Source organism: Peromyscus maniculatus, chromosome 11 (genome assembly GCF_049852395.1).
Source record: "Peromyscus maniculatus bairdii isolate BWxNUB_F1_BW_parent chromosome 11, HU_Pman_BW_mat_3.1, whole genome shotgun sequence".
In the NCBI taxonomy this organism is placed as follows: Eukaryota; Metazoa; Chordata; class Mammalia; order Rodentia; family Cricetidae; genus Peromyscus; species Peromyscus maniculatus.
The window spans coordinates 20,684,519-20,756,607 of record NC_134862.1 but is presented as its reverse complement, the minus strand read 5'-3'; the positions used below and the strand labels follow the sequence as shown (position 1 = coordinate 20,756,607).

Here is a 72,089-nt window from a genome sequence, read left to right as displayed (position 1 = left end):
TACCTCTGACCTCTGTGCACGCGCGCGCGCACACACACACACACACACACACACACACACACACACACACAACATGTGTGTAACTGCATGCACGGAAATATGCACACACACACACAAAATTTAGTTTCTTTAGAAATATAATATATCCCTTCAACTTTTCATCGTCTAGTTAATGTTGTTTCTGCTTCATGCAAAATGTAAACCCTCCTTGATGAAAACACTTGTGTAAAAAGTGCCCACCTCCTGTCCTTTATGCTGTAGTTATCACATGTCTTACACATCTACAAACAGCTTCTAGGATCTGGGCTAAGTATTCATAGAGGCTGGTTTCATTCCAAAGCAGGAATGCCTCAGGAGAGAAAAAAAAGTTCTAATAAAAATCTTTTGCATGTGTTCTGCATCTGTGGACAGTGCTGTCTTTTCTTGAAGTTTAGAATTCTCCAAACAGGAAATAAAGCCTTCACATTTTATGGAGGAGACTTAGAACAATGGGTCTAATTCTTTCACTGTGTACAGTATGCAGACGGTTATTCATGGTAACGGTATTGTGTATAGACCGAGTGATCCATGCACACATAAAACACCTTTGCCCTGTGCAGTCACACATACTGAGCTTACATACCTTCTAGAGTGGGGGAACATCACTCCTCTCCAGTCACAGGATTCACAACTATGTCACTGTTAACCACTACCATCTCTCAGAAGTGTGCATCTTCCATCCCTGACGTTGCTAGTATATAGCATTACAGGTGGGGCACAGTTTTTAGGGTTGGATATCTGTTTAGAGTTGATTATTTTACTTTTTAGAGAATAGACAATAATTTACACATCATCTTTTGGAATACATTTTATTCTCTTGCCCCACAATTATTTTTTGGTGAAATGTACTGCTAATTTTATGTTATGTATGTATGTGTGTTAATATTATGCAACGGAAATGCTATTTTATGCTATGTGGCTGGCTCTACCACATTTGTCTATTTTGGAAAGTTAATTTTTAGCAACTAGAGAATGCATTTATCTAGCTTGCCAAGAATAGGCACTTTGGGCTTTTGTTTTATTCATTGTCTGGGATGGTTCTCATCCCTATTCCAAACCTGAACCACCCTTGCTTTGAGTCACCAGCCATGCCGGGGCTCCACACTGGCCTTTCCACCAGGGGATGGGCCAGTCTCTTTTCCCTTCCTTTATGTGAATTTCTGAGACCAGATCTCACCCTGTAGCCCAGGCAGGCCTTTAGTGTGCAGCAGTCTTTCCCAGCCTCCCCAATTCGAGCAAGCGTGTGCCGAGGGCCCACTTTCTTGACGTTCTGATTAGGTTGCAGGTGTTACGTGAAAGTTGTCTGTGCCAATTGCTTCTCTGCATTTATAGATAAACTGTGTGTTACTTCGTGATGCACTCTCCCTTACTGTTCATTGGTTCCTCATAAAATTCAGCAGGGCGACTTGTGTGAAGTAAAAAAAAAGCACAAGGGAAGTTCACTGGACATAAGGCTTACATTTATGTATTTTCTTTAAATATGTAAATGAAAATAATTCCACTGTTCAGTTACATCATTCATCATTCTGCACAAAACAACTTAGTAGGGACATGGAACTAACCTTAGAAGCTGTTCAAAACTCAGATACCTTTTCAAATCTGCATAATCATTTTTTATTGGCATCCTTGCCTAGTGACCATTATTTTTTATGATTCTCTTAAGAATTCTCTTTGTTTCTTGGTGTTTGTGTGTGAGGGAGAGGGGAGCAGAGACAGACAGAAGCAGGCAGAAAGAGAGAGGGATTGATGTACATATGTGTGCAGATGTGCATGTCCTTGACTGTGTGGAGGCCGGGGGACATCAGGTGTCCTGCTAGATCTCTTCTTGCCTCTCCCCATGACATGTTCTCTCACTGGGTTGGGTTGACAAGTCAGCAAACTCCACCAATCTTCCTGTTTTTTCCCAGCACAGAGCTGGGATTATAGGTGTGTCTACCTGCCTGTCTGTCTAAACATACATCAGGAGAAGCATCTGAGTGTCCTGGATTAGTTCTAATGCACCAGCAGAAGGAGCAATGAATGTCCTTGGGATAAAGACATAAGACTTTTAACCCTTTGTTCACATCTACTTCCTTCTTCCAAAAAAATGAATGATCTGGGAGACACTTAGCTGAATAGTTGTTAGGGTTTTGCAGTTTTAAAACTATGTGGAATTTGCATTACATCACCTTGTGTGGCTGACTCCTCTGACTTCAGGAAATGGAGCATCTGAATTCAGTGTATGCATAGCCACTTGCACTTCTCAGCTGTCTGTGTCCCAGTGGCTTTGTGAACCTCCCAGCCTGGAAGATCTATCTCATCCCTCCCATTAACGCCACTGGAGGCCTGACATTCTCTAATGCCAGAAGGGAATAGCCTGTGTGCCCCAAACATGCCAGTCCGTGAACTTTTTTCTTCCTGAGCTACAGTAACATCTGTCACCCAGCTCAGCAGCTGCTTCCTCTTGACTGTGTGCGATTCTCATCTGTTGGGGGACCTAAACTGTAACTTTTACTCTCGTTATACCTGTGTTAAATAGATATATCAACCAAAGCTTGGTTTTTAAATTCAAAGATGGCCACATGTGAAATTAAGGAATTTTTGGACAAATTAAATGTCAAACTTCTTTTAATGAAGTACTTCTTTTTGAACCAAAAATTGCTGATTTTGCTGGGGTTCATTGACATTAAATGGCCATTTTAGGCTGTACACTGCTGGATCTGTTTTGTAAAGTAATGACAACTGGTGTCAGGAATCTTAAACCTGAGATGTGGGGAGAAGAGATGAGTGTGGGGGGAGGGTAAGTCTGAAACAAAATATAATCACATATGTATGAAAATGTCATAATGAGAGCTGGCAAGGTGGCTCAGTGGGTAAAGGCACCAATGCCAAGCCTGAGGATATGAGTACAATCCCTGGGACTCACATATAGGAGAGAACCAACTTTCACAAATTGTTCTCTGACCTCCATGTATGCACAGTGGTACACAGACACCATTTAAAAAATTTAAAAACCAGCCGGGCGGTGGTGGCGCACGCCTTTAATCCCAGCACTCGGGAGGCAGAGCCAGGCGGATCTCTGTGAGTTCGAGGCCAGCCTGGGCTACCAAGTGAGTTCCAGGAAAAGGCGCAAAGCTACCCAGAGAAACCCTGTCTCGAAAAACCAAAAAAAAAAAAAAAAAAAAAATTAAAAACCAGCATTGAAAAGTTTTTTTTTTTTTTTTTTTAGTCAGATGTGGTGGCACATGCTTTTAATCCCATCACTTGGGAGGCAGAGGCATGCAGATCTTTGAGTTTGAGGCTAGCCTGGTCTACAGAGTAAGTTCCAGGACAGCCAGGGCTACAAAGAGAAACCCTGTCTCAAAAAAATAAAAGCAAACAAAAAAGTGTTTGTAACTTTTTGTAAGTATGGTTGTACCTTGAAGAAATAATCCTAAATCAGAAAAAGGAAAAGAAAATAAATATTCATATGAAAACATATTCATGGTAGGATCGTCTTTACATTAATGTTCAAAAATAACATTTGAGCAAATACACAGCTGTGAGAGAATGCCATGTGACTTCAAAAACAGGAGCCTGGGACATGTCGGTTCTCTGCAGAGCATAGAGTAACTAACTGAGAAGATCCTTCTCCATCCCAGGACCAGAATACTCTTGAGCTCAGGGAGTTCTCACTCAGCCTTTTGTCCAGGCAGAGGCAGAAACACTGGTTGTGGGGCCCTTAAATTCACTCGAGTGCCAGAAATTCTTGGTGAGCCTCTCACTCTGTGAAGTTCCCCAGGAGAAAGTCAGTGTGTGCACAGACAGGTACATAATCTAATAAAGTAATGGATTCTGCTTGATCTAGAATAGATGGATACAGTACTGGGCTTTCAGTGTGTTGAAAGTTCCTGTTTGGGGACATCTGCCTTGAAATAACTGGTTTATTGTAATCAGGTTAAAAAGCAGAAAAGAACAATGACAGCAAACAGGAGCAGTCAGTACCACAGAAAAAGGAAAGAGATCCATTGAGAAACAGAACTGAAACTGGACTGGTGGGAAGAACAGGAAACTGAAACTCAGCAGCAGCATGAGGAAAACAAACCTCTGACCCTGACGAGTCCCAGCAGGTAGTCTCAGAGCCAGCCTTATCTGAAGTCAAACTTCCCCAGTGATAAGTGGATTGGAAATGAAGGAGCTGCCCGACCCTGTTCCTCTTCTTAAAGAGGACAGATAACAGCATGTGTCAGCTCCAGGAAGCAAAGGGCATCAGGTTATCGAGCTTTGGGAGGGTCTTGGGGGGCAGGGACTGGTCTTGTTCACATAAGCAAGCTCTCCAGCCACTGGAGTTTGGGGTCAGGGCTGGAGTTGCCCAGGAGCTCGTGTAAACTTGAGCCCTAGGAGCAGCAAGAGGGAAGCACGGGAGGTAAAGGTTGGGGGCGCATTGACTGACCTGCTTCAGAAGGGACCTGTGTGACGGGCACATTGACTGACCTGCTTCAGAAGGGACCTGTGTGACGGGCACATTGACTGACCTGCTTCAGAAGGGACCTGTGTGATGGGCACATTGACTGACCTGCTTCAGAAGGGACCTGTGTGACGGGCACATTGACTGACCTGCTTCAGAAGGGACCTGTGTGGTGGGCACATTGACTGACCTGCTTCAGAAGGGACCTGTGTGACACAGTGGAGCCATCCATCATCCCCAGAGGTCAAGTCAATAGAGCATATGCAGCAATGAAATGAGGATCAGGAAACAAAGATGAGGTGCACAGGGCATGACCCTGCCTTCATAACAGCCCTAAAGACTGCCCATGAGGCCAGGAATAGTGGCACACACCTGCAACTCCAGCACTTGGCAGGCTGAGGCAGGAGGGCCAGGAGTTTGACACTACATAGGCTACATGATGAATTTGAAGTCAACCTCACATACATGACAACCTGTCTCAAAAACAAGGGAACAGATTCTGCTAATGCCATCTTGGAGTTTTAATAATTTTAAATTTCTTTTTAATTATAATATAATTACTTCATTTCTCTGCCTCCAACTCCTCTCATGACCCCTTCCTTTTTTTAACCATTCCTACATGTATAAAATATATATATATATATATATATATATATATATATATATATATATATATATATATATATTATTACATATATACGTACACACATGTATAATCAAATCCATATCTAATACCACCTGCTGAGTCTGTTTAGTGTTGCTTATATGTATATGTTTTTAGAGATGACTACTTGGTATTGGATAACCGGTTAGGTAGCTCATCCTTGGGGAAGACTAATTAACTCTCCCTCTCTCAGCAGTCATTAGTTGTCTGTAGCTCTTCATCTGGGGGTGGGACCTCACGATATTCCCCACATCCACTTTGGAATGTCTGCTGGTATTGTCACTGTTCCGATCTCACGTCGTCAACTGTGTTCTGAGATTGCGTCGGCAGCCTCACTGGCACATCTACAGCAGACTTCCATATGCTCTGGCTGGTAGGACTCCTAGCCACCCCCCCCCCCTTGATCGCACATGTGCTGGCCAGATGCTTAGTCATTCACTTGGTCATTCCAGGGCCTTGTGTCCTACGTAATCTATATGCTGCATGATCACATAATCTACATGCATGTGTGTCATAGCTATGGAAGACCATATGTGCTCGTGCAGGGGAATCCATAAAAGTAGGTCCCACATACCCCTCCCCATTTCTCCTTGCACAGCCATAGGCCTAAGTGTTAGGATCCTGCCCTCACTCCTGCACATGCGCAGTTCAGGGTCTTGCATCTTACATAATCAGTGTGCACTGGCAACTACGTATGCACCTTAAAAGCCGGATGCAGACCCCAACCCTCTCTCTCTGTTCCCTGCTCTGCTCCCTCCATCTTTCTCTCTCTCCAGGCCTGGCTCTTCTCCCTCCTATCCCCTCCCTCCTTACAATAAAGCTCTCTGTAACTCCGGTAGTCCAGGCTGTGGCTTGTGACTTTTCGGAGCCAGCGCTGCCACCAGCACCGTTTATCGTCCTTTCATTTGGTGCCCTGACTGGGATAGGAAATTCTGCTCACTCGGCATCCAGGGCTGAGTGTTGTTGGAAACCTATACCGAGGACCAGCGACTGCCAAATCTGGATCCGCTTTTTTCATTTGCCCAGCCGCCACTGCCACCACCACCACAGTACTAAGCTCACGCTGCTGTGACCGCAGCCACTACATCTCCCCCCACCGCACGTGCGGCCAAGATTGGTGAGTCCCCCGCTGTTTCCTGCGACTGCAGTCTGAGGTATATTCTTCGCAGAGGACCTCCCGGGTCCTCGGGGACCACAACACATTCAATCTTGACAAAGTATAGGATGCTGTCCAGGCCCCTGCAGGGTCCTCCCATACATACCCCCCAGCCCTTACCCTTTTTGTGAGGATGGTTCGGGTAATTGTGCTGATAACGCCAGTCCACAGACTGCCTATTCTCAAGGACGCTAGAAATAGGAGCCTGGGCGGATCTTTGTGAGTTCGAAGCCAGCCTGGGTTACCAAGTGAGTTCCAGGAAAGGCGCAAAGCTACACAGAGAAACCCTGTCTCGAAAAACCAAAAAAAAAAAAAAAAAAAAAGAAAGAAAGAAAGAAAGAAAGAAAGAAAGAAAGAAAGAAAGAAAGAAAGAAAGAAAGAAGTAGGAGCCTGGGATCCCGTTTGTTATTTTAATTTTTTATTTTTCTCTTTCTGTGCTGCAGCCATAGGACATAGGGACGGATACCAGTAAATTTGGCTGTTTCAACCCTGATATTTCACAGAAATTATCTGACCTCTGCCAGCAAATGGGCAAATAAAAAGAGTTACGTTATCCCCAAGCTTTCTACCCAAGCTCTGAGCCCTTCTCCTTCCCCATTTCTGATTCTTTCCCTGCCATGTGCAACCCCTTCTATCTGTCTGACTTCTGCTCTGCCCTCTGGTATTGGGTGAGCTTTAACTCACCTTAACTCCTCCCACTCGTTCTCAAGCTGCCCTGAGAAGCACAAACAGGTCTGAAAGCAGGCTAGGATCCATGCAAATGAGTTTACAGTAATCAGGATGGCTCTTTAGGTCTTCTTAGGAAGACCCTGCCTCCTGGAGGGTCTTCCTAAAGCTGTCCTCAAGCCAGCAGACATCCAAAAAAATTCAAGACAAGGAGTAAAATCTGTCTCTTGTTCCCCCAGACCTTAGGATGAAAACTAAGCATCTGGAGAGCAAGGCTCCTGACCCCACAGGCGAAAGTGTCATCTGTGGTATTCAAGGTGTGCCAGGGAAGAGATTAAAAAGCCCGAGGACAAAATTGCCAAGTGCTGGCATGCTGGCTCCCAAAAGCCATTGGGTCCCTGTTCTAAGTGTGGAAAAAAGGGCCACGAGGACTAGTGAGTGCCCCGCCAGACCATCAACTGAGCCTTGTTCAAAGTGCTGCCTGGAAAGACAACTGGTCAGCTGACTCCCCCCAGGCACCAAGATGGCCTGGGAACATCAAGCTAAGACCCCCAGCAGACCTAGCCTTGGCCACAGCCATGCAGGGAACCCAGAACACAGCATGGAAGTGATCCATTTCTTTCCTTCTGGACACCAGAGCCACTCTGGGAGTTTTGGGGCCTCACGTCTCCTTGTTTCCCTTTTGTCAGGGTAGGGAGGACAGCCTTACTCACCCACCTCACCAGATTTAATTGCACTTTCAGGGTTACTCAATGGGAAAATATTTCCAGCGAAGATAGGAGCTTTCATTTCATTGCTCCTCCATGTGCCTCACTCCAGACCTGTCAGGAGTGCTTCCCCTCGTGCACACAGACAGGGCCCTGCTCTCTGCCTTGTCCCTAATTCCAAAGAAATAAGTTCTCATGCACCACAAGCTTTTCTCTTCCCAGTTCTCTCTTCCCAGTCCCTCTTCTAACTCACTGCTCAGCTAATGGTACAGGGCCACCACAGAACTGGAGTCCAGAGATCATCAAGAAACTGCAACAGCTAAAAGGTATTTATACCTGCAGACCCCAAAGTGTCTGGGCTCTACAAAAACAGACTTTAATGTAACCATCTATTACTGTTAAATGCTCTCAACAATTAGTCACCTGGTCTGCTGGATGCTAAACTAGTAAAGGAAACAGGTACCTTAAATAATCTGTCTCTGATAAAGCTTGTCTCTGGTTTAAAAAAAATTAAAAACATGTTCCAATCTCTCTGTCTCTCTCATTAACACTAACCAATACAGGCAGAGTACTAAGCACTACAATGGTCACTAATTTTCTCATGGCTGCTTCTTTTTTTTTTTTTTTTTTTTTTCTCGAGACAGGGTTTCTCTGTGTAACTTTGCGCCTTTCCTGGAACTCGCTTTGGAGACCAGGCTGGCCTCGAACTCACAGAAATCCGCCTGGCTCTGCCTCCCGAGTGCTGGGATTAAAGGCGTGCGCCACCACCGCCCGGCTCATGGCTGCTTCTTAACATGTTCAAAATTTCTCCCAAGCCCCAGAAATCAGCTTAAATCCATCTGGACAGGTCGGATCTACTTCAGTCTTTTCCTGTCTTAGCAGCATCCTGCCAGACACAAAAGCAGCCAGGGTGCCAATCCAAGAGGGATGGACTGCCACAGGGCAGCAGGACAACCCACCACCCCAGGATGCCTGTCTACCTCGGAAGGACCCTGCCCTACCTCCCCCCCCAAGAGCCAACTGACGCCCACCAAGTCAGCTGGAAGCAGTTTTTCCAGGAGAAACAGTGCCCCTATTCCTACTCACTCACTTTTTTATAATAAGCAAAAAGTTTGGAATGTTAGGATCCTACCCTCACTCCTTGACACGCGCGGCTTGGGGTCTTGCGTCTTATGTCATCAGTGTGCACTGACAACTACGTACGCACGCGCCTTAAAAGCCGGACACAGACCCCCCCCCCTGCTCTCTCTCTGTTCCCTGTTCTGCTCCCACCATCCTTCTCTCTCTTCAGGCCTGACTCTTCTCTCTCCTATCCCCTCCCCCTTCCAATAAAGCTCTGTGTAACTTGTAGTAGTGGCCGTGTCTCGTGACTTTTCCTCCGCTAACCAGTGCCGCTTATCAACCTTTCACGAAGCACCCTTTTCTATTCCCCTTCCCCTAATAAACTCTTACAGTGGGTTCTGTTGTGCCTCGTGACTTTTCTTGCCCGGTAAACAGTGCTGCATAATAAATAACACTGGCTCTTACAGTCTTTCCGTACTCTGTTCCATAATGTTCCCTGAGCCTTACATGTGGGGGTTGGGCATCTCATGGTCAGTTGTTTGCTGCATTTTGACCAGTTGTGGCTTTCTGTAATGATCTTTCTGCAAAAAGGATGTTTTGTTTTGTTTTGTTTTGTTTTGCTTTGCTTTGTTTTGTTATAAGGGGTGAGAGCTACACTTATCTGTGGATATAAGGATATGTATTTAGAATGCAATTAAGAATTGTACTGGTTGAGGAAATTTGATAATAGATTTTCCTCTACAATCCATGGCCTCAATAGCCACAGGTATTTGGTCAGGTTTCCAGTACCAGGCATCCCTCCTGTATAGAGGAACTGTAAGTCCACTTAGACAGCTATTGGTCACCACCAAGACATAAGTGTCACTGCTGCACCTTTAGGGATATCTTGCCATGCTGCCCTCTGTTGTGGTTCATAGGCTTCCCACCTTGCAAGGGTGACTGATTGCTTTCCTCCATTGGCAGCTTGCAAACTTGAACACTAGTCCTCAGGGAGGAGGCTTTCAAGTCAGATCCAGCTCAAATCTTCTGAGGCCCGTGTCCAAAGTGTGTGGTGTCTTCAGTAATAGGGACTTACCTTCAAATTCTGGGAGGTAACCAAGGGCAATAGCAATAGCTTATATTGTTTGGAGAGCCTCTTGGATTCTCCTGACCAATAACTCAAAATGAGGTTTCTCATGCCTGGTACTGGGATTTTTATTAGATTGCTTATGGATCTTAGAGGGTAAGCATTATAACCCCAAGTGGTATAACTTCATTAAAAATATAGATGTGTGCAAATACATTTATATATATGTAATTTTAGGTAACTATACAATAATATGATTCCCAATGGCTTCTCAAATATCTTCAGTGTTATTTACCCTTCCTTTCCTCTCCCCAGTTAAAGCCTTCCCGTCTTCCCCACTTTTCTCTTCATATCACCTTCATCCCACTGTTTCCCAATTTAGAGCATGTGCCAAGCACCCCACCCCCTGCATGTGGCCCCTTTGGTTTTCTTTGGTTACTCCAGTTTACATACTCACATCTGAAGACTTGAAGCTAATACCCACAAGTAAGAGAGAGCATGTGTCATTTGTCTTTCTGGGTCTGAGTTAACCACACTCAATATATTTCCCATTCATTTATCTGCAAATTTCATGATTTTTTAAATGGCTGAATAGTATTCCACTATGTATGTGTACCACATTTTCATGGTCCACTTGTCAGCAAAAGGACTGCTGTCCAGGCTCTTCCCATTCCAGCAGGTGTCTGTGGAACAGGCTGTCAAGTCCTTTGGATGTGTGCCGAGGAGGGATACAGCTGGGTCATATGGAAGGTTTATTTTTAGCTCTTTGAGAGTTCTCCACACTGATTTCCATGACGGCTGGACCAGTTTGCAGTCCTACAAATGGTGGAAGAGGGGCCACCTCTCCTTGTGTCCCCAGCGTCGTCTCTTGCCATGCTTTCTTGATCTTAGCCATTCTGTTTGGGATAAGATGGAATCTCAAAGTTCCTTAATTACTAAGAATGATGAGTGCTTTTGAGAAAATTCCTTAGTCATTTGTATTTCTTCTTTTGAGAACTATCTGTTCAGATCCACAGCCCTTTTTGTTTTTACTTCCCTCTTTTATTAAAAATAGATTATTTTCTCATATGATATATCCTGATTACAGCTTCTCCTCTGCCTACTTCTCCCAGTTCCTCCCCACCTCCCCTCCCACTGGATCCACTCCCTTTCTGCCTCTCATTAGGAAAGAACAGGCTTTTAAGAGAGAACAATAAAACATAACAAAATAACATATAATAAGATAAAATTAAAACTATTACACTGAAGTTAGATAAGACAAACCAAATGAAGAAAAAGAGCCCAAGAGAAGGCACAAGAATCAGAGACTCATTTGTTTACACACTCAGAAACCCCGAGGGAATACTAAACTGAAAGCCATAACATATATGCAGAGGACCTGGTGCAGACCCGTGTTGTCCCTGTGCATGCTGCTTCAGTCTCTGTGAGCTCATCTCAGCTTTGTTCAGTTGATTTAGAGCAGCAGTTCTCAACTGTGGGTTGCGACCCTTTCACAGGGGTCACCTAAGACCATTGGAAAACACAGATATTTATGTTACAATTCATAACAGTAGCAAAATTAGAGTTATGGGGTATCAATGAAATAATTTTATGGTTGGGGTCACCACACCATGAGGAACTGTATACAACATCCCAGCACTGGGAAGGTTGAGAACCAGTGCTATAGAGGATATTGTTTTTCCAGTGCGCTCCACCCACTCTGGCTCTCACACTCTTTCTGCCTCCTCTTCTGTGGGGTTCCCTGAGCTCTGAGGAGAGGGATTTGGTGGAGATCTTCCATTTAGAGCTGTGTGTTCCAAGGTCTCAGTCTCTGTGCAATGTCTGCAGAGCCCGTCTTTAAACCTGGTCTTTGTTTTCTTGATTCTTGTTTGTGTGTGTGTGTGTGTTCTTTTTTTTTTTTTTTTTTTTTTTTGTTTTTTGTTTTTTGTTTTTCGTGACTGGGTTTCTCTGTGTAGCTTTGCACCTTTTCTGGGACTCACTTGGTAGCCCAGGCTGGCCTCGAACTCACAGAGTGCTGGGATTAAAGGCGTGTGCCACCACCGCCCGGTGTGTGTGTGTGTGTGTGTGTGTGTGTGTGTGTGTGTGTGTTCTTTTTATAGTCTGGATATTAATTGTGGTGATTTGAAAGAAAATGGTCCCCAAAGGGAATTTTATTATTGGGAGGTGTGGCATTATAGGAGCAGATATGGCCTTGTTGGAGGAAGTGTGTCATTATGGAGGCGGGTCTTGAGGTCTCATATATGCTCAAGTTTCACTCAGTGTGATACTCAGTCTGAAAGACCCCCGAAGGCAGTCTTCCCTCTGGAGAGACCCTCGCCCAGAGATCACACCGAGACCACAAGTCAGATGCAAACAGCAAGAGGCTTTATTCAGGAACACGGGTACCCGGGGCAACACAGTCCCTCAAGAGGCTCAAGAGACTGGCGCGCCCCCGGGCTGGAGTGGAGGGTTTTTATAGGGTCGGGCAGCAGGAGCATGAGGAGCATGGTTTACAGGGTTCTGATTGGACGATTCAAATGAGGCCAGGTTCAAACTCAGGGCAGCTCGTGGTTTTTCCCCCGAGCTTGACACGCCTGCTGTCTGGCTTCAAGTTGTTTTTCTGACCTTTAGTACCCTTTTCTGGGGCCAGGTGGCCGGCCGTAGACACCCCGTGCTTTTCAGACCTTACTCGAAATGGCGTTAGGCTAGGCTAGTATGCTGGGGTCTTTCATTCCCCCATTTTCTTATCTCAGGGAATGGAATCCTCCGTTCATGGGGAAGAATAGGGATGTGGCTCCATTTCCACCTGGTTGAGTCGTTGGTATTGTTGGGTCAATACCAAGGTCTGAACAATAGAAACACGTTCCCTGATAAATTGGACAAATCTGTTTAGGATGCAGGGCCCGAGCGTCAGAAGGAGCAATAAAATCAGAAGGGGCCCTATAAGGGTGGAGATGAGGGTGGTGAGCCAGGGGGACCTTCCGAACCATCCTTCAAACCACCCCTGCTGTTCTTTAAAGAGTTTTTGTCTTTGTTCTAGTCTCTTTCTTAACTTAGCCATGCTATCTCTCACCACCCCAGTATGATCCACATAGAAGCAACATTCTTCTCTAAGGGCAGCACATAACCCCCCTTCCTGCAGGAAGAGGAGGTCTAATCCCCTCCGGTTCTGCAGAACTACCTCAGACAGGGAGGTGAGTGACTTTTCCAAGGCACTCACGGATTCCTCCAGTGCCTGGATATCGGTATGCATGGCAACCTGGAGTTGTCGGAACTGGTTGGTTTCCATGAGGGCAGTGGTACCTGTGCCTATTCCGGTGGCGATTCCTCCCATTGCTAATCCACCTAGTATCAGGGCCAGGGTTAGTGAGACTGGCTCTCTTTTTATACGGGGGACCCCTGTTTCATATCGGGCATAGATATCTTCAGGTGTATGGTAGACTATCCTGGGGTACAGTTCTATGAGCACACAATAATCGGCCGTGTTAGCTAGTATTGAGGGGGAGAGGCATGGTGTAAGTCCAGTGCTACAGGCCCAGTAAGTTCCGTTGGGAGCCACGAGATAATGGGGTCCTGGAACAAGTACCTGGGTGCGATTACACAGGTGTTGGTGGGTGTAGGGTACTGTCCCCAGACATAGTCCTTGTTCTGACACCTCAGAGATTGTGAGCTTATGCTGAGGTGTCGAGGCACATCCTGATGGGGGTGAAGAAGAATTGGTGAAGCTTCCGACTACGGCCACCCCCTCATAATAGGGAGGTGTGGAAACTAGGCATAACCAGCACTCCTGAGTCCGATTTGGGCTGGTAACATTGAGGGCTGAGTAAGCGCCCTCTATAAGATTCAATAGCCGGTCTCCCGTACCGGGTCTGGGTGGTTGGAGGGTGACTGGGGTTACAGCGGCATTCGGAGCCGTGCTTGGGCGAATGGCCGAATTGGGTCGGGGGGTAGCCCTCGGGGGTGCTGGAGCAGGTAAAGAGGGGCGCTTTTGGTCAGAGAGAACCTGGTTGGGGCCTATAGAGGCGGAGGGCTCCTCAATTTTAAGTTTAATCATAAAGGTAAATCCCTGGTCCTGTCCTGTCATGAAAAATCTAAGTCCCCATGTTTTTCCTTTAATCCAATCTTGTGCCATCCCCCTTCCTTTCTGAGTAAAGGATATGTTTAGGGGGTTGCAGGTGAAGTTTATACAGGGGCCCTCCCCCTCCCAGTATGTACTAAGCTCGCCTGGGAAACCCCAACAATGTGCTCGGGTGAGTGGGCGCCATGTGCGGCTTTCCCCTTGGGTAGTCCTTTTTACCCTAATGAGGTCCCAAGTGGATGAAGGCTTCCAATAGGTATTACCAGTTGTTTCACATCCCCATGCTTTACAGAAGTAACTTTCATAACCCCCACATTGGCTAATCATCTTTCTGTCCCTACCATCCCGGGGGCAGACGTAGAAGGATAGTTGTGACAGGGCTGCCCTGGCTTCAGGGTGACCACATCCGTATCTCCCGTCACTACATTTGCAAGTTCCCTTACTATCCTGACAGACGTCTGGTGCTCTGGGGTTCATGGGGTCAGTGGTAGGGATGTCCCAGTCCTCTGACCCTGCTGCTAATTGGCAGAGATCTGGATGCAAGTTAGGCCACCATGTAAAGGGGGTGTGAAGGGCGGTCGTTTGCCAGACCGTCTCCCCAGTTTGTGAGATGACCTGCCAAGTGAGCCTCTTAACTAGGTGCGGGCTCTCTGCCGCCCTAGTCCCCTGGGGGTAGGCAGAGATTAAGAGGAGGGGGAGGAAGAGGAGCCGCGGGCCAACCTTATTTTTAAGGGGTTTCGTGTGTGGCGCACTGTCCATGTTGACTTTCTGGATCCTGCTGGGTCGGGTTCCCTGGCAGCCTTCACATGAGAGGCGTGGATCCATGCAGCAATCCCGTCGACCTTGAGTGCAGTGGGGGTGGTCAGCAAGACAGTGTAGGGCCCCTTCCACCGTGATTCCAGGTTCTTGGTCTGGTGTCGTCGGACCCAAACGGAGTCCCCGATCTGGAAGGGGTGGGGCACCACCGGCTTGTCTAGCTGCTCCTGATAAGCCTTGGCCAGGGGCTTCCAGACCTCCCTCTGCACCAACTGGAGGGCTTGAAGATGTGCTTCTAAAGTAGGGGTGGTGGCAAGAGAGGAAATATCAGGATGGAGAAAGTTTACAACAGGAGGTGGGGCCCCATATATGATCTCAAAAGGGGTTAGGCCGTGTGGGCCAGGAGTATTTCGGGCTCGATAGAGAGCCAAGGGAAGTAGGAGCACCCAATCTCTAGTGCCAGTTGCAAGCGTTAATTTGGTTAAAGTCTCCTTGATTGTTCTATTAGCTCGTTCTACCTGTCCTGAGCTCTGGGGGCGGTATGCACAATGGAGTTTCCAATCAACCCCCAATAGTTTGGCCACCTTCTGACTTACCTGGGAGACGAAGGCAGGCCCGTTATCCGACCCCAATATTTGAGGCATCCCATACCTGGGGAAGATTTCTTCCAACAGTTTCTTTGTTACCACGTTAGCCGTCTCATTCTTGGTTGGAAATGCCTCGATCCATCCAGAAAAGGTGTCCACGAAGACCAGGAGGTACCGGTACCCGTAGAGTCCAGGTTTTACTTCTGTAAAGTCTATTTCCCAATGAACACCAGGACGATGGCCTCTTTGGCGGGCCCCCTTGTTTAGATGAACCTTTCCTGCGTTGACTTGAGCACAGGCTGGGCAGGTAGAAGTTACCTGCTGGAGTACCTGATCCTGGTTCAGCAGCACTGCCCAGGTGTTTTCTCTGTCTAATAGGGTCTTCATCTTGTTTTTGCTCAAATGGGTCAATGCATGGAGGAATCTCAGCATATATCGGGTATGGGAGGTTGGCATGACCATCCGGTCCCCTAGTATATATGTCTGTCTTCTTTGTTCCCAGTCCGCCCCCATTTTCTTTGCTAGCTCATGGTCTTCTGGGCTATAGGGCACGGGGTCTCTCTCAGGCTGTGGTTCTTGTATAGCCATCAACTGGCTGTTTCCTGCTGGCTGGGAAGCCACTGTTCGGGCAGTCAGATCTGCCAGCCGATTCCCTCTGGCTACCGCAGAGTCATCCTTTTGATGCCCTGGGCAGTGGACAATACTGAGTTGGAGCGGGAGGAACAGGGCCTTTAGGAGGTCTAGGATCTCTTTTTTGTTTTTGATTTCCTTACCCGTGGACGTCAGCAGGCCTCTCCATCTGTAAATTTCCCCGTGGACATGTGCAGTGGCGAAGGCATATCTGCTGTCAGTATAAACTGTGAGCTTCTTACCTTCTGCCATCCGGAGGGCTTGGGTGAGCACAATCAGTTCTGCGCGCTGGGCCGATGTCCCGGGCGGGAGCGGCGATGCCCATACCACTTCCGATTCGGTGGTTATAGCTGCTCCGGCTCTGCGCTCCCCCTCTTCCAGGAAACTGCTCCCGTCGGTGTACCAGACAGCGTCTGGATCCTTAAGCGGCTGATCTGTCAGATCAGGGCGGGTGCCATGTGCTTCGGCTAGAATCTGGAGGCAGTCATGCTCCTCGGAGGGGCTAGGCAGTGGCAGCAAGGTGGCAGGGTTAAGGGAAACTGTCGGCCCGAAATTTACCCGGTCTGAGTCCAGTAATAAGGCCTGATAGTAAGTCATTCTGGCATTAGAAAGCCATCTGTCCGGTGGTTGTCGGACCAAGGCCTCCACTGCATGGGAGGCCAGCACAGTCAATGGTTGTCCCAGAGTCAGTTTTCCGGCATCTTTGAGTAATATGGCAATGGCTGCCACCATGCGGAGGCATGGAGGCCATCCTGTAGCCACCGGGTCCAATTTCTTGGATAAGTACACTACAGGTCTCCTCCAAGGTCCCAGTCTTTGCACCAGTACCCCCTTGGCAACACCTAAGTTCTCATCGACAAACAGCTCAAAAGGCTTGGTTAGATCTGGCAGGCCCAGAGCCGGGGCCTCGAGTAAGGCCTTTTTGATCTGTTGAAACGCTTTCTGATGTTTCTCCTCCCATTGGAACATGGTCCCTGGTTTAGTGAGGGGGTATAATGGGGCTGCCAGTTCGGCAAAGCCAGGAATCCAAAGGCGGCAGTACCCAGCCGTACCCAGGAATTCTCGAACTTGGCGGGGGTTCCGAGGAGGGGGGATGGAGATTATCGTCTCCTTCCTTGCTTCTGTTAACCATCTTTGCCCCCCGCTCAGGGTGTAGCCTAGGTAGGTGACCTTGTCTCGGCATATTTGGGCCTTTTTGGCTGAGGCTCTATAGCCCTTCTGCCCAAGTCTGGCCAGTAAAGCTCGAGTGCCCTCCATGCACTCGGTTCGACTCCTGGCCGCCAGGAGTAGATCATCCACATACTGGAGCAGAGTCAGGGTTGGGTGTTCGACCCGGAATCCGGCCAGATCTGCATGTAGGGCCTCATCAAAGAGGGTTGGGCTATTTTTGAAGCCCTGCGGGAGCCTGGTCCAGGTTAATTGTCCCGAGAGCCCTTTTTCTGGGTCCCTCCATTCAAAAGCGAATAGCAGTTGACTTTGAGGGTGCAGTTTTAAACAAAAGAAGGCATCCTTCAGGTCTAGCACAGTGTACCAGACGTGGGTCGGTGGTAGGGTGCTCAGAAGGTTATAGGGGTTAGGCACCGTGGGGTGTATGTCCTCCATCCGCTTATTGACCTCTCTCAAGTCCTGGACCGGCCTGTAGTCTCCTGTCCCCGGTTTCTTAACAGGCAAGAGAGGGGTGTTCCAAGGTGATTGGCAGGGCTTTAACACCCCTTGGTCCAGGAGCCTCCGAATATGGGGCTTGATCCCCTCATGAGCTTCCCGTGACATTGGGTATTGTCTGATTGAAACGGGAGTCGCGGAGGCCTTTAGTGAGATCATCAGCGGTGGCTGATCGCGTGCCAACCCCAAGCCCCCAGTCTCTGCCCAGGCCTGAGGAAACTCTCTCAGCCAGTTCTGTAGCTCCTCAGGTGACTTCTCCGTGGGTTCTGCCTCAAACAAACGGTATTCTTCCTCTAAACTGAGGGCAAGGATTTGTAGGGAGTCTCCTTTAGGACCTGTGACTCTTGGTCCCTTCTCATCAAAGTAGATTTGTGCCTTCAATTTGGTTAATAGGTCCCGTCCTAACAGCGGATGGGGGCATTCAGGTATATGCAGGAAGGAGTGAGTTACTTGCCCTGATGCCAGTTGGACCTTTCTTTCGGCAGTCCAGTAATACCTCTTGTTTCCAGTTGCCCCCTGCACCAGTGCAGAATGCCGGCTAAGAGGCACTCCGGCATGGGTTAGGACTGAATGTTCGGCACCAGTATCAACCAGGAAGGTCACGGGCTGCCCCCCGATCTTGAGGGTTATCCTAGGCTCGGGGGGGGGGGGCTCCTGGCCTCGACTCCCCTAGTCCTCTAGATTAAGGAGGTCCACGGTTTTGGGATTGGGTTGGTGGGGTCCTTGTGGCTTCTTGGGGCAGTCTCGGGCCCAGTGTCCCTTCTCCTTACAGTAAGCACATTGATCTTTATCAAGGGGTGGCCTCCTTCACTCTCCCGACCTATCTCCCCCTCTCCGCTGTCCCTGAGACACAACGACGGCCAAAACCTTTTTCATTTCCCTATGCTGTTTCTTGTCCCTTTCCTCTTGTTTCTGCCATCTCCTTTCCTCTCCTTTCCTCTCCTTTCCTCTCCTTTCCTTTCCTTTCCTTTCCTTTCCTTTCCTTCCCGTTCCTTCCCTTTCCTTCCTTTTTCCTTCCCTTCCCCTTCCTTCCTCTTCTCCTTCCTTCCTTTTTCCTTCCCTTCCTCTTCCTTCCTTCCTTTTTCCTTCCCTTCCCCTTCCTTCCTCTTTTCCTTTCTTCCTTTTTCCTTCCCTTCCCCTTCCTTCCTTCCTTCCTTCCTTCCTTTTTCCTTCCCTTCCCCTTCCTTCCTCTTTTCCTTTCTTCCTTTTTCCTTCCTTCCTTCCTTACCTGAGCCAAATTGGTAGGCCTTCTGGCGGCCGCTCGGAGACCCGCTAAGAGCAACTGGCGATAGAGACTTAGATGCTCCCTACCTTCAGGTGTATTGAAGTCCCAGTCTGGGCGGGTCAAGGGAAAAGATGCATCGATGATATTTGGGAGTTGGGTTGGCCTCCCGTCATCGCCCGGAACCTGCTTCCGGGCCTCCAGGAAAACTCTCTGCTTTTCCTCTACTGTTAAGAGGGTCTGCAGGAGCTGCTGACAGTGGTCCCAAGTCGGCCTGTGAGTCACTAGGATGGACTCAATTAGGCCGGTCAAGGCAACAGGATCCCTGGAGAAAGGGGGATTATGTTGTTTCCAATTATAAAGGTCTGAGGCAGAAAAGGGCCAATATTGTAACTGATGGTTGGGTCCTTCCCGAAGCGGGAAGGCTTTGGACTCAGTGGGGGGGCAGGCTCGGCGGCCCCTGAGGCGGCCCGCGATGGGGGACTGGACTGTTTCTTCTTCTTCCTCCGAGTCCCCAGCGAGCGGGGTCATCACGGGGGGGGGGGGGGGGGGAGGCGGCTGTCGGGGAGGTCACAGCCGGCGTCGCGACTGGGGCCGCCACGGGCACAGCCGCCGGGGTCGCGGCCGGCACCGCAGCAGGGGCCGCCGCAGGCGCAGCCGCCAGGGTCGCGGCCGGCACCGCGGCAGGAGCCGCCTCACTCGGAAAACCGCGGCCCGGCGGGCGGACCGGGTGGGGAAAGACCGGCGCAGCCCCGACCCTCCGCCCGCGCGGGAGACGCGGACGGCTGGGGAGAGCGGGGAGCGAGGAGGAGAGGCCCCCCCCCCCTAGTGCCGCCCCGGACCCCCGCGGCCGCAGCGCGGCCGCAGGGACGGGAGGAGGCGAGGGGCACACCGGCGCCCGCCGCCGCCGCCGGAGCGGCGGAACGCGGGGAGAGGAAACAACACGCTGGTGGAGGGGAACGGTTAAACAGAAAATACAGAATGACAGACAAACACAAATGAGACTAACACGCGCTGCGCAGCTTCGGTTCCAGACTGAAAGCAAAAACTCAGATGGGGACACGGAGTGTTTGAGTTCTCCGTCCCCTACCAACACCACGTATTCTTCTGATTCGGGGGTGGCCCCGAAAAACCGTGCCCCAGAGGGGACTTCAGACCGTGCCCCAGAGGGGACTTCCCGTGCCCCAGAGGGGACTTCAGACCGTGCCCCAGAGGGGACTTCAGACCGTGCCCCAGAGGGGACTTCAGATACCCGTGGAACGTCTTCCAGGGTCGCAGTGGCGAAGTCCGAGCTCGTCAGCTCCTTCAGCCCCACTGACTCCAGACCGATTCAGGTCTCAAATCCCGGACGAGCCCCCAAATGAAAGACCCCCGAAGGCAGTCTTCCCTCTGGAGAGACCCTCGCCCAGAGATCACACCGAGACCACAAGTCAGATGCAAACAGCAAGAGGCTTTATTCAGGAACACGGGTACCCGGGGCAACACAGTCCCTCAAGAGGCTCAAGAGACTGGCGCGCCCACGGGCTGAAGTGGAGGGTTTTTATAGGGTCTGGCAGCAGGAGCATGAGGAGCATGGTTTACAGGGTTCTGATTGGACGATTCAAATGAGGCCAGGTTCAAACTCAGGACAGCTCCTGGTTTTTCCCCGAGCTTGACACGCCTGCTGTCTGGCTCCAAGTTGTTTTTCTGACCTTTAGTACCCTTTTCTGGGGCCAGGTGGCCGGCCGTAGACACCCCGTGCTTTTCAGACCTTACTCGAAATGGCGTTAGGCTAGGCTAGTATGCTGGGGTCTTTCAAGTCCACTTCCTGTTGCCTGCAAGATGTAGCAGTTTTAGCTCCAGCACCATGTCTGCCTGCATGCCACCAAGCAGCGTGCTCCTTGCCATGATGATACTGAACTTCTGAACTGTAAACTGCCACCTCCATTAAATATTTTCTTTTATAAGATTTACTGTGGTCATGGTGTCTCTGCACAGCAATAGAAACCTGAACTAAGAGGCTAATCATCTATATATGTATATATGGCAAAGATTTTCTCCCACCATGTGGCTTCCTCTTTACTTAATTGTTTCCTTGGTAGTACAGAAGTTTTCAGTTTTTTTTAAGATTTATTTATTTATTGTGTATACAGCATGTATGACTGCAGGCCAGAAGAGGGCACCAGATCTCATTATAGATGGTTGTAAGCCACCATGTGGATGCTGGGAATTGAACTCAGGACCTCTGGAAGAGCAGTCAGTGCTCTTAACCTCTGAGCCATCTGTCCAGCCCGAAGTTTTCAGTTTTATGATGTCCTACTTCTTAATTGTTGGCCTTAATTCCTGGGCAAAAAGGTTCCTACTCAGAAAGTCATTTCCCACCTATGACACATATGTCATGCAGGGCACTACCTATGTTTTCTTCCAGCAGTTTCAGTGTTTCTGGTTTAGGTCTTTGATCCATTTGGAGTCATTTTGTGCAGGGTGATAGACACAGCTATAATTTCATTCTTCTGCATGTGGACAATCAGTTTTCTCAGCGCCATTTGTTGAAGATCCTCCTTTTTTCCCCCCAGTATATATTTTTTGGCATCTTTGTTAAAGATCATACAGCTGTAATTATGTGTACTCATGTTTAGGTCTTCTAAACCAATTTATGAAAATCAGTAGCTTTTCTACACACCAACAACAAACATTCTGAGAAAGAGATCATGGACACACTCCCAATCTCCAAAAGTAAAATAGGCTAAGCCTAACTAAAGAAGCAAAAGAGCTCTGTGATTAAAAAACGTCGACTGTTTGAAGAAGGAGATTGAGAAAGGCACCAGAAAATGGAAAGAACTTCCACCCTTATGGATTGGTAGAATCAGTATTATGATAATGAGCATTCTATCAAAAACAATGTACAGATTCGATACAATCCTAATCAAAATCCCCCTACAACATTATTTATAAAATAGAAAATAGAACAAAAACCCCTAAAATTAATAGAGCACCATAAAAGACAGCAGATAGTCAAAGCAATCCTGAGCAAAAAGAACTATGTGGAGGGATGGCTATTCCAGATCTCAAGATAAATTACAGAGCTGTCGTAATAAAAACAGTATGGCACAGGCACAAAAACAGAGCAATTATCAACCTTTAACAGAGTCACACACTTTCATCTTACATGGGATTCTGCAAACTCCATAGCCCAGGCAGGTGCTGCATATGAAGACCTTTAACAGGAGGTTGGAGAGGTGAGAGCAGAGACAGATATGTGATGTTTTCCTAAGTCACAGTAACGGCAAGACAAGGACAGCCTGCCTGTACACACAGACATAGGCTAGATGTTAAGGACTCTGCTGAAAATTTGTGAGATGGTAGGCTATGTCTCCACATGCTGGGCTTAAGCCCAAAGCCTAATACTTGGGGGTGAGTAAGAATCTAGTGCATATTGTCACTGTTTCTGTTGTTTTATTTTATAGAGGTGTCTTAGTTTGGGTTTTTATTGCTGTGAAGAGTCATCATGACCTTGGCAACTCTTCCAAAGAAACAATTTAATTGAGGTTCAGTCCATTATCATCATGATGAGGAGCTTGGCTGTGTGCAGGCAGATTTGGTGCTGGCTACAGCTTGACCAGAAGGCAGAAAGAAGTTGACTGACTGTCACAGTGAGTAAAGCTTGAGAAAAGAGATCTCAAAGTCTATCCCCACAGTGACACACTTCCTACTCCAAGGCCACACCTTCTAATAGTGCCACTCCCTTTGGGGGCCATTTTCATTCAAACCACCACATTCTGCTTTCTGGCCCTCAAAGGCTTGTAGCCATATCATAATGCAAAACTGCATTCAGTCCAACTTCAAAAGTCTCCATAGTCTATAACAGTCCCAAACTTGTTTCAACATCCAAAGTCTCTTCTGAGACTCATGCAGTCTTTTAACTATAATCCCCTATAAAATTAAAATAAAAAAGCAGATCACATACTTCTAACATATATACATTAACCTTCTAAAACACAGGGAAGGGAGCATAGAAAGGAAATACTGGACAAAAACAAGACCAAAAACCAGCTGGGCAAACTCCAAACTCTGTATCTTCATGTCTGATATAGAAATGCTCTTTAGGTCTCGAACTCCATTCAGTTTTGTTGACTGAAATACACTTCTTTCTCTTGGGCTGTTTCCACTCCCTGTTAGCAGCTCTCTTCCGTAGATATCCCACAAAGAAATCTCAAAACAGCATAGCATAGACTCTGTCATGTGGTTTTTAGTTTTAACTTCAATGAAGATTTGTAATGAAAAGGAGCAAGCTGAGCAGGGTAAATTACAAACTATAAATTTTGAGGAGAAAAAGAGCAACAGGAAGTGGAATGGAGCTAAATAAATCCTATCTATGTTCAAGGAGATATGGTGATATTTTATTTGTATTCAAATGTTATTTGTATATTAATAAATAAAGTTGCCCAGGGGTCAGAGCTGTTAGCAAGCCATAGGAAAACAGGGCAGTGGTGGTGTATGCTTGTAATCCCAGCACTTGGTAGGCAGAGCTAGGTAAGTCTCTGTGTGTTCAGGGATACAGCCAGTATTGGATACACATGCCTTTAATCTCAATACCAATCATAGAAAACCTGGAGGTCTATACAGACAGGCCGTGACGAGGCGGTCATGTGGTTGGGTTTACAACCAATGAGAAGGCAGAACAGAAACACTATAAAAAGATAGACACACAGGAAGTAGCTCTGGTTTGGAGAGTTAGGACCACCTAAGGAGGAAGGGTAAGGTTTTAGCTCTTAGCTCTGACCTCTTGGCTTTCTTCCTTGCATTGGTTCTGTGTTTCTTATTTAATAAGACAATTGGTTACATCTACAGAGATAAACAGATTAAGAAATGGAATAAAGGGAGTGGTGACCTCAGGGCAAGATCCCACCAACCTAAGTTTCAACATATGAAAAGGAACTAAAGAAAAGCTTAGAGCCCTGTGTGGTGGGGTACATCTTTAATCCCAGCACTGTGAAAGCAGAGACTGGCAGGTCTCTTCAATTTGAGGTCAGCTTAGTCTACAGAGCAAGTTTCGGGACAGCCAAGGTAAGGCAGTGAAGGACTGAAAGCTGGTGAAGATGTAATTGAACAAGGGGGCCATGTTCCAGTTCTAGTAAGCAGCAGAACTTGGCAGCTTCAGCCACATGGTTCTGGATTTAGAGTTAAGGATAGAAAAAAAGGAGTTATAGAATAAAGCCACTGAGGCTGGGCATGTGCCAGGGGTGTCCATGAATGGAGGCCAAGAGAGGCCATTGCATGAAACTGTGAAGTTAAAGCCTGGATTGCCTTGGAGAACCCAAGGCAAGAGGTAAAAATTACACAGAATAAAAGGAACCATTTAAAGCATAGAATTGAGTGGCATTTTAGTACTCACCCTTTGTAGAACAAGAACCTGATATGTTCACTTAGTTCTAAAACACTGCCATCACTTCTAAAGGAAACCTGTACCTACTCAGGAGCTGGTCCCTACCCCACCCTGCCTGTGCTTTCATGGGTTTATCTATTCTTGATGGACTGTATACGTAGAATCCCACATCAGGTGATATCTTAAATCCAGTTTCTTTCACTTAACATGTTTTTGAGGTTCACTCACATTTCAAGTGATGCATGAGGCACTGAAATATTATAGTTCATTTATATTCCAGTATTGTACACATATACTTCTCAGATTTAGTTCGGCTATGTCTCAATAAGTCCATCATAAGGTGAGAATTTGTAAGTTGAAAGTGAATTTTGTACTATATATAGTTTCATAACTCAGCTACACAGTATGCCACGGGCATCTGTTGTTACCCTAAGTGAACATAGGACTGACTGGGATCCATGGCTTGCTGCCACTGCCCAGCAACTTAAAAGATGATCTTCCTGCATGTAAGCCTGGGAAAGAAGAAAACTCCAAGTTCACAGGCTTTCAGATGAATGTGTAGGGCTTTCACACTAGAGTTAAAACCCAAAGTCAGTGGCTAGAGTGATTGTTCATCAAAGTGATTTTCTGCTAGTCATGGAGATCTGAATTCAGTTCCCTACACCCCCACAAAAGCCAGTCGTGGTGGTACATCTGTAATCCTAGCACTGGGGAAGCAGAGAGACAGGATCCCTGAGCCTGCTAACCAGCCAGTCTCATCAAACTCAGTTTCAAATCCAGCGAACTCCAGTCTCACAAAGAGACCTTGTCTAAATAAATAGACAGACAGATAGATAAATATATAGAAAAATAAATAAAGTGGGGAGCAATTGAGGAAGACCATCCAACATTGACTTCTGGCCTGCATGTGCCTTCTGGTACCAGAAAGCTGGTCCTCAGGGAGGAGGCCTTCAGGCTGCTTCCAGTTCAGGGACCTCTGGGACCTATGTCTGAAGTGTGTGGTGTCTTCAACAATAGGGATGTCTCTTCTGTCTCTGGGAGGTAATCAAGGTCAATAACAATTGGTTGTGTGTTTTGGGAATCTCTTGGACAACTGTGACCAACAACTCAAAAGGAGGATTCTCATGCCTGATATTGAGTTCTTTTGTAGCAAGCTCTCTTGTTGGACCCTTTGGATTGCTAGCCTGTAAATAATGACCCAGAGACAATTATGAGAGTTGAGCCTATAGCTTAGGTTTGTTTCTAACTAGTTCTTATCACTTAAATTAACCAATTTCTATTCATCTACATCATGCCTCATGGCTTGTGGCTGTTATTTCTCCTCCTGCACATCCTGCTTCCTCTGCATCTGGCTGGTGACTCCACCTTTCTTCCCAGAGTCCTCTCTGTCCAGAAGTCCTGCCTATAACTCTTGCCTATCTATTGGCCTTTCATCTTTTTACTACACCAATCACAGCAATATATCTTTACACAGTGTAGAAATATCCTACAACTGTTTTTATTGGATGGTCTTTGGCTCTTGGAAGGAACATTGTCAGTCTAGATGGGAAAATTGCATTTCAATTGTACATGTATATTTATATACTGACTTATCTGCATTGTAGTTATTTTTAGGTGGACAATTAAGCCTATGATTCCTTATTACTTTTCCAGATATCCTTACTGTTGTTCCCCTCCTCCTCCTCCCTCTGTGTTTGTCTCCCTCTCCTCTCCCCATTCCTCCCAGTGCCCCATCAGGATCAGATCACCTGTACCCTGCTCTTCCTCGCTGTATTGCTCCCTCACTCACCTACCCCAGCAACATCCATTTTTGCTTTCCTGGTGTCTGCATTACTCCAGAATATGTTCTCACATCTGAAGATTTGGAGCTTGGAGGCCCCAAATAAAGAGAACATGTGATGTTTGTCCTTCTGGGTCTGGGTTGTTCTCTTGGTATGACATTGTCTAGTTCCATCCCTCTGCAGATCCACATCCTGAGGAGGGATCTTACTGGGTCTTGATTTTCACCTCCACCACGCCAGGCGATGCTCTGCACCCTCCCATGTGTCTGCTGACCCATTAAAACATCTTTGGAGAAATGTGCGTCAAGGTTTTTACCCACCTTTGAATTTGTTTCTTTTTGATGTTGAGCTGTTAAGATTAAAAAAAAAAATAATGCACGTCCTTGTTACAAATCTCTTCCAGATACATGGTTTGCAAATATTTTCTCTCATTGTGTTATGTTGTCGTTTATTTTTTTAATAATATATTTTTCATGCATTATCTTGGTTTGTTTGTTTGTTTTTCAAGACAAAGTTTCTCTCTGTAGCCCTGAATGTCCTGGAATTCTCTCTGTAGACCAGGCTGGACTCGAACTCACAGAGATCTGCCTTCCTCTGCCGGGCATTAAAGACATGCACCACCATGCCTGCTTTATTGTTGTTGTTGTTCTTGTTTTTTTTTTTTTTTGAGACAGGATCTCACTAAGTACCCTTCACTGGCTTGGATCTCATGATGTAGGGCAGGCTTGTCTCAAACTCACAGAGATCCTATTGCCTCTGTCTCCCAAGTGCCAGGTTTAGAGACATGTGCTACCACACCTGGATTCCATTCTGATTTTTTGTGAATTCCAATAGACTTTTCTTTTTTTGATTATTCTTTTGAGCCATTTCAGAGTCTAGTATCAAATAGGAGGCCATAAAGACTTAACCCCTGTTTTCTTCTAAAAGTTTTATAGTTTCAGCTACCAGATTTAGATCTTTGGTCTATTTGACTTAATCTGATTATGTAATATAAACCACATAGGGTGGATTGAAAGAAAATGGCCACTATTAGGAGGTGTGGCCTTGTTGCAGGAAATTCGTCACTGTGGGGGTGGGCTTTGAGGTCTCTTTTCCTCAAGCTTCCCTCAGTGTGACTGTCAGTCAACTTCCTGTTGCCTACAAGCCAAGATGTAGCCACCACCACATCTCCTTGCATGCTGCCACGCTCCCTGCCATGATGATAATGGATTGAACCTCTGAAACTGTAAGTGAACCACTTCAATTTAATGTTTTCTTTGTAAGAGTTGCCATGGTCACAGTGTCTCTTCACAGCAATAAAAACCTTAACTAAGATATCAGAGGTTCAACTTCATTCTTTTAAATGTGGCTATCCATTGGTGGGGGAGACTATTTTGCATTCTGTTATCTTGGTATTATTGATTAGTCATAGATATTTGGTGCTGTTTCTGGACTCTCAATTCTGCTCATTGGCCCATGTCTTATCATTTGTGTATGAGTGTGTCAGGTTGGCCCATGGCCCGTCTTCTTCAGAGACAGGGTACATCAGTGCATTCTGGTAAGAGATCAAATGTGCAGTTGTCTTACTGTGTTTTATGTGGCTGTAACAGAGTATCAGGAGCCAGGGAAGTTCCTCATTGGGAAGCTGTATATAATGAGGCCCTCATGCTGCTGGGAAGTGGAAGGGTCCCATGACAATGGAGGAGGCAAGAGAGAGCTGAGAAAGTCAAACTTGATTTGGTGACAATTAGCTCTCAAGGTCATTTCTAGTTTCACAGGAGAGAGAACTTGCTCATTCTGCCTTTCTGAAGCCAGCACTTCCCATGAAGTCTCCTTTCCATCACTGCCAGTCACGTTGATAAATGAAGGTTCCAACACAGGAATGGGACACAATCAGACCCCAGCAATCATTCTTGGATGCTTTGGTAACAGACAGCACTGTTAACATTAGGCACAAGGGCTGCCAACAAGCATACTGAAAGGACAGGCTAGGGAATTTCTCAAGAACGTGGAATGAATGTTAAAATAGAATCAGCCTCATGCAATCTTACTTGGCAGCCCTGTCCAAGAAGCATAGCTTTTATTATCTTGGTGGATAAATTCCTCTACAAATACAAGACCAATGTGTCAAGGGAAGGAAGATACATCAAAGATACTGCAAGGAATGTGGAAAACATTCTGTGTGGTAAAAGCATGCACGGGGTTAGAGGAGAATTAGGATAGACTCGCTTGACATTAGCACAGTCTCCCCATTCTCACCTTTGAATGTGAGAGATTGCTATTAGTTACTTGCTGTGATAAAACACCATGACCCAAAGCAATCTAAGGTAGAAAGGGTTAATTTGGCTCACAGTTGCAGAGAGACAGAGTTCATAATGGCTAGAGATCAGGAGCAGGAAGCAGAGAGATGAATTTCATCAGAACAGGAAGTGAGGTGAGGCTATGAGGCCTCAAAGCTTGTCCCCAGTGACATGATTTCTGCAGCAAAGCTGTACCTCCTAAAGGTTCCATAACCTCCCCAAACAGTGCCACCAACTAGGAACCACGTGTTCAAACACATGAGCCAATGGGGGACAGTCCTCATCCAAACCACAACAGTGGTCAAACTCCTAAGACTAAATTTAGTTTAACTACATGTGATAAAGCCTTTTAAATCATTTAATTTTTAAATAAATAAATTTATTATTTATAGTCTATTATGTGTATTTGTATTTAGATAATTACAATGCATTTTTATATTTGTATTATTAATATAGTAACTATTTAAACATTTAAAAATAATTTCCTAACAACAGTTAATTGAGTGTTTATTTTATGTACCATGTTAGATGATATTTGTTAACTTATTCAACAAATACAAAATGATTACTTCGGATGAGCCGTCATGTACCATTGGCACAGGAGTGGAACACAGGCAGGCTATGCCCTCCTGAAGCTGATAGGTCCTCCTGGGGTCTTGTAGGTGATCTAGATAGCAGAATTGCAAAATATAGAGATGGCTCTGCCTGCTCTGATTCGACTGGCTCTGTCCTAAGGCTTCAGACTCAGCTCCCCAGCTAATTAGATCCATCATCGGCCCACATCCTCCTTACCACTCAATTTAGCCAAGGCCCATGGGAGCCCTCAAAAGACCTAGAAAAGAAGAAAACATGAAATCAGTGAAATAACAAGTTTATTGAACATGTATCAGTGGGTCCTAAAAGAGCAAGACTTCCTTATGTCCACATTCACCATGAAAATCTTTTCCTAGACCCAGTTTTCTATATACCACCCCAATATCCCTTTCTTGAGTTTCAGAACATTATGAATTCATTTCTGAATAAACCTACTTCTGATCCCAGATCAGAGATCCCAGAGGTTCTCTAACCTCTGTGGCAGGGGTGGGATGGAGGTGGTGGTGCAGGACAGGATTGCTAGCAGAGGCTGTAACCCATATGTCTAACTATTTAACAGTTGTAAATCCAGTCAACAAACCCTTCAGTAATGTGTTGTAGCATCCTTCCTTGATAAATATAACTTTACAGTGATTCAGAGAGGTCTGAGCCTTGGCTTTCCTGCCCCCCTCGGAACATATTATCTCATTTCATGGGAGACCGTGGAGACCTGTGTGCATGCTCCATCCAGTAGCCAAGATGCGTATTATTTCTTTCTTTCTCTTTTTTAATGATAAATACAAAGCACATTTGTTGAGAACATGGGGAAGGAGAAGGCAAAACATTTTTTGTACATGCTTATGTTTCTTGAACAAATACATGTAAAGCTAAGAGGGATAAAAGAGGGTAATTCAGGCATCAGGATGTGTGTGTGTGTGTGTGTGTGTGTGTAAAGTGCTTTATGTGCATGTGACAAAATGCCACAATGAAACTCACCGGAGAATCCATATTGTTTTAGCAGAGGTGGTACCCGAGGGGAGTGTTACTATGCAGTCCCACAGACCTTCAATATCCAGTTTGCTTGCTGAGGCTTTGGAATTTAGATATGGTCCCAAATGAGTAGAAAAATCCTAGAAATAACCCGTAAGTTAAAAAAAAAAAAGTGGGAAAATATCCATCATGCTCTTTACTTAAGAATTTCTCTTCTCATCAGCGAGGAGGAAGGGGAGCCTCAATATTCAGAGGACACTAGAGAACCCCTCAACAACTGGACAAAAGCAGTTAAATTAGATATAACGTGTAAAGCTTACAAGCAGTGTTCAAAAAGGCTGGATTATTTCTAAGTAAGTTTACTGTAGTCCAGGTCAACAGAACATTAGAATTCATTCTAATTTTCCAAGTATCTCATTAATAAATACTTACTATAAATATTATATTTTGTATTTTACAATTGAAAATGAAATGTATAAATGAAATTAGAAACAAAATAACAGAAAATAGTCGCATCTGATTAAGATGCATATATCAGAACAGTTATAAAATTCTAACTATTACTCTATCTGCCTAAAACCTAAATGTTATCTGATAGTCTCTAAGGAGTTCCTCTAGTAAAGTAGGCTGGAATGCTGCTCCCAGCATTGCCTGACCTCCTTCCCAGGGCATTGGTGGAGGTCCTGATAACAGGGGATCCTCTCCCTGGTAACTATGTTCAAGGATAGCTTCCCATCAGGAATCCAGGGGAACAAACTCTCCCCATTGAGGGTGGTGTTCCTAATGGACTCCTTACTTCTTTTCCTAAGGATATTGGGTTCCTGAGGCCACAGCAGATTCCACCTTAAGAGCAAATGCTGACTCCAATAGGATTCCTTTCTTTTGTTTTTTCTTCTATTTTTTAAAATTATTTTTGTTGTCTCATATATTACATCCTGACTCTAGTTTCCCCTCCCTCCCCTCCCGCCACCTCCCCTCTCTCCACCATCCATGCCCCCTCTGTCTCAGCCTCCCAGGGTGACCGAGCAAGCACGGCATAACACACTACAGTAAGACCAGGCACATTCCGTCACATTGCGGCTAGATGAAGAAAAGGGTCCCATAAGTAGGCAAAAGAGTCAATGACCATCCCTGCTCCCACTGTTACGAACACCAAGCTCCTCGGCCAGACATATGTGCAGATGGCCTAGGTCAGACCCGAGAGGCTCCCTGATTTCTGCAAGCTCCCATAAACTCCAGTCAGCTGATTTTGTGGGCAGTGTTCTCTTGGTGTCCCTGACCTCTCTGGTTCCTCTGGTCCTTCCTCCCCCTCCTCTGCAGGACTTCCTGAGCTCTGCCTAATGTTTGGCTGTGGGACTCTGCATCTGCTCCCATCAGTTGCTGTATGAAGTCTCTTTGGTCCCTTTCTTGAGGGTTCTGCTGGGCTCTGGTCCCAGAACACTCTGCAGGCAGGACAAGCTGCAGTTTGAAGGTTCTGTGGCTGGGCTGGTGTTGAATCCCTCCACTTGAGTTCTTGTCTGGTTACAGAAGACAGCCAGTTCAGGCTCTGTGTCCCCCATTACTAGGAGTCTTTCCTAGGGTTACTCTCATAAATTCCATGGAGTTTCCATTGCACTAGGCTTCCACCTTGCCCCCCAAGTGCCACCTGATTCCAGTAGTTTCTCCCAGTATTTACTCCTCCACCACGTTGATCTCTCCTGTTCTCAGCCCCACCTGCCCCCAATCCACTCACAAAATCTCTTTTATTTTCTCTTCCAAGGGAGATCCTTGCTTTCCTCCTTAAACCCTCCTTGTTACTAGCCTCTCTGGGTCTGTAGACTATAGTGTGATTATCTTTTATTTTACAGCTACTTTGCACTTATGAGTGAATACATACCATGTTTGTCTTTCTGGGTCTGAGTTACCTCATTCAGGATGATTTTTTTCAAGTTACAACCATTTGCCTGCAAATTTCATGATGACATTGTTTTTTTTAACAGCTGAGTAATACATTGTGTATATGTTCCACATTTTCTTTATCCATTCTTTGGTTGAGAGACATCTAAGTTGTTTCCAGTTTCTGACTATTATGAATAAAGCTGCTATGAACATAGTCAAGCAAGTGTCCTTGTGATAGGATGGAGCATCCTGCTATGAACATAGTCAAGCAAGTGTCCTTGTGATAGGATGGAGCGTCCTTTGGGTTTGTGCTACTCTACCCTATAGCTGGATCTTGAGGTATAATGATTCCCAATTTTCTGAGAAACTGATATATTGATTTCTAAAGTGGATGTACAAGTTTACACTCCCACCAGCATATGGATGTGTTCCCCTTGCTCCATATCCTTACCAGCATGAGCTGTCACTTTTTTTTTTTTTTTTTTTTTTTGACTGTTAAAATGTTACTTTTATTGAACTCACCTGAGTTAAGTGTGGGACAATGAAACAAGTACATGTTTTTATTTATATGGATATATACAGCATGTCAAGGAGGCAGCCTTTCAAAAACATGCTATGGAAAAGAGGAAGACTGACAATATGCCTGAATTAACAGAAGCTCTGGATACTGATTAACCCATATGCAAATCCAGTAATCTCCAAAGGATTTGGCAAAGATGTATTTTCTTTTCATTTCCAGTCTTTTAAAGTAAGACAGATTTGCTTACAATACAGCTGATTTTAAAAGCACACAAAATTTAACTACAAACAATGGGATTAAATGCAGCAGAGTGGTGAAGGTGCCAGCAACAAAACTGACAACCCAAGGCGGTGATGGCAGACAATGAGGCTGCACAGTGGGGTTTGTGGATAATTTTAGCTTTGCCTGGCTGTTTAATTCACATAGTAAGAGGTCTTTACAGACACACCTGTTTAATTAACTACATTTGTATTTTCTACTATGTAATAGGATTATAAGGCCACAATATTCCTTTGGGACAAACCCTTTAATGATTTTAATATCACTTACTCATTCTTTTGAAGTGTAAAGTGTCTTAACTGGATTATGATTATAGATCATTTTTAAATACACCATTGCTACTATATTAAAATTATTTATACTATTTATATCTAATATTCAAAGAAAATTTACTAATAAATGCTACAATAGGTATCAGTCTGACATGCTCATTAATTGATCCCATAGGTATAATTATAGGTCATGATATTAGTCTATTCTGTCTAACTAAATCAGGAACACTGCATTTACAGAACAAATAAACACACGTAGTGCAGACACCCAAGGATCATGCTAGTTCTTCAGTTATCTGTCACAGCTCAGACATGAATCCTCACTGTGTGAACAAAAGTCAGCTCCAGTTCTTCATCAAAAGGTGCTAGTGGACGTTGTCAGACGCCTTCCAATGTAGATCCCCAATCCAATGGCCAGCAGGTGAGACAGCAACAGAGATGGAAGAAAAACCTTCAGAAAGTCTGCTGAGAAAATGCCTCCCTTCTTCATAACACTTGTGTTTCTCATGCTGAGAGTAGCTGTGCGCTTCGGGTGTTTAAAAAGGAACTCCTTGGGGGGGATATTTTCTGGCCGACTTGACCAATCCCATATCCAATCTGAGTTTTTCTTCAAGATGCTTTCAACTTCTCTTCTTCTCTCAATGTAATCTTCCTCAGACAGAGTGCTGTTTTTCTCTCCGAAGCTGTGGGTGTCTATTTCAGCTCTGTTGGTATCTTGTGGTGTCTGGGAGCGAGGTGGGCTGTCACAGTGAGAACTCTTGGAGCTACTTCGTCCAGATTCATGCTGGGCATCCAGCAGTATTTTTTCCATGTCACCATTATAAATAGAGACGGAGGCTGGAACACTGCTCCCATTCCCATTGCTGAAGTGCAATTCTACCCAGGAACCCTGCAGGTTCTCCTCCCCGCTCTGCGACATGGTGGCTCGGCAAAAGAGCCCGAGCCCAACTGCGGCAGGGCAGGCCTCAGCGGCGGTCCGAGCTGTCACTTTTATTTTTTATTTTAGCCATCCTGACAGCTGTAAGATGGGATCTCCAGATTGTTTGATTTGCATTTCCTTGGTGGCTAAGGATGTTGAACATTTCTCTGGGTGTTTCTTGGTCATTTGAGTTTCCTCTGTTGAGAATTCAGTTTAGATCTACACCCCACTTTTAAATTGGATTATTTAGTTTGTTGATGTTCAGTTTGTTGAGGTTTTTTTTTTTTGTATATTTTGGAAGTCAGCCCTCTGTTAAATGTTGGGTTGGTGAAGTTTTTCCCATTATGTAGACTGCTGTTTTGTCTGACAGTTTCCTGTGATATTTTGTTCATTCTCTAACAAATAAAGCTTGCCTGAAGATCAGAAGGTGGAGTTAGCTATTCACTAACCATAGAGGTCTGGAGGTCTCTGCAGATAACAGACAGAAAGTGATATGGCTGAGCAGAGAGAGGAAGTGATAAGGCAGGATAGAGACAGGAACTCAGCCCCTTTTCAGTCTGAGAAGTTGGAGAGGTAACAAATTTCTAGCGGCTAGTTTCTTTGCTTCTCTGATCTTTCAGCTTTCACTCTTGATACTTGACTCTGGGTTTTTATTATTAAGAGCAATTAGAATTCACACTATATCTGGCATCCAACCTTGGGGCATGAATTCATGAAAAAGCCACTTGCCTGTGGCTTTGAAGCCACTGACACATGCCAGATTCAAGGTGGTGATAGTCTCATATGTCATGCATTCACCTTTTGTGAAGCAGATGTTAAATTCATGGTCAACTTGTAATAGAATTATCCCTCAAGACTGGAGTGACTTGGTTATAGTAGTCTTGGAGCCTGCTCCTCAATTACAGTGGAGGACCTGGTGGAAAGATGAGGCTAAGACCATTGAACAATGAAGTAGGGCTAGATGTATGAAAATCTCCCAAGATCAACTTCTTGGAGAGGGAGATTATGCTAATGTAGAAAGTCAATCTTTATATGATGACCACACCCTAGCATTATGCCACACAGCAGCTTTGAATGCTTGGGACAGAAATTAAGAAGTAAAGAAAACTGAGTCATTTATTAAAGTTATACAGGGTCTAAATGAAACCATTGATTTCTTACAAAGATTGACCTCAGCAATGAATAGAATGATACCAAATTCAGAAGCTAGACAAATAACAATTGAGTCTCTGACTTTTGAAAATACTAATTCACAACACAAACGAGTATTTAGGCCATTAAAGGCAGGATAAGCACCCTTTGAGGAATGGATCCAAGATACAGTCAATATTGAATCTCATAACCATGATAATGCTTGGATCTGAGTGGTGATTTCCTGAGGTCTGAAGAAAAATTAAAGTGTCAGGTGCTTCAATTGTGGTAAACAAGATCACCTAAAAAGGGATTGTAAACAGGGCATTCCTAGAAACAATGTTTTTCTAAGAAAAATCCAAACAGAATGCCCATCCTTTCTAGAGTACGTATAAAGTATGGCAAAGGCTGACATTGGACTAATGAATGTAGATCAACAAGGGACAGACAAGGTAACCATTTGCAATTGGGAAACACATTATGGGGGCCTCTCTCATGCCCCCATATCAAATTTGGTTCAGTCATTTTCTGTGAACATGGGGGAAACTCCTTTCCAGACCAATTAAAGAACCTAATGCCTATTGGAAAAAAAAACATACTGCTCTGGATGATAGATCAGCTATAGAAGAGAGAAAAAAATTTCAGGAGAAAATTAAAGAAAATATTTTGGCAAACTTCTATAAATGAACAAAGACCAAAATTAAAAATATGAATAAATGGCATGTCATCGAAGGTCTTATAGACACAGATGCAGATATAATAGTTTCACCAGAATCTTGGCATCCAAATTGGCCTCTTCAGGAGGAAAATGTTCAGCTTTTAGGGATTCGAACTTTATCTCAGGTAAAACAGTGTGAGATGGGTCAAATGTATAGGGTCAAAAGGACAGAGAGGAAAATTAAAGCCATATGTGGCTAACATAGCAATGAATTTATGGGGACATGATGTATTACAGAATATCCAGATTAACATCCCTCCAATCCCAGAAACAAATTATAAATTAATGTATGTTTCTGGGGAAAATATTAGAAAGTATTATAAAGAACAGCTAATGACCTTTCAGGCTGTACATGAACAAGGAACATCAACAGTTGTAGTTGCAGTTCAATTGAAAATTAAAGCTTGGTTTGGAGTTTGAGTATGGCTCTCTCCTTCTCTAAACCCAAGCATGCTTGTTAAAGTAAAATCCGAAATATCTGTCTCATGTCAAAAGAGCCACCTTATATGGGACAGAATACAAACCAAAATTAGGGACTATGCTATTGCCACTAATCTTATAATTTTTTGGTTTTATTATGACTCTTTCAAGCTTTTCTTAAGGCATATACATTATCTCAAAATGTATAAGATTAATATATATTTTATACTTTTTGTCACAATATTAATGGTCATATACAGTACTAAGTAATTCTATAAAAAGGCTTCATCTAGCTTCCTGTGCATGATTTCAGGTTGTGAGAATTTTTTTTTCCTGGAGCTTAGGACTGAACCCAGGGCCTTGCACTTGCTGGGCAAACACTCTATCACTGAGCTAAATCCCCAACCCCTTCAGATTTGAGTCTTTATCAGGTTACTAGGAATTAAGATTTTGTACTCTGGATATACATAACAAATATTGATCCTTTACCCTCTTTGAGATCTGCTGTATATGACATTTAAAATGTTTAAGTTTTTTGCAGTGAACCATGACTATGCCTAACAGTGAACTTTGAAGTCTCCAAAAGGATGAGGGGGCCCCACAGTGTTAATTTCACCTGCACTATGATGCCACTAATCCGACAAACACCAACCAAAGATAAGCTTTGGACTACAAACTATTCAGGAAAATTTCAAGATGACTGCCTGAGATGATCCAGCCCACAGACTACTCTAGCCAGGACTTGAGACAAGCCCTGCAATTTCCCATTATGCAGATACAGGACAACAAATGATAGAGCTACCACTCCCAGGACTTGACAATTAACCCAAATTTCTTTTCAAGATCTCCTAAAGGTGCTGTTATCCCCAGACAGCAGAAAGGAAATTTAAGAACATGATGCCCACATTCCGAAGAGGTAGGGAAGGCTGTTTTTCATCTTTCAATGGATTATGGATATTTGTCATTGTTCAGGGTTGTTGGTTACAAATTGTTATTTGTAATGGACAAGAAAAAAGCTGAACAAAGTAGATTAGATTCAGAGTTCTCGTTTTGAAAAGAAAAAAGGAGGATATAGAAATGATAGGATAAAATGGTAGATTATTGAATCTACTTTTAAAAAGCAACTACTTCTTTAAATATTTTATATTGATATGGATCATTGTATATTGATATAAATTTGAGGTTATTTTTGTTAGAACATACTGTATATACATTTGTGGGCAGAAATTTTCCTGTTCTGCCCAACCGTGTCGTCCAGAACTTTCCCACCTGCAGTCCTACAGCTGCTTATGAAATAATCACTCAGAGGCTTAATATTAAGTACAAAATGTATGGCTTAGGCTTCTTGGTAGCTAGCTCTTACAACTAAACTCAACCCATTCCTATTAATCTATGTTTTGCCACATGGCTTTGTGACATTACCTGTTCTCTCATATCTTGCTTCTCTGGGCGGCAGCTTGAAGCATCTGCCCTGACTCCTCCCTTCTTCATCTTCTATCTTTCTTGATTTTCCCACCTGGCTCCGTTCTTCCCTGCCATAGCTCAGCATGGCTTTATTTATTAGCCAATGCGAGCAACACATATTTACAGCATACAGAAACACATTTCACAGCACTTCCCCTTTTCTGTCTGATCAAAAAGGAAAAATTTCACGGAAGATACTGCCAGACATTCTGGAGGACATGAAGGAAAGCGACTGATGAACCTTGGCAATAGGTGAGACAATCCTTCAAATTTCTTACTTCATTAAAAATTCTGCCAGAGACTCTAGGCCTGTAGGCTTAAGATGGATGCCCCAACATTGTTGAGGAATTTTGGGTGACTGTCCAGGCAACCAGATGTCTCTGACATTTCTAAAATTTTGGAAGTTGTTTACAATGCCCTTTCTGTTTACTTAGGTACTATTATATCCTTTTGGGGTCTTTGATGGAATTGAAGACTAGATAGCTATAATTATAGTTTTGTTTGGTCATAACAAAAGATAAAGTAGATATAAAATTTTAGACTCACAAAAATAAGATATATGTTAGAATATTTTCTTTAATTTTCCAAATATAAATAGATTAGATATTATAACTATAATTTTTGCTAGATAACTGTTTTGTTATATGTAATTTTACTTATTAAAATTATAACCTTTCTTTTGATTAGACAGAAAAGGGGAAGTATTGTGTGGTGTCTTTCTGTACGCTGTGAATATGTGTTGCTCTCATTGGTTAGTAAATAAAGCTCTTTGGCCAATTGCAAGACAAAATAAGGTTAGGCTTTACATTCAAGCAGAGGAAGGGAAGAGTCAGGGCAGATGCTATAAGCCACTGCAAGAGAAGCAAGATATGAGAGAACAGGTAATGTCATCAAGCAATGGGGCAAAACACAGATTAATAGGAATGAGTTGAGTTAAGTTGAAAGAGCTAACTAATATTAGCCTAAACCATAAGTCATACAGTTTGTAATTAATAGTAAGCCTCTGAGGGATTATTTCATAAGCAGCTGCAGCACTGCAGGTGAGAGAGATTTATCCAGACCGTGGGGCTGGGCAGGACTGGAGAAACTTCTACATACATTTCTACTCTTGTTCAGGGCATTGTACCTATACAGCTCATTTAACAATGTAATGCAAATTTCTAGTCTTTGAAAGTTATTATTACCAACTAATTAGGATGCAAGTTAGTAGTTAGTCATTATAATGAAAATTGTAGTCATATTAGGTATGTTTTCAAGGTCAAACAGATATATTTTAGATAGAAAGGTCATCTTCAAACACTTCAGAGAGCTATATGGCATTTAACATGTTTTCATAACATAGGTTCTTTTTTTTTCTTTTTATGACAATGAGGCATGTCTGCTCCTGGCAGCACAAATATACTTCAGAGAAGATCATGGGCATCAAAGAAACTCCATATGGCACTTGCTTTCTTTTTGGCAAGAGTTAGCCACTGGACAAGAAAGTGCCCTTGCCTTGATGCTGACAGTATGCTGTCCAAATGGGAAAAGCAGGACACAAAAGAACAGATTGCCAAACTTTGCCAAGACAAAGTAGGACAGGCCTTCAGAATATCATACTTCACAGAAAAGTCTGTCAGATATTATAGGCCTGTAGGCTGAAGATGGATGCCCCAATGTTGCAGAGGAAACTTGGGTGACTGTCCAGGCAGCCAGCTGCTTCTGTCACTTCTCACGTTTTTTGGAAGTTGCATGCTTGCACTCCCTGCTTATTTCCTCCTCAGGTCTCTGGAGGAGTGGAAGACTTTATAGTCATAGTTCTCTTTGTTAACAAATTCAGAAAAGAAACCCACGAAAGAGGTGTAAAGAATACAGGATCAAGAGACATAAAAAGGTAGTTTTAGGTTGGTAGTGCAAATTAGGATAGAAGGTGAATTAGGAACAACACTTTGGACTCATCAAGATGGGAGAGATAGTAGAGTGTTTTCTCTGAATTTGTCCATTTTAATGGACTAGACATTGACGTAATTATTGCCTGTATATATTGTATATAGTTATTGTACTTATTGTATATAGTTTTTCTTATATTAGTTATAATCTTATTTATTTTAGACAAAAAAGGGGGAAATGTGGTGATACTTTGTTTGTGCTATAACAAATAAGGCTTGCCTGAAGACCAGAGGGTGGAGTTAGCCATTAACTAACCATAGAGGTCTGGAGATTTCTATAGACAACAGACAGGAAGTGATATGGCTGGGTAGAGAGAGGAAGTGATAAGGCAGGATGGATACAGGAGCTCAGCCCTATTTCAGTCTGAGAAGTTGGAGAGGTAAGAAGTTTCTAGTGGCTGGTTGCTTTGCTTCTCTGATCTTTCAGCTTTCACTCTTGATATTTGACTCCGGGTCTTTATTATTAAGCTACAGTGTTTTTTGCCTTACAGAAAAATTTCAGTTTCATTAGGTCTCATTCATTAATTGTTGATCTTAGTGTCTGTGGTACTGGCATTCTATTCAGAAAGTTGTTTCCTGTGCCAATGCAGTCAAGGCTGTGTGGTGATGCATTGTGTCCCCCAATAAACTGTGTCCCCCAATAAAATTTATCTAATGATCAGAGGAAAAAGCCAGACACTATAGTAAACATAGAAGTCAGGCAAGCACATGCCTTTAATCGTATCACTAGGGAGGCAGGGATCTGTCTGGATCTCTGTGAGTTCAAGGCCATGTTGGGAACATAGCCAGGCATGGTGGCAGATCCATTTAATCCCATCACTAACAACAGAGGACTGGAGGTCTGTATGGATAGACAGGAAGTGACAGATCTATGCAGGAAGAAGTTATGTTGCTGGGCTGAGAGAGCAATGAGAGAGCAGAACAGAAAGGCATATAGGCATGGATATGCAGGAAGTAGGTCTGTCTTTGGAGATGAGGTGTCAGTGAGGTGAGGTTAGCTTGTGGTTTTTTCCTATTCTTCTGATCTCTCAGGTTGACACCACTATATCTGGCTGTAGGTTTTTATCTAATAAGACCTTTTAAGATTTGTGTCACTATTGTTGCTCAAACAATTGTGGCAAGAATTCACTAAAAAGCCACTTGTGGCCTTACAGCCCCCCTGGCTCAGGCCTGAGTGGCATGTGGGTGGATATCTTTGGCTTATTCTCTCCTGGTGGGTGGTAGGCTCTCTCTGGATTCCCATCTCAGACTGCTACCACACTAGGTAACTGCTTTGAAATTCCCTCAGTCTTCCACTGTTCTACATAGTTGAAAGACTTGGTAAGTCAATTAAGATATCTTAAGGGAGAAATTAATTAAGAGAATTGTTCCCACATTAAAAAATGGGAAACATTTTTTTGGGTTGTTCAAGGGAAACATTTTTGCAATGGAAAGAATTTGGTGTCTGTTTGATAATACAATAGGCAGTCTGAAAATGGAACAATTAAATGAGAGGATAATTAGTGTTAATGGGATGAACGTAACATCAATTATGAATATTATTTGTTTGATCATTTTTATTTTAGCATTAAAAAGGTTGGTCAATTTGACTGCCAAGATAAAAACTTTAGAAAAACCTGTTAAAATGAATTATAGAGAAATTTAGACCCAGACAGAAGAATTTAAAGGTTAACCTATCTCAGGATTGAATTATATGGTTACAGAGAAACAGCCTCAGGTTACCAGACAGCAAACATTAATCTAACCAGTAAACCTTACAGGAACTGCCAAATGCTCAAGGGTGTGTATGAGCTAACTGGACTCCAGTGGAAATGTTAGATTTGAGGAGATTTAAAGAAGCTATAGTATCATATGGCATGCATTCTCCATTTGTAAAGCAGATGTTAAACTCATGGTCAACTTGTAATAGAATTATCTCTCAGGACTGAAAAGAATTAGGAACAGTGGTACTAGAGGCTGCTCCACAGTTATAGTGGAGAGTGGTGGAAAGAGGAGGCTGAAACAATAGAACAACAATGTAGGACTAGAGGTGTGGAAATTTCCCAGGATCAGCCTCTTGGAGAAGGTGGTTATGCTGATATACAAAGACAATGTTTATATGATAACTAAATCTTAATTCTATGCCGTATGGCAGCCATGAATGGGACATGAATTGAGGAAGCAAGGAAGAATATTGAATCAGTTACAAAAGTTATACAATGTCCAAAAGAATCCTTTACAGATTTCTTACAAAGGGTATCTTCAGCAGTAAATACAATGATACCAAATTCAGAAGTTAGACAGATAATAATGGAATCTTTGGCTTTTAAGAATGCTAATGCAGCATGCAAGGGGGTAATCAGGCTATTAAAGGCCAGATCAGCACCCTTGGAGGACTACATCAGGGACACAATTAATATTGAGTCTCATGACCATGATGATATGTGGGTATGAGAGGTGATGTCAAGAGCTTTGAGGAAAAATAATAATGCCAGATGCTTTCATTGCATTAAACAATGTCACCTATAAAAAAACTATAAATAACGTGTTCCTAGACACAGTATTTCTTCAAGAAACAATGGCAACAGAATGCCCCTCCCTTCTGGATTATGCAGAAGGTGTAGTAAAAGTAAACACTGGGCTAACAAATATAGATCAACAAGGGACAAAATAATCTTTTGCCTTTGCCATTGGGAAACTTCCTAAGGGGTCTCTTGCAGGCCCCCACAGCAAATTCAGTTTATCCCTTTCTTGCCATCATAGAATAAACCCCTTTTCAGAGCAATTAAATAACCAAATATCTATTGTTATAAACCAGGCTGCTCAAGGTGATAGAACAGCTACAGCAGAGAGAACAGGAAATTCAGGAGAAACCATAAAGCATTTTTTTTGCAAAGTTCTATAAATGAACAAAGACCAAAATTAAAAATACGAATAAATGACATTTTTCTTGGAAAGTTTAGTAGACACAGGTGTGGATGTGAAAATAATTGCACCAGAATTTTGGCATCCAAATTGGCCTCTTCAGGACGTAAATGTTCAACTGTTAAGGATTAGAACATTATCTTGAGTGAAATAGAGTGCAAGATGGCTTGAATGTATAGGGCCAAAAGGACAGAGAGGAAAATTAAAGCATATGTTGCTAAGATAGCTATGAATTTATGGGGCCATGATCTATTACAACAATGGAATACCCAGATTAACATTCCTCCAATCTCAGAAATAAACCATAAACAAACACATGTTTCTGAGAGAAATATTAGGAGGTATTATTATAAAGAAGAATCACTGGCCATGCAGATTTTACAAGAACAGGGCACAACACCTGCTGATCTTTCAAAGACACCAACAGCTCTACCTTTAAAATGGTTAACAGATAAGCCTCTATAGGTTCAGCAATGGCCTTTAATGACAGAGAAAGTACAGGCTTTAGAAGAGCTGGTTCAAGAGTAGTTAAATGCTCAGCATATTGAAGAATTAACCAGCCCTTGGAATTCTCCTGTATTTGTTATTAAAAAGAGATCTGGTAAATGGAGAATGGTAACTGACCTAAGAGCAATTAACAAGGTAAGCCAGTGGTCTCTCTACAATCTGAAATTCCTTTGCCTACCTAAAGGATGGCCTCTTATAGTTATCAATTTAAAAGACTGCTTCTTCTCAATACCCTTACAAGAAAACAACCTTCATGGTGCCTACTTATAATAATTCTCAGCCGGTTAAGAGATATCAATGGAGGGTTCTCCCACAGGGAAATTTAAATAGCCCAACCCTCTGCCAATATTTTGTAGACAGCCATTGGAAGTAATACATAAACAATTTTCTAAATCTATAATTTGTCATTACATGGACTATATTTTACTAGCTGATTCAAATGCAGATACTTTAGAAACAATGTTTGAAGAAGTAAAGAAAATTTAGCCTTGTTGGGGATTATAAGTTGCTCCTGAAAAAATACAAAGAGGAGATTCTATTAATTATTTAGTATATAAAATAAGGCTACAAAAAATTAGACCCCAAAAGGTACAAATTAGGAGAGATTGATTACAGACACTTAATGACTTTCAAAAATTATTTGTAGACATTTTCCATCTATGAACTGTTGTTGGGGTAAAAAATAATTAACTGAGTAATTTGTTCAAAACCTTAGAAGGTGATAAGGACTTAAATAGTCCAAGAGAATTATCAGCTGAAGATGAGAGAGTTTTGGCCTTGGTAGAAAAGAAAATACAGGATGCACATGTGGATCGTGTAGATCCAAAACTTGATTGCATTCTGGTTATTTTACCCTCTAAGTATTCTCCTACAGGAATTCTAATGCAGAGGGAAGATATTATATTGGAATGGATATTTCTACCAAATAAACAGAGTAAAAAATTTAAAACTTATGTGGAAAAAATCTCTGACATTTTTAAAAGGAAAATTGAGACTTTGTCAATTAGCAGGGTAGACCCAGCAGAAATAGTCATACCTTTAACTAAGGAGAACATTGACAAATAATGGGCAGAAAGTGAACCTTGGCAAAGAGTTTACAGTGATTTTTTTGTGAGAGATTAACAGCAAATATCCCCAAAGCAATAGAGTTCAACTTATAAAGAGAGCTGATAGGATTCTGCCTTGCATTGTATGGGAAATACCCATATCTGGAGCCCTTACATTTTATACAGATGCAAACAAACAAGGAAGGCAGGTTAGAAGTCAGAAAATTTAAGTAAAGTGGGTCAACGTCCTTATAATTGGGTTCAAAATTCAGAAATCTATGCTATTCTGATGGTATTAATGGATTTTTCAGAACCTCTCAACATATGATTCTTAGTATGTTGAAAGAGTGGTCTTACATATTTGAGACTGCAGAAATTATCTATGACGAGTCATAAATAAATAAATAAATAGGATTCATGCTTTTCTCAAGGCAGTGAGCTCTTTCTCTCATTACATTGAGTTGCTAATATTTATAAAATAGGGCTGCTACACACATTTGATCATTTCCTCAGTTAAATATATTTTTATAATGTATTATATAGTTATTGTTTTTCTTATATTAGTTATAACTTTTTATTATTTTTATTAGAAAAAAAGGAAATTGTGATATATTGTGTCTCCCAATATATTGTGGCTCATTGTTTTAGAAGATGAAATACCCAAGCTTTTGTGGTGACATATGATATGAGAACTAGCAAAAACAGTGAACAGTAACTGAGGAAATGATCAAATGTGTGTGGTAGCCCTGTTTTATAAATACTAGCAACTCAGTCTAGTGAGAGAAAGAGCTCACTGCCTTGAGAAAAGCATGAATCCTATTTATTTATTCATTCATTCATTCATTCATTCATTCATTTAGTGTGTGTGTGTGTGTGTGTGTGTGTGTGTGTGTGTGTGTGTGTGTACGTGCGCGTGCATGCTTTGGAGCTTGTGTTGAGGTCACAGGGCAGCTTTTGAAGGCCAGTTCTCTCCTTCTGCTGTGTGGGTCCCAGGGATTGAACCCAGGTCCTTAGGCTTGGCAGTGAGCACCTTCACCTGCTGAGCCATCTCACGGCCTGCATCACCTTGAAGTCACTTAGCACTACTCATTTGGAAACCAACGTGGATTGTGGTAGGGACAAACTATGGACCAAGATGGGGTCCACAGGGCATGGGGTTCTGCTTGCTATTGCCTAAGTAAGTCCAGAGATTTGATTTTGCTGAAATGGCCTCCAGTCCACTCCAGGGCATGGATGTTTCTTTCAGGACTGTCCTCCTGAGTGGGTCTTACTGCCCTGATACTGTGTGACCCTCTAGGCCTCAGGAACACCAGGTTTCACGGGGTGCAGAGGCATGACAGATGTTGCACACGGCCTGTTGTCAGAGAGGAGCAGTAGGTCTCATCTTCCTTTTGTATGAGTATTGTGAAGTGAGCCAGAGAATCCAGCCCTGACAGGTTCCTTGAACTCCAGCAAGTGAGACATGGGCCATATAATATGTCAGAGGCAAACATGAACTCTTGGCTCCAATCAGCTACCCTCCACTGTAACATCAAGCCAGAGCCAAGCACCAGTCCAAAGACAGAAAGTACAGTCTGACAAGGAATGCCCCAGTATTTCTCTAGGTCCTGCTAGCAGCCCTCCTCATAAACAGAACAGCCCCATTCTTTGGGGGCAACTGATCTTGGGGCCTAGTTATTCAGGGTACAGTGGGAACTGAGCTTGGATTAGGTGGTTTCAGAGGTCTCATGTTAGCAATAGGATCCATGCACAGCCACCCAGGGATGGGTGCTTTACAGTTTTGAGCCTTTCTTTTTCTGGTCCAGTCTCATTTGTGTTTCACAGTAAACTTCTGAAATCCCCCTAGGAGGGAGCCATTCAGGCACTGCCAAGCTCCTCGAGTAGGTAGGATTGCAGCAGCCTGTCTCCTTTTGAGGTGACCATGTCTGCACCCTAATATCCTTCAAAATGCAATTTTAATTAGCTAGCCAAAATTTCTCCTGAAAAAAAAGATCAGAGGGTTCAGAGGGGTTGGAGGTGGGAGACAAGGCTATTTTTTGCTGCTGGCTGCACACGACTCTTCACACTTGAAATATGCCCAGGGGGTTGTTCTGGAGAACAGGATCTGGCTCTTGGAGGAGCCTGGTACACAACAATCTGCTGGCCAGTGAGCCTCAGCCCAGAGGTAAGTTAGGGAGGTGGTACCCTATGTCCTGGTATTGGCTTCAGTTACAAGCATCAGAAGTGAGAAGTCACAGGTACCATGGGAAACCACCAAGACCAGCCCTGCCCACACCTCTCTCTGATCAAGGCCCAGCTCCTGGGTGGCAGGGAAGGGAACTCATTGGTGAAAGGTTTCTGTACCCTGATGTTAAGCCTCTTTACCGACACAAACTGAATTAATAATTAAAAGTTCAAGTTTAATGAATAAAACATTCCTGGATGATTTTTCAGCTGCCAGAAAGGATATGGGGAGAAGAGACCAAAAAACCACATGGCCGTTCTCTGGGTGGACAGTTTGAATACCTTGTAGGTGTGGTCTTGAGCATCTCTGGGGGAGAAACTGCCATTTGCCAGATTTTCTGAGATGGGACAAGGTCTGGAGAAAGAGTTGGGGGAGGAAGGGTTGAGGTGGAGCTTCCACCTGAACATCCCAGACTCCTTGGATATATGGGTGCCAGTTCATAGCAGGCTGTAGCATGAATTCTAATTGGTCTTAATAATAAAAACCTGGAGCCAGATATTGGGGTAAATGCTGAAGGATCAGAGAAGTAAAGCATCCAAAGTCACTTCCTACCTCCATGACTTCTCAGACTGAAAAGGCCGAGCTTGAAAGGATGATAAATGGCACTGGTGGGGGCACTGGTTACTGCGTGGAAAGGTCACGGTCACGACAGAACCCACTGTTAGTTTTTAGAGCTTTATTAGGAGGGAAAGGGGGAGGAGGAAGAGGAGGACCAGGCCTGGAGAGAGAGAAAGATGGTGGGAGGGGGAGGGAGCAGAGCAGAGTAGGGAGGGGGGAGAGAGAGAGAGCAGAGAAAGAGCGTGGGGTCTGCACCCAGCTTTTTAAGGTGTGTATGTAGTCACCAGCGCCCCTTGATGATGTAAGACGCAATACCCTGAGCTGCACATGTGCATGAGCGAGGGCAGGATCCTAACAGAGCTCCTCTCTCTATTCCACCATATCACTTCCTGTCTCCTGTCTGTACAGACCTCCAGACCTCTATAGCTAACTAACAGCTAGCTCCACCCTCTGGTCTTCAGGCAAACCTTATTGGTTAGAGCACAAACAAAATATCACCGCATTTCCCCCTTTTTCTCTAAAATAAAAAGGTTATAACTAATATAAGAAAACTATATACAGTAAATACAATAACTATACATAGTATATACAGGCAATAATTATATCAGCAATGTCTATTCCATTAACGTTTGACAAATTCAGAAAAAATACTCAATTATCTAGCCTATCTTGGTGAGTCCAAAGGGTTGTACCTAATTCACTTTCTATTCTGACTTTCATTACCACAACTATCTTTTAATGTCTCTCAACCCTATACACTTTACAGTTCTTTAGTGAGTTTATTTTCTGAATCTGGTGAGGAGGAAAACTGTGATTATAACTATAACTATAACTTCTTGAACAGCATCAGACCAAAGAAGGAAATAATGTTACCTGAGTAAGCAGGAAGTGCAAACAAGCAACTTCCAAAAAATATGAGAAATGTCAGAAACAACTGGCTGCCTGGATAGTTATCCAAGGTTACTCTGCAACATTGGGGCATCCATCTTCAGCCTACAGGCCTAGAATATCTGACAGACTTTTCTGTGAAGCAGGATATTCTGAAGGGCTTTTGGCGCTCAATATCCTGTGGAGTTTGCTGCAGATAGGCTGCAACCGAAAAATCCTAAATGTGCTCAGAGGCTTGAAGAAAGGAAAACCTAGCTGGCAGGGCAGTGACTCTGGCCATGTGCAGCTCTGGCCTGTGCCAGTGGCTGCAAAGTCACAGGCAAGCAGATTTTTCTTGAATTTGTGCCCCACAAATTGGACGCCAAATGTAGCATGAATTCTAATTGGTCTTAATAATATAAACCTGGAGCCAGATACTGGGGTAAATGCTGAAAGATCAGAGAAGTAAAGCATCCAAAGTCACTTCTTACCTCCATGACTTCTTAGACCAAAAAGGGCCAAGCTCATGTCTCCATCCCACCTTATCACTTCCTCTCTCCACTCAGCCATATCACTTCCTGTCTCCTGTCTGTACAGACCTCCAGACTTCTATGGTTAACTAATGGCTAGCTCTACCCTCTGATCTTCAGGCAGGCTTTATTTGTTAGAGCACAAACAAAACATCACCATATCTAGCTTCTTCCCATGGGACATGGGGAGGGAGATTCAGAGAGTCAGTGGGCTCATACTCAGTGACAGGTTTGGGTGAAGAAGCATTTAGTTAGCTACCATCCTGGAACCCTCAAGAATCTGTTTCTTGAGGAAGCAGAGAAAGCAAATTACTAGGAGAAAAAAATAGATTATTATCATGGGTCTTATGAATGGAACTAGCTATAGGGAGAGTGGAGACTGTCAGCAAGAATGGAACAGAGATGTGTCCTGGTTGTGCTGACATAGATGAATGCACAAGGCAGAAAAGCAGACAGGCCCTTCATTGGGACATTTTGGAAAGCTGGAGGTGGAGGGTCCCAGCTGCTGGACAGACAATGTATCCTGAATAGGTGCCTGCTTGAGCCTGGAAAGATGGTACCAGCTTTCATGTCCCAGGAGCTTGGCAGCCAAAGGGGTGGTGAGGATCATGGTGTAGAATCTTGTCCTTTGGGGCTTGAGAGACTTCAGAGCTAGCTGTTGGAGGAGTACTCAGTCCCCCGGGGATAGTGGGACAGGCTCAGGGGCAGTTGGGGCCATTGATGTCGGGGTTGAGAGTCAGCTGTCAGCATGTGAGTGGAGAAGGGACCTCAGAAAGAAGAGGTAGGGAAGGTACCTGGTCAGTGGAGGAGTTTGGGTTGGGAGGTGGTGACTGAGGAAGAAGGGCCTTCCATAAAGGACCTCAAAGGGGCCCAGGCCTGTGAAAGAGCATAGGAGGCCTGGAGGTAAGTAAGGGCAACTGGGAGAAGGGATGGCCAAGATAGCCTGAATTCAATAAAGAACACGGCAAGCTGTTGTTTGATGAGTTCATTGGCTGTCTCAACCCTTTCCAATGACTGTGGATGGTAGGGGATGTGGAGCTTCCAGGAAATGTTGAGAGCTTCCTACAGGAATTCCATGACCTTGGAAGTGAAGGCTGGGTCGTTGTTCATTTGTATGGTCTGTGGCACACCATATCAAGGGATGATGTGGTCCAGGAGTTAACTATGGGAGTGCCCCTGGCAGTGAAGAAGTACCTTTCCTTCCAAAGGACAGAATGGGTATGGGCTATTACAAAGGCTTATTTAGAGTCAGTATAGATGTTAGCCCATTGACCCTTGGCCATCTGGAGTGCTCTGGTAAAATGATTAATTTGGCCTTTTGTGAAGAGGTCCCCATTGGCAGGCAGGTTGCTTCAATTGTTTTAGTGGAAGTGACCACTGCATACACCACCTGGAGGTTTCCTGGTCTGTCTATAAGAGAGCTTCTGTCAACAAAGAGGGTGAGTTGGATGTTTGTGAGGAATTGTCTAGGAGACCAGGCCAGGGTGAGCATAAGGCCACCATAGCCTTTGGACAGGAGTGAGAGGAGGTACCAAAGGGGGAGGTGACAGGAAGGAGGGTTTCAGGATTTAGGGCAGGACTGGAGGCCAAGGTAATTTGAGAGTTTTCTAGAAACAGTAACTGAAAGACTAGGACTTGTGAGGGTCCATGGAGGGAGCGAGAAGAATGGCTCTGAAGGTCTGAGAGGCAGTGGGTGGAGTATACCATGATTGGTTGGATCAGGGTGATCTTGAGATCAGCCACTGCTGCCAGGGCTCCGAAGCATGGCCGCCATCCATAGATGATGAATTCTAACTTTTTGGACAGAAATGCAATGGCCTGGTTCAAAGGTCCAACCTGGTGGCCACTCCCTACCTTTCATCTGTATAAAGGTGATAAGGTTGGGTGGAGTCTGGAAGAGCTAGGGCAGGGGCCATTATTAGAGCATCCCACAATAAAGTGAAGTGTCGGCAGATGGTGGCCAGGTGGGAGTCTCTCTGGTTGCCTGGCTTAGGGGCTTGGCCATAATGGCAAAGTTAGGGATCCAGTGATGGAAAAATCCCATCAGACCCAAAAATGAGAGAATATGATCCATAGTGGTCCAGGCTGTAAATCCCGCAGGGCTTGGTCTCTGTCAGAGGTGAGGGTCTTAGACCCCGGGCTGGGTTGAACACCCAAATACACCACAGTGGGAGAGCATAGCTGAGCCTCAGATGGGGAAACATGACATCCCAGGAAGCCAAGGTAGTTCAGGAACAAAGAGGTGGCCCACTGGGACAGAGGCAGGGAGGGGCTGCAGAGGAGGTCATCTACATATTGGAGGAGAGTTCTAGCACCAGGGTCAAAGGTGGAAAGATCCCAAGTGAAGGCTTAGCCAAAGAAATGAGGGCTGTCCCAGACACCCTGAGGGAGTGCAGTCCATATAAGCTGTTTGGAAGTCTGGGTGTCAGTGTCCTCCTAGGTGAAGGCAAAGAGAAAGTATGAGTCAGGGTATAGGGGGACAGTTTTTTTAAAAAAGCGTCTTTTAGGTCCAGGATGGTAAAACGGGAAGTTGTGTGAGGAATGTTAGGAGGCTGTAGGGGTTGTTAACCACTGGGTGTGTTGGAAGAACTGCCTCACTAACGAGACAGAGGTCTGGAACTAAACGGTAAGCCCTGGAGGGCCTGCACACAGGAAGAATGGGGTGTTGCAGGGCGATAGGAATTAAAAGTCCCCGAGAAAAAAGCCAGGTGATGATGGGCTTGAGGCCTCAGTGATGGGTTTCAGAAATAGGAAACTGGGGTGTGGATGGGAAGGAGGAGGGGTCCTTAAGATGAACAAGGACTGGCTGGTGGTGAGTAGCAACCACAGGGTGGAGATATCTCATACTCGAGAATCTACTGGATACAGGAGGGTAGGGACAGGACAGTCTGGGGAGGAATCTGTGAGGTAATTAAGGGGGTAAGAAGGTGGGAATCAGGAGAGGATGTGGGGGTCAAGGTGAGTGTGGCCCCAAAGCAGTTGAGAATATCATAACCAAGTAGAGGTACAGGGCAAGCAGCTATGTCTAGAAGAGTGTAAGAATAATCACCCTGAAAGAATGGAGGGGCCTTAAACAGAAAGGAGGGAGTCCCACCTACCCCCATGGCAGAAATTGGCGAGGGAACCATGGGACCTGAGTGAGAGGTTAAAACAGAAGAGCTACCTCCCATGTCCACTAGAAAGGCTATGGACCTACCCACTACCTGGAGCTAATTTACTCTAGGCTTGGTGAGGTCAATGGGAGTCACCAAGTCCAGGCCACATCAGTCCTCTGCCCGACTGAAGAGTTCAAAGGTTGGAAGAGTCTCAGATGCTGGTGTTGGTGAGGCTGGACCTCCATGGCATGGCATAGAGGAGGAGCCTGTGCAGGGGCATTCCAATTTCTAGTGTCCAGGCTGCTGGCAAATGGGGCATGGCCTCATCAGGAGGCAAGGGCCAGGGCAGTACTGAATCCAGTGGCCTCCTTGGCTGCATATGAAGCAGTCTCCTGGTATAGAGTTGACTTGAACTGACTCAAGGCAAGTATACTGAACCATGGTCTCTTGTAATAGATTTAGAAAAATGGCCAGATTTTCACCAGCTTGCTGAGTAATGCCATGGAGCTTATCAAAATTAACAACTTTGTCTGAGACCGTTTCCATACCCTGAAGGAGGCAGAGGACCATGAGGTCCTGCCTCTTTGGCCATTTTGACCTGGCTGATAACCTCATCACCCAAAGGGATCACATTGTTGGTGGGTTTGGTCTGTATACCGTCTCGCTGCTGCCTGAACTCCCCTCACTCCTCAGGAGTAATGGTGGAGGCCTGAATGACACAGAGGTCATGCCAGGTCAGATCACAGGCTTGGGAAAGATAACAAAACTCCTTGATATAAACAGAAGGATCAGCAGAGAAGGAACCCAAGGGCTTCTCAGTCTGAGAGAGGTCCTGAAGGGAGAAGGGGGCATGGACTGGAACGATTTCATCAGCTCTGCCACCTCTCAGAGAGGGCAGAGGAGGGCAGGAGTCTGCTGAGGCCGGGTATGAAGAGACTGGAGAGGATTCAGGGGTGGGTAGGCCAGTGTGTGGATGGGGACCAGGATGTAGGTTGTGGCATTGAAGGATAGGGAGGGCAGTGGGAGGAAGGGGAAAAGAGGAAGGTGGGTAAGGGGGAGGAAGTGGGCCCTCTACCTTTGTCCTAGAGGGGGAAGGAGGGGGAGGGGTGAAGAGGGGAGAAATGTTGGCCACTGAGTGGAACGTGTGGTAGTATAGGAGGGGGATGGAGAGGCAGGGGTGGGGGTGGGGGAGGGGCCAGTGTCTCTGACGGCATGGTCAGGGCAGAATGTTCAGAGTCCCAGTTCCCAGATGAGTGGGAATCTGGAGACAAGGTGACCCTGGCAAACAATACCTGAGCCGTGGGACACTGGCTGCTGAAGAAAGGGTGGAAACACAGAACCCCAAAACTGTGGATATAGGACTGTTCTGACCATTTATCTCCATGCTGGCAAAATTTTCAAGATCACATAGGATGGTAAATTCAAAAGTTCCCTCTGGTCCCCATCTTGACTGGTTGCCAAGAGTGTATTGTGGCCAGGCCTTAGTACACAGTGAAATCAGGCGTTCACAACATAGTATCAGATAGTCCCAATTTGAATAGATTTTGTAAAAGACACCCCAAGGGCATTTCGGGATCTGGCTTAGACTCACAGCTGCCCATTTCACAAGGCTATGTGGGAACCCGAAGTCTAAAGCAATGTGTCCCCTGAGATAGGCGTTGGGTCAAAAAAAGGGGTGTGCCCTTGAAAAGATCATCTTCTGCAGAAGGGGTCCCACGGAACAAAGGGGCCTGGCATGGCTGTGTCTTTGGCAGGGCACCCTGAAATCTGGAGGGGTCCTGGACCCCTAAAGGCAGTGACTTGGAAGGGACAACTTACTGGGCTGAAAGTCGATCTATTCTGGCAGAAAGCGGGTGTGAGGAGGGCTGGACCCTGCACTCTGGAGAGATGGCCCCAGCCCCTCACCACAGGCAAGGATGAACTGACCCTGAGGGCATGGGTGTAGGGCAGCTGACTCCACCCCCTTGCCTGAGGTGGGTGGCCTCAGGGGCCTAGGGTCTCATCTGCCACCCTTGGATTGGCCCACCTTAACATCTATCCCATCTAGTACCTGATGGAGCTTGTGAAGAAACTGTTCCTATGGAACAGTAACCACAGATATCCAAGACTGGGGCTTCAACAGGATATCCCAGAGCAGCTCTGGTGAGGATCCGGAGAGGTGGTGTACCAGAAGCCAGAGGCCTTGAACCAGACAGGCAATGAACATTTGCTAGTAAAGCTGATTAGACAAAATGGTCTACTACGTGACACACCAAGGCCCCCAATGCCACCAGTGTGAACGAAGTGTTGTTGGAGAGGCCAGAAAGAAGGAGAAGAGGAGAGGTTTTTTTTGTTTGTTTGTTTGATTGTTTTGCTCTTGATTTTGTTTGCTTGCTTTGTTTTGTTTTCTTTTGGGGGGCACTGCAGAGGTGAGGGGTGGATATGGAGTGACCAGGAGGTGAGCAGAATTGGGGTACATGTGAAACTCCCAAGGAATCAATAAAGAAGTTAAATTTTTAAAAAGAAAATGGTTATGAGCCAATATAAGGTAATTTTTTATCTTGCAAAATAAAAAAAAAAGTCTGGACAGTGTATTCTCCCAAATATTGTTATATCCCAAGGGTGACCTCTTTTTGTTTTGTTACAGGAAGATGACATTTCAGCTCACCATCTCATACAGAAGCTTTACTGTGTTGACATTCACATTACCTCAGGTTAAAAAGTCTCCACATTGTCCAACATGTTTTTAAAATAAACCTTGCTTAAAAAAAAAAAAAAGAATATCATTATGGGTGAGAAGTTGTGGGAGGGCTGGCTGGACGCAGCTGGGGGGAGGACAGATGCACATACAGTTTCTCGGCCCAGAACCTGAGGTTTCTACCCCAAAGCTTACACAGGCACAGAAACCCTGACTCGGGAATTCTGCTTCTGTATTTCATCCCAGACATTTAAACCCTTTCACAAAGGCATGCACATGCGCTCGCGCGCGCGCGCGCGCACGCGCGCGCACGCGCACACACACACACACACACACACAGACACACAGAGTCAATGTTGTGTAATAGTATAATATTAGAACAGTGAAAACCACTGACAATAAAAGCTTAATAGGTCAGGAGATGGTACGCTTATCATACAGCTATTGAAATGATTCAGTACTATTTTTTAGTGGGAATATATTTTTATTATATAAAGTAGAAAAGGGCAGGATGCTAATACTACTGTATTAATTTATCATTACATATATACATGTGTATCTACATATATTTGAAACATACATAAAAATACTATTGATAATTATGTCTCAAGGTGATGGAAGTACAACTGCTTTCAAATTTTGAATTTTTATCTTTTCCCCCTGAATTTTCAGCTATGGGTATGTAGAATGATAATATGGATAACACTTAGGACTGACGAAAATGTGCTCCATGGTCATTAAAACACTGATCTTTCTTCCTCCCAGACTGCTCATCCAGTGACCAGCTTCCTTGTCTGGATATCATGAAGGAAGATAGAAATAGAAGGCTAAAGCCACATACAGCTGTGGGAACTGTGGTTCCACAAAGAGATAGTCTGGCAACCCATGTCAGGCTCATGAAGTTCCAGAAATCAGTAAATCAGAAATTATATTATAAACTTATTTGCATAGCTTTTGGTGGCGGCGGCAATGAGAATGTCTTTAAAAATGTTCGTAGCCTGGTATGGTTGTATACACTTTGAATCCCCGGACTTGAGAGACAAGAAGGGGAGTGGATCACGAGTTCAGGGCTTCCCTGAGCCACAGCGAGACCCTGGGTCAAAAGAAAAAGGAAGAAAGAAAAGCACCCCTTCGTTCTGCCCCTTCTATTCTATTGTCTCTCAGGCGAGCAATAACTTGAAAACTGGAATGTTCTCATCTTGTTCTCCACCTTCCCACCCAGCAGCTCCCTTTATCCCTGGCCCATTGCATACAGTGTAAGTTCTGAGAGTCCAGGAGCTTTTATGGGTTTTGTTCCAGAGCCCAGAAGTGTGCTTGCCACATACCAGACACTCAGTATATGAGCTTATTTTATTATTAATTTTTAATTAAAACCTCTGCTGTTGTTTGAGATTGGGGCGTTGTCTTGGAGCCTTGGCTAACTTGGGATTCACTATACAGCTCAGGCTGACCTTGAACATCCTGTGCTCCCTGGCTGTCTGGGATTACAGGTTTGCAAGGTCAGGTCTGGCTCAGTGTGTAGTTTTGAATGAATAGACAAATACCGGCAGAGGGGAGTGAAAAAAGCAAATCTGGGGGCTGCAAACAAATGCTTTTGCTGCCTTGATAATAATTACTCTCAAAACATGAATTTTTTAAGCAGAATTTCAGAACAAAATCTTATTTTTCCATGTAACTAATTTTTCAAGTTATTAGCACTCTTTTAAAATCAAGTATGCTTTCTATAAACCATATAAATAATCATATTATTATAATTATAATAAGATAAATATTTATCTTATTAATTATGTGCGTGTATGTCTTCATTTAGGGATAAACACATAAGTGTAGATGCCACTGGAGGTCAGAGGCACTGAATTCTGAAGCTAGAATTACAGGCAGTCCAACTTGGGTACTGAACTCTAGTCCTCAGCAAGAGCAGTTGCTCCTCTTAGCTGCTGAGCCAGGTCTCCAGTCCCAGAAACGACATATTTCAAATGAGAAGTTCCAGAAGTGGTGGTGCACACCTTTAACCCCAGCACTGGACAGGAAGAGGCAGTATCTCTGACTTCAAAGCCAGCGTGGCCCTACTTCAAAATAATAACAACTTTTTAAAAAGCAGTGACATACACTAAATCTTAACACCTGAAAGCTAAGGTAGGACTGCAAGTTTGAGAAGAGCCCAGGCCATGTAGTGAGACTTCGTCAAAATAAAAAAGCGTAAATGAGTGGCAGATTGCCCCTTCATGGGAATGGAATCTTGTCTGCCAGAAACTGATGTCTGATGTCTGCCTTTAGGTGTGGCACATTGTTGTGGAGTATTTCTTTACACTGTGTGAAGATATTTCACTGTGATTGGTTTAATAAAAAGCTAAACAGTCAATAGCTAGGAAGGAGTTTGGGGCAGCAGCAATGCTGGGAAGAAGGGCAGGGTATCAAGGAGACACCAAGACTGAGAGGAAACAGCATGGGCAGTTCACAGTAAGGGTAATAAAGTCATGAGGCAGAAAGTAAATTAATAGAAATGGGTTAATTTATAAGAGTTAGTTAGAAACAAGCCTAAGCTATTGGCCGAGCCTTTATAATTAACAATAAGTCATTATTTGGGAGCTGGCTGGTGGGACAGAAAAATCTGCTTACAGCACATAACACATGGTCCCTAGGCTTACAGCATATGGCACATGGTCCCTAGGCTTGAATTTTACCATCTCTAAAATTATAAAATTAGACTAGATCATACTGAATTTTTTCTTTAACTCAAAAATTTAGGTTCACTCACTTGTTATTAAGTCTTTTATAATTTCATGTTGTTCTGTTCATTTTTAAATTTTAATTAGTTTAAATTTGACATAGGGTTTCATTGTGTGGTCCAGACTGGTCTAGAACTCTCTATGTATCCCCAGGCTGATCTTGAACTCTCAATCTTCCTGCTCCAACCTCCAGAGTTCTGAGATTACAGGCTGCACCAACATTGCCAGCCAGCTTTCTCCTTAACTTGCTTCACACTTAATCTCTATTTCTCTTTTCTCAATATGTAAATTTTGGAAATTTCTCTATGTGTAATTTTCTTCTTTTGTTTTTGTTTTGTTTTTCAAGACAAGGTTACTCTATGTAGCCTTGGCTGACCTGGAACTCACTCTGTAGACTAGGCTGGCCTAAAATGCATAGAGATCTACCTGCCTCTGTCTCCAAGTGCTGGTATCAAAGATGTGCACCCACCCAGCCTGTACATAGAGATCCACCTATCTCTGCCTCTGGAGTGATGGTATTAAAGGCATGTGTCACCACCTGGCTTCTTTTCCTATTTTGGCAGATCTTGTTAATATCAGGTTCACTAAGTCGCAGCAGTGGAATCTTCACAGTCATTTGTTGTAATGTATTATTCCAGTTTAAGCATGAGAAAAAAAATGATCTTATGTAGATGATGTGCTTTGAAAAGAAAATTTTCCTGTCTTTTCCACATATTTCAGATATTTAAAACCTCATCAAAAGTAGACCAGCAGCAATTTGCTAAGCTTAGTTGTCATGTTTGAAACTGTATAAATCTAAACTTCCCCTCTTGGTGACACTAATTCTTGGCCAATCTTATGGATGTTTTATCCCTTGCATATCTGGCATGGATCATTGGCCACTGAGTTCTGCAGGTCTAAGTACTGACCCACTTCATTAAAAATCACATTCATTACATCACCACAAATCTCTTGGGAAAAAAAATCTTCATCTAAGAATGCAACAGTATTTAGAGAAAGCCGTTAAAGAGGGCAATTAATTAAAAGAGACCCTAGGGTGATCCCTCTTCCACGATACCTGTGTCCCCATAAGAAGAGGAGACTAGGTGCCTGGAGCACAGAGCAGCCACATCCGCTTCTGGGAGGACTGTCTGTGAGAGAGGACAAGCCTTTCAAGGCCAAGTACAAACTCATCAACCACACCCAGGTGCACAGAGCTGCCAGTTGCTGGCCTGTGGCATGGCCTCTTCAGGCCCTGAGAACATCAAGATCTGAAAGCACACTCCTGCAGGGGAAAAGCCTTTCTAAAGTGAATCTGATGGCTGTGACTGGAACTCTGCAAATAGCAGTGATTGAGAGAAACACTACCATGTCTACACCAGAGACAAGCTTTATTGCTGTAAGATTCAAAGCTGTGATAAATTCTATGTTCACCCAAGCTCTCTGAGGAAGCACATGAAGATTCACTGCAAGACACCACACCACTCCAGAAGCCCTTGGGTACTCACCAGTGGGGACTCCAGTGAGTGACCTAGTCACATGTGCTGGACCCAACCAGGAGTCAGTCCAGCACTCTGTTCCTTCAGGTGCCCAACCTCAATGGCTGGTCATTTGCCAGGCCATTGGGTCCCAACTCACCTTCACACAACTTCCAGCAATGGAACCACCTCTGAGTCTGAAGAAGAGGAAATGGATGGGAATCCTGAAGTTGTACAGCCCGTACATTAGAATAATTATTAATGAGTGAGATGGTATGGGAATTCTGAAGTTGTGCAGCCTGTACATTAGAATTATTATTAGTGAGTGAGATGGTATGGGAATCCTTGGAACATGTCCTAACTTGAGACAAACTGGTGACTCAGACTTGCTCCCAGGTCTAATTAGCCCTATTAATTCAGTGTGAAACCCTATGGTGTTTATACATTTAATTAATTTAATTAAAATACTTGGGTTTTTTCTCTTAAAAAAAAACCCAACAATACATACTTGTGTTGTTGGTTGTTTCTGCTCTTTTGGGGGGCCTGCCACACAGCTCCCAAATAAATCACACACCGAGCTCATTCCTAATTATAAATGTCCATCCTCAGCTTGGTTTGTTTCTTGCCAGCTTTTCTTAACTTTAAATTGTCCTGTCTATCTTTGGCCTCAGGGCTTTTATCTTTCTTTATTCCTGTATACCTTTTCTTTCCTTCTTACTCCATGTATGGCTGTGTAGCTGGGTGTCTGAGTGGCTGGCCCCTGAAATCCTCCTCCTTCCTCTCTTGTTTCTTGGTCTTTCTTCTCAGATTTCTCCTTCTATTTCTCCCCTCTGCCTGCCAGCCCTGCCTATCCTTTCTCCTGCCTCACTATTGGCCATTCAGCTCTTTATTAGACCATCAGGTGTTTCAGACAGGCACAGTAACACAGCTTCACAGAGTTAAACAAATGCAGCATAAACAAAAGTGACACACCTTGCAGTCCACAACACACTTGTGATTCAGCACTGAGAAGACAGAAACAGACAAATCCCTGCAGCTTGGTGGCAGCCACCTAGAGCCAGAGGAGAGAATAGGAGTGGTGTGGAATGCTAACCTCCAGGCATGACCTGGCCACTGAGCCTCTCAACATCCTGTCATGGAAGGAGAAGGGGCTTATAAGGAGGTCCTATCCCTCCCTAAGGGCAGATATGCACTTAATCTTTGCTGGGAGGGAGGGAGAGATGGAGAGGTGTTCCTCAATGTAGTACCCACTGGTAAGGTGGCCGCGTTCCTGTAAGCCAACCCTTCCATGCTCCTGGAAGTAGCCCTAATGAAACTCATTGGGCCACCAAAAATAATAATAATTTTTTAAAAACCACAGAAGCAGAAGTGGGGATATTTAAAAAGTTGAAGATTGTAGGGAGTGAGAAGGAGACAAGACAGTAACAGCCTGTAAATAGGATTAAAATGTATTGTGTATATGTGTGAAATGCCATAATAAACCCATTATAATGTATAAAAAATGAACATTATAGGCCGGCAAGATGGCTCAGTAGGGAAAGGTGCTTCCTGCCAAACCTGATGACCTGAGTTTGACTCAGAATCCATATGGTGGTAGGCAAAAACTAATTCCCATGACCTGTCTTCTGACCTCCACGTGTGTGACAAGACACATGTGTATACCATAAATGAATAAATGGTTAAATAAATGTAATAAAAAATTTTAAAAAGAAAAATAAAAACGAGGACTGGGGATGTAGATCACTGTAGAGTGCTTGCCTAGTATGAATGAGGCCCTGGGTTCAATCTCCAGCACTGAAAAAATAATAGCAAATGAAAGTAACCAAGCTGGACTTGTACATTGCAGGGGACAGACCTGGAGGTGGACTGTATCAAGGAAAATGAGTTGAGGAATTAAGATATACACTGCCAATACGTGTGTGTGTGTGTGTGTGTGTGTGTGTGAGAGAGAGAGAGAGAGAGAGAGAGAGAGAGAGAGAGAGAGAGAGAATATTAAAGGAAGAAAAAGAGCATTAGATCAGAACTTAACACAGAAACCCCAGGCACTCTCCATACCCCGGAGTGCTTCTCAGTTAAGATAAGCTGGCTAGAAACAAGCCAAGCTAAGACCGGACATTTATAAGTCCTAATAAGCCCCGTGTGTGATTTATTTGGAAGCTGGGTGGCAGCCCCCAAAAGAGTAAAAAGTAAAGTAAAAAAGTAAAAAGTAAAGAAGTAACAGCAGTAATTGTTCAAGCAGAAATGAGGAGAGCTGCTGACCAGACCCCGGAAGCAGTGTCTTCTGTACCCCAGCAGTAATTCCAGTGCTTCCTGCCCACCCCTGGTGAGAGTCGTCATAGTTTTGTTTTGAAATCGTGAATTTCAGATGCTGCCTCTTGCCTGTCCAAACTTGTTGAGTAATAAGGGGTTAGATTTTTTCAATCATAAGTTTTTGGGGTATTACATGCACAGTGAAGTTTGAAGAGGTTCCAGGATGGGATCTTGCCTTTTTTTTTTGAGACTTAAAAAACAAAGAGAAACTAAACAATAATAACAAAAACGTGGCCAATTCCTCCTTTATACTACTGTTATTAACCTGCTTTCTTTTTTTAAAGAAGGTCTTTATTTTTACTGCATTTTTTTCACTTGAGCCATGAACACTAAATCCTCTTCTATTTGAAAATAACAATATGAAGTATACAATTTACATGACAACTAGAGGAGCTGCTATATATGTTAAAATTTTTAAAGGGTTTATAGTTGCCAACAAACACTGATAAATGTGTGACCTTTGCCAGGGCTGTCAAGTCAGGATACGAAGGGTCAAAAACCTGGGACAGTAACTCTTCCTCAGTTTATGTTCAGTTGGTACAACACATCTCCCCTGCAAGCTGAAGTATACTAATTTATCCTAAGACCACAAACCACGCCCCCAAAATTTGTAAGAATCTGCTTTGTGTGCTGTGAGTGGTTGATATAATCTTGTCATTGTAAATAGCTGTGAATGCTTTTATTTGTACAGATTTTTAATTAATTTGTTTTTAGAGAGTCCCTCTTCTTTTGTGGAACAGTTCAAAGCACACCAAAGAAAAATATTATACATTTTGGTGAAAAACTGTCATTTATGATCCATAGTTTATTTAAGAAAAAAGAAGAAAAAATATAAAATACACTTTTAAGCTTCCTTGAGCAGACAGGGTAATGTGACAACTCAAGACACTTCCTGTATGTCTTTTGCTGGGGTTGATAAGATTATGAAGTTTACAGAAATGTTAGCAGTACAGTGCATGGTTCCGTTACTTAGATGACTTTCCATGTTGACTTCAGATTGTTACTCTAACTATGACAAGGCAGACGTGCTTTACATAGAGAAAGACCTTGGATATAAAATAATTCTACATAAAAAGGAGCATCCAGACATTATGGCGCAGAAAAGCAATCCTGGATATCAGGGACCAGAGCAGGAGGACCACATAATCACGGCTTGCCTGGACCATAGCGTGACTTTGAGGCTAGCTGGGCAACTTAGTGAGACTTTCCCTCAAAACATTAGGTAAGAACATGGCTAGAACACACAGCTCGGTGGCAGAGGGCTTGCCTTTTGTGCTCTAGGCCACAGTCTACACACAAAAAGCAGAAGGAATTAGAGCACACTGACGCCAAGCCCTGGGTGAAAAGGGAGGTGACAGCAGCTAAGGAAGGGCCTCAGAGACCAGGCCTCCCAGCACCTCCCCCTGGACATGCGGCTTCAATATCGTGAGAAAGTCTGTTTCTGTTGTGCAGCCACTGGGTCCGAGATGCTTCGCTTCAGCAGCTCCGGTAAATGAAGATGGGGTCTCTCACTGCCCCCTTCCTCAGGCGACCTTTGGACCTTGTATCCCTTGAAAGTCAGCCCTGCTTCTCTACCTGGTGATCGGCTCGAGCACACGTGAGTCTCTCTTTGCCCTTCAGGCTGCACTGGCTAGCCTCTCAGTACTTGAATCAGTGTCAGTCCAAGACCCAGCGCGTCAATCCACCCACAGATCTGCTTCTTTGACTCATGAGTAGGCCTTTGAGTGTGCATAACAATTCATTTTCTGTTCTGCATCCCCAGTGCCTAGTACAGGGTCAGTAGTGAATGTCTGAATGAGCAGACACGCCGAGGCAGCACAATGATGACTGTCTGTCCTTCGCTCTGTCCAGCAGCAACACCCCACTCCTCACACCAGTCTCTCTCTGTACCAGCAGCCCTCTGGGTCCAAGGGCACTTCCCCTCTGACGGATTCGTGGCCCAGGACCTCTTCGTCCACGGTCATAACCTCCTGTGTAATATTAGTTTAGATCCCACGTTATCAACTTTATCACACTGTAAAAAGGCACTAATTTTCCTATAGTACATATTAAGCAGTGAACCACAGCTAATCTTTCACTGGACACAGTCTGAAAGAAATAAATTCACCTTCCTATTAATATTCTTTCATTCTTTAGAAAATACATAATGCATTTCAATTACACTTTCTCCAAAATGTTCACCAGGCAAAGTGATACTTTTGTGTCAGTGAATCAATTTATTAATTTTACAAATACCCTCTAAATGCTACTTCTGGGCCCAGAGCAGTTTTGATACTATGAACCAGATAAATTACTTTGGTGGAAAACTCAATAGTGCATCTTTTTTTAAAACCATCACACCAAAAAACTTTAATAGAACACAATAAATGTTTCAGTAAGTTCTACAATTGAAGAGGAGTGAAAATATTTTAAGATTACAGTACAATAAAGTTCAAAATTAAATATAAATCAGGGAGTTATTTGTGTTTCCTGCCATATAGAAAGAAAACAAATGCTATTTAAAGCTTGCTTTTTGTAAGTCATAGTTCAACGAGGCGGCCACGTTTCTCCTCACTCGCTACCCACCTCCCATGCCTCCCTTTGTGCTTGCATTTGTCCCATTTCCCGCCCACTGGCGCACTAGTCTATCTCTGTGGGGAAAACATTGAAGGAGTCCCGAGTCCCTGTGGTTGGGAGGAGCCGCTCTTCTCCAGGGAGTCCTGTTAACAAGACCCTTCCAGGCTGCCCGCTCTCTAGCTGGAGGGGGAGGGTTCCCTCTTTCGTTTATCTTTGACTCATTTTGTTTTTCCTTCCTAGGGAGAGCATGTGGGACACACCTGCCTGTGTTGTCTCAGCCTCTGGCTGTGCCTCAGATTGTTAACTCAGCCAGCTGCTGCAGTACCACCCGCTCCAGATCTTTCTTTCCCCGATTTCTACATCTCCAACAAATCCAGCTGGTGCAAGGAAAGGTTATATTTATCTGTGAGACACGCTATAAGACAGACAGAGTAAAAGAAGATGAAAAATATATATTCTGAATATATAGAGATTTTAAAAGAAGATGAAATAATAAAACAAGGAATTAACTATCAAACACCAGAAAGCCATACATTGTGGAAGAATGCATGATTCTCTGCTTTATGAACAGCTCCCACCACCACCACCACCACCACCACCACCACCACCACCACCACCACCACCACCACCACCACACACACCCTCAATTGCTTTTGGAACACTCTTACTTCGCTGTGTGGTACTTGTTCTCATTAAACTTCAGTTCCTTTGAGATAAAAATAGTTATGTTTCTAATTGTATCTTCTGCAGTCATCACAGTGCTCAGAAAACAGTTGGTGCTCAATAAGAGCTTATTAACAGGAAATGGTTGGAACTCCATAAGAGTTTATTAGTAAGATGGAAAAGGAATTGTTTCTGAAAGGAGAGAGTAAGAGTGAATTGGAATCTTAAAAAAAACTATCAGTTGGCTCAGAGAGGTTCCTGGGGTGGTCATAATGTTATATTTTGCCTCTGAATTTTGGGAAAGATATTGAGTATCATTTATTGGGAGGGGGTAGAAAATGGGATGAGAATGTAGATGATGAAATTTAGAGCAGCGTTTTTCACTCCCACATCCACTTTAGGCTGTGAGAATGAAAACAAGTTTGATTAATCACTAAGTATGAACAAGTGTGAAGAGCCTTTAAATTTACCAGGAACTGTCTTGGTGATATTTTTTCTTTAAATATAGACGAATTCACGGATTTGCATGTCATCCTTACACAGAGGCTGTGGTATAAAACTCAACGGTGCATCTTGTTTTAAAACCATCACACAAAAAGACTTTAATAGACTACAATTTTAGCACCCAAGCTATTGAAGAAAGCACATTACAGGGATATTTGAAGGATGAAAGGTGAACAGAAGAATAAACCCAAACAGGTCATTCAGTTTTCGCATTAGTAAGAGTTACAAGAAGGCTTGCCCCACCTGCCATGATTGGACAAATGGGAAACATGGTTGGCACCACACAAAGATGCATCTGAGAGATGGCTCTTTCATCTGTAGACTGAGGAAGCCAGTGGGGTATGCAGGCAATGAGCTGTGGCTTCTGATTTTGCCACAATTCGCAGAGAACCTCCGTCAGCATAAGATTTCCCAAAGGGTTAGTATTCTGTTAACGTGGAGGAAAATAGAATTCAAGATTTTTATATCTTCTGAAGCAGATGGTTATAATTTAAACTTCACGAAATATGGGCAGCTCATGGGGGTGGGGGTGGCAAGAAATGCAATCAAAAAACCTGAAAATCCCAGTTTCGTGTTTTTCAGGCCAAAGCCTGCAGGATGGTTGTATAAATAGTTCCAAGACTCTCATCTATTTTCCTTCCTTCCTGGAGATAATCTGTGGAGTGTCTGTCTGGACACATCTGATGGTGAGCCAGATGGTATTTCCAGAATCACTTTTTCTAGAAGCCCAAGATCTCATCAGACACAATGGAATGATGTCAAGCTGGTGAAGGGAAAGGAGCACAAAAGCCATGGAATGAAGGAAAAGGAAGAGAATAAAGAAGGGTACAGGGAACATAGTTAGTTTTAAAAGCAACAGTCGAGGGCAAGACTAGAAAAACCTTGCGTGTGTTGAATCTGCCACAGCTCTTACACAGCGTTGCCCTGACCCTGTCTTAAACACCATCAGTGTATCTCAGCTGCGGTATACATGCCATTTGAGGACCTAAAAATATTTTCTAGCCAGAACTGTCAATGGCAAGATTTTCCTAATTTGGAGGTGAATAGACTGCAAGGCAGCTGGGGTTCAGGCAGGTGCAGGCGCAGTTCTTGCTGGCAGCAGCCTTGGAGTGCCTCCTGTGAGGCGTGGCTTTCATAGAAATGCACAATGCAAGAGACACCGGGTCATGGCAGCTGCCACCAAGATTCAGAGAAAGTTTCAGAAGCCAGGCAGCGTGCTACGGTGCTGCAGTCCCTGTAAGGCAGGCCCTGACAAGGTGATACATGATGAAGTTGTGGTAATGGAACTAAAGCTGCAGTGAGGGCCCCAGGAAGGTAGAATTGTCCAGGGAAACCTTTAAGCAGAATGCAAAGTTAAGCCTGAGAGAGTAGCTGTGTGGAATAAGAATGTTTAACCTGAGCCTCTTTCTTCAGGTATTTGGGGAGTTTGTAACACCCCACCCTTTGATCAGGAACATATAGTTGAGTTTGTCTTTCAAGCTCTGGACAGGGTCTCATCCCATAGCCCAGGCTGACCCAAAACACACTATGTAGCCATTGCTAGCCTTGAACTGAGATACTTAAATCCTCTCTACCCTGTCTCCTCATTTCAGGACTGTGCCACCACTCACAGCTGGACTTGAACTTTTGGTCAATGCTGCAACAGCTAACCTGGGAACTCTTAGAGATGGACTATTTTGCCTTATGAGATGTACATGGACCTCCGAGTTCAGGGCTGGAAGAAATGGTTTGGAGGCCAAATGCCCCTATGATAGTGAATCTTGATAGTGAGCTTAAATGGATATATGATCACCATGGAAATACACCTCTGAGTCTGTCAATGAAGGTGTTCCCAGAGAGCTTTACCTGAAGAGGAAAGACCTGCGTGGATCGTGGGTGGTGCATCCCATGGTCTGAGGCCCTAGACTGCATAAAAGGAGGAAGCAGGTTGAGCACCAGCATTCATCTTGCTCTGCTTCCTGAATGCAGATTCAAGGTGACATCATTTTATCCTCCTCTCACCAGGCTTTTGCCACTGTGATTGACTGGACCCCCAGTGCCTTCTCCTTAAGCTGCTTCTTATTGGGTATTTGGTCATGACAATGAGAAAAGTAGCTAGTGTGTCCCACTGCCCAACGCAGTACAGATGGGAAAGGCTGTGGACCTTCAAGAGATGGGGCTTGGTGGGAGATCCTGAGGTCATCAGAGGTATGTCCCTAAAAGCAATTGTGGGGCACTGGCTGCTCCTTCTTTCTCCTTACTTCTTCCCACCGGCAGTGTTTCCCTCTGTCATACACTTCTGTTATGATATGCTGCCCTTATCAGAGGCCAGAGCATAAGGGTCACCTGATTATGGACTGGGACCTTCCAAATGATAAGACAAAATAAACCTATTCTCTTTATAAGTTCTCAGATATTTCTTTGTAGTAACATGAAGCTGGCAGAAGGGATAGAGTCTTTATATTTGTGACAGAGAGTTTTGTTAACTTGACACCATCTAGAATCATGTGGGAAGAGAGTCTCAGTGAAGGAGTATCTAGATCAGTTTGGAATGTGGGCATGTCTGGGAGCATTATCTTGATTGTGGTAACTGAGGTACAAAGACTCAGACACTATGGATGGTACCATTCCCTAGGCAGGAGATCTGAACTATTTTAGAGTAGAAAAAGCTACCTGAGCATTAGCATGCATGCATGAATTCAGGGCTCCCTGGTCTTGATTGCGGATGTGATAGGACCAGTTGCTTCCAGGTCCTGCTGCCTTGACTTTCCACAATGATGGGCTGTAACCTGGAGTCGTGAGTCAAACTAACCTTTGCTTTCTTAAATTGGCTTGTCAGGGTATTGTATCACAGCAACAGGAAATAAAATGAAGACAATATTACTCTTATTTTAATATGTTTAATATTTTTAATAAAAATATTTTAAAAATAGTAACTGTAACACTTATTCCTATTTGTACCTAATGGATCCTGGACATATCAATTAATTCCAATAATTTGAACATTGAAATTATTTCCCTAAGCATCAAACTCAATAATTTTCTATAAAAATAAAAGCTTTTCTTGAAAATAAATCTATTTTATTAATTTTTTTAAGTTAATTTCTTTTTCACTTTTTGTAATACTGGGGATTGAACACAGGGTTGTGTGTGTGTGTGTGTGTGTGTGTGTGTGTGTGTGTGTGTGTGTGTGTGTTATGTAAATTCTCTCACACTTGTTGCTCTTGTCCCCACCTAATTTGAGACTAATTCTGGACCAAGCATATGCAAAAAGTGAAAAAATTTTGAATTATAAGAAAACAAATTGACAAGTCATATGAGGTGCTTAGAAAGAAATTTATAATCTTGAATATGCATATTTAAAAAGAAAGAATGTAAAATTGATAACTTACACAGCCACTTAAGATGTAACACTGATAACATATACAGCCACTCAAGATGTAACACTGATTGTAGCTGTGTGGTCACTACACAAGTGTGTGGGTTCAAGTAGATCCTTGGAATGAAGACACAGAGGCATCTAAAGAATGAATCTAGCCTTTCATGGCTGCAGGGGGGTCCAGCCTCGAAGGACTGAAGCACTCTTCCCTTCGCCTAGGGCATATTTATTTACTCTTTTTTACAGTTTAGGTAGTTAATTTCCATACCTTCAAAGCAACCCAAAAGGAGCTCCCAGAGACCAAATGGCAGGTGCAAATTACTTGATTTCTCAGGCACCTCAGTTTTCTGGGTTTCCTGGACCAAGTTTTGCATAGGCCTTTTATCCTTGGGGGACTCTCCCATCCTTGAGTCTCAGACAAGATTCACATAGGGCAACAAGAGAAACAAGAGGTAAGAGAAACAAAAGCTGTGGCATAACAAAGGAAGGATTAGGGCTAGGTGCTGCTCTCTGGAGCCAAGCCAGGAGCTCAGCAGGAAGGCCACTACAACTGATAACCTATACAGCCACTCAAGAGTAACACTGATAACCCCCCACTCCAAGAAATTTTTAAAAGGCAAATTAAACCTTAAGATAGCAAAGTAAAGAATAATAAGGAATACTAATTAATAATGCAAAATGAATGTGTGAATTTAAAAAAAGATAGGGAGGTAAAGGATCAGGCTTTTTGCTATACCGCAGAGACAGGTAGAGGCAGGTAGGCCCAGCTGTGGCCCTCAGAGGCAGGCAGGCCCAGCAGAGGCAGACAAGCCTGGCACAGAGGCAGGTAGGCCCAGCAGACAGCAACCAAAACACAGTTACAATAAAGACCAGAAACTGAGCTATTACCCACTGAAGAGCTAGTGAAAACAAGCTCTTAATCAAGAGCTTGGAACAGGGACGCCTGTAATCCCAACATCTGGGGAAGAAGCTATCTCTGTGGGACAGAACCAGAACGAATCTGAACACTCTTCCTGAGGCCAACCCAGGGCCCAGCTGCTGATCCTGCGAAACCCAACAACTTGGAGGTGTTGGTGAGACTATACTGCTCAGCTGAAATCCACCTGGGACAGGATTCAGATCCCTACAGTTTGAAGTCTGAAGAAACAAGATCAGCTGAAGAGTTGACCAATGAACTAATACCAATCCTCTTCAAAGTGTTCCACACAATAGAAACAGAAGGAACACTACCAAACTCTTTTTATGAGGCTACAATTACCCTGATACCCAAACTACACAAAGATGCAACAAAGAAAGAGAACTACAGACCAATCTCCCTCATGAACATTGATGCAAAAATACTCAACAAAATATTGGCAAACCGAATCCAAGAATACATCAAAACAATCATCCATCACGACCAAGTAGGATTCATCCCAGGGATGCAAGAATGGTTTAACATATGAAAATCTGTCAATGTAATACACCATATAAACAAACTGAAAGAAAAAAAACCACATGATCATCTCCTTAGATGCTGAAAAAGCCTTTGACAAAATCTAACACCCCTTCATGATAAAGGTCTTAGAAAGATCAGGAATACAAGGAACATTTCTAAACATAATAAATGCAACTTACAGCAAGCCAACAGCAAACATCAAATTAAATGGAGAGAAACTCAAAGCGATACCACTAAATTCAGGAACAAGACAAGGCTGTCCACTCTCCCCATATTTATTCAATATAGTACTAGAAGTTCTAGCTAGAGCAATAAGAAAACAAAAGGAGATCAAAGGGATACAAATTGGTAAGGAAGAAGTCAAACTTTCACTATTTGCAGATGATATGATAGTATACATAAGTGACCCCAAAAACTCTACCAGAGAACTCCTACAGCTGATAAACTCCTTCAGTAAAGTGGCAGGTTACAAGATCAACTCAAAAAAATCAGTAGCCCTCCTATACACAAATGATACAAGGGCTGAGAACGAAGTCAGAGAAACATCACCCTTTACAATAGCCACAAATAATATAAAATTCCTTTGGACAACACTAACTAAACAAGTGAAGAACCTTTTTGATAAGAACTTTAAATCTCTAAAGAAAGAAATTGAAGAAGATATCAGTAAATGGAAGGATCTCCCATGCTCATGGATAGGTAGGATTAACATAGTAAAAATGGCAATCTTACCAAAAGCAATCTACAGATTCAATGCAATCCCCATCAAAATCCCAACACAATTCTTCACAGACTTGGAAAGAAAAATACTCAACTTCATATGGAAAAACAAAAGACCCAGGATAGCTAAAAGAATCCTATATAATAAAGCAACCTTTGGAGGCATCACCATCCCTGACCTCAAACTCTACTATAGAGCTATTGTAATAAAAACAGCTTGGTACTGGTACAAAAACCGACATACGGACCAATGGAATCAAATTGAAGACCCTGATATTAATCCATGCCCATATGAACACCTGGTTTTTGACAAAGGAGCCAAAACTATACAATGGAAAAAAGAAAGTATCTTCAACAAATGGTGCTGGCATAACTGGATGTCAATATGTAAAAGATTACAAATAGATTCATATCTGTCACCATGCACAAAACTCAGGTCCAAGTGGATCAAAGACCTGAACATAAATCCAGTTACACTAAACTTAATAGAAAAGAAAGTAGGAAGCATCTTGAACGCATTGGCACCGGAGACCATTTCCTAAATAAAACACCAACAGCACACACCCTAAGCACAACAATTAATAAATGGGACCTCTCAAAATTGAGAAGCTTTTGCAGGGCAAAAGACACAGTCAACAAGACAAAAAGACAGCCAACAGAATGGGAAAAGATCTTCACCAACCCCACATCTCACAGAGGATTGATCTCCACAGTATATAAAGAACTCAAGAAACTAGACATCAAAATACTGAACAGTCCAATTAAAAAATGGGCTAAAGAGCTAAACAGAGAATTCACAAAACAAGAATCACAAATGGCTGAAAGACATTTAAAGAAATGCTCAACATCCTTAATCATCAGAGAAATGCAAATCAAAACGACTCTGAGATACCACCTTACACTTGTCAGAATGGCTATGATCAAAAATACCAATGACAGTCAATGTTGGAGAGGATGTGGAGCAAAGGGAACACTCTTCCACTGTTGGTGGGAATGCAAGCTTGTACAACCACCATGGAAATCAGTATGGCAGTTTCTCAGAAAATTTAGAATCGAACTACCTCAAGACCCAGCCACTCCCACTCTTGGGCATATGCCAAAGGAATGCTGATTCATGTCATAAAGATACATGCTCAGCTATGTTCATAGCAGCACTATTTGTAATAGCCAGAATCTGTAAACAACCTAGATGCCCGTCAACTGAAGAATGGATGAAAAAAAATGTGGTACATATACACAATGGAGTACTACTCAGCAGAGAAAAACAATGAAAGCATGAAATTTGCAGGCAAATGGATGGAACTAGAAAAAATCATCCTGAGTGAGTTAACCCAAACCCAGAACGACAGTCATGGTATGTACTCACTCATAAGTGGATTCTAGATATAAAATAAAGAACAATCAGACTACAACCCACAGAACCATGGCTTATCATAAATTTCGATTTTACTCAATTACTGAGCAAACCTCAATGAAACATCTCACTATTAAGATAAAAATACATACTCTATCAAGCTGATAATAGAAAAATTAATTAATTAATTAATTAAAAAAATAAAAATAAAAGAAAAAATTTGAAATATTAAACAAACAAACATTTTACTAAAGTTAAAAAAAAAAGGGGAGAACTAGGGACTCATCATTCCTCTCCACATTCTAGTCTTTCCCTTGTTTTATATAGCTTAAATTTTTTTATTGGTGGATTCTGCTGGAGGATCTGATGCAGATAAGCACTGGAGGCCTCCTGTTGCAAATCACCCTCTGGAGCGATGGAAGGATCTTTCTACTAGCACGTGGAGGAGACCCAATCTAGTGTTGGTGTGAGTCCGGAGTTTGTTTTATGTCTTTCCTCAGGAAAATGAGGTTCCTCTTTGGATTCCTGAGCACTGAATGCGACCTGTGGCTGCTGCTGAAGCCCAACATGACAGAGACCTAATGGGTCTCCATGAAAAAATCCACCCTTCTGATGTCAATGGAGATTGAGAGCCCAATATGGCCAGCTTTGGCAAGCATTAATGTAAGCCTAGGAATTGTAGCCATGAGATTGGATTCTCCAGAAGAGCTGCCAGCTAAAGTCATGCTGAGATCAAGAAAAACAGGCCTTGGCGGTTTGTGTTCCTGGAGTTGTATCCATGCCAGTGGATGTCCACACACTCCAGAAGAGAATATGACATTGATTGCTGCTGCTGCTGTTACTGTTATAACAATGGTGCACACCACTGCTACTGTTTCTGGGATTACCATTTCATAATTGCTTACTACAGCTAGCACAGTGGAGATCCTGGCAACAAAAGTAGCTACCACAGTTAGTTAATCTTTCATTCTATTGAGCATGATAAATTTAATTCAGTAGTTATATACATTTCAATTGGCTTTGATAATTATAAACTTATAAACTCAAGTTCCAGTTGCTTTTGGGATACTATCTTACAAGGACTCCAACGTACAGTATGGCTCATTAAGGAAGGGAATGGCTCAGTTGCCTTTAGCCTACTGGCTATGGGTGAGATAGGACCTCTGTTGGCCTTTTCTGTATCGAACACACAGATTGCAAGCCCAGTGCCACTTTGAGATCTTTGGCAGCAATTAACCATGCAGCTCATATATGATTGAGCCCGTATGATAATGAGTATTCGGAGACAGGTAATGCCTGGGGGGCACTCACCAACCTAAGACAGAGCACCTATGTGGCCTGGGCGGGCATCTCCATGACGGGTAAGGTAACCTGC

At 43.7% G+C, this 72,089-nt stretch overlaps 1 protein-coding gene across 1 annotated transcript; it reads right to left on the bottom strand.

Annotated features, from left to right (window-relative positions):
• Positions 1-32,059: 32,059 nt before the first annotated feature.
• LOC102919348 (BCL2/adenovirus E1B 19 kDa protein-interacting protein 3) lies at positions 32,060-33,608 on the bottom strand. Its single transcript, XM_006995014.4, has one exon. The coding sequence runs from the start codon at positions 33,554-33,556 to the stop codon at positions 32,993-32,995; it is 564 nt and encodes a 187-aa protein (XP_006995076.1). The 5' UTR covers positions 33,557-33,608; the 3' UTR covers positions 32,060-32,992.
• Positions 33,609-72,089: the final 38,481 nt, after the last annotated feature.

Excerpts from the sequence above, each read along its gene's own strand:
- LOC102919348 (XM_006995014.4), bottom strand. The coding sequence starts at position 33,556 with ATGTCGCAGAGCGGGGAGGAGAACCTGCAGGGTTCCTGGGTAGAATTG.